The sequence below is a fragment of the Triticum dicoccoides genome, chromosome 7B, assembly GCF_002162155.2.
Source record: "Triticum dicoccoides isolate Atlit2015 ecotype Zavitan chromosome 7B, WEW_v2.0, whole genome shotgun sequence".
NCBI lineage: Eukaryota > Viridiplantae > Streptophyta > Magnoliopsida > Poales > Poaceae > Triticum > Triticum dicoccoides.
In genome coordinates this window covers 264203234-264274913 of record NC_041393.1, presented here as the reverse complement: position 1 = coordinate 264274913, position 71680 = coordinate 264203234, and the positions used below count along the sequence as shown (strand labels likewise).

Genomic DNA, 71680 nt, shown 5'->3' with positions numbered 1-71680 from the left:
GATTTGAGTGGAAAGCAACTTGGGGAAGGCTAGAGATCAAGATTCATATGGAAGGAATGGAATATCTTGGCCTCAACACATGAGTAGGTAGTTCTCTCTCAGAAATGGCAAGTTGGAAGTGTAGGTTTGTTCTGATGGCTCTTTCCACGAATGAAGAGGAGGTAGAGGGGTATATATAGCCTCCACACAAAATCTAACCGTTACACACAATTTACCAAACTCGGTGGGACCGAATCAACAAACTCGGTCGGACCGATTTAGCAAATCTAGTGACCGTTAGGATTTTCGGTGGGACCGACATGCAACTCGGTAGGACCGATATGGTTAGGGTTAGGGCATAACGTAATCTCGGTGAGACTGATTACACAAACTCGGTGAGACCGATTTTGGTAAAAAGCCTTCCAGAGAGTTGGTCAGGCAAACTCGGTTGGACCGATTACACAAACTCGGTGGGACCGATTTTGGTAATGAGTCAACCAGGAAGTTTGCATTGTAATCTCGGTAGTACCGATTGCTCAAACTTGGTGAGACCGATTTTGGTAATGGTCATACACAGAGAGATTACAATCCCATCTCGGTGAGAACGAGATCCCTATCGGTGAGACCGATTTGCCTAGGGTTTGTGGCAGTGGCTATGTCATCTAAACTCGATGGCGCCGGATAGAAAGAATCGGTATGGCCGAGTTTGACTTTAGGTTTAGGACATATGTGTGGAAGTGGGAAAGTAGTTGAGGGTTTTGGAGCATATCACTAAGCACTGTGGAGCAAGAAACTCATTAAGCAACACCTCATCCCTTCTTGATAGTATTGGCTTTTCCTATAGACTCAATGTGATCTTGGATCACTAAAATATAAGATGAAGAGTCTTGAGCTTGAAGCTTGAGCCAATTCTTTGTCGTTATCATCTTGAAGGAGTTCCCACATCCTTTAGTCCATGCCACTCAAATGTTGAACTTATCTGAAACATACTAGATAAAAGTGTTAGTCCAACAAGAGATATGTTGACATTAATTACCAAAACCACCTAGGGAGCACTTGTGCTTTCAAAAACAGCGTCAGTCCGGGTTAGTTTCATTCAAATCATGCAAGTTAGAGTCCAAAACAAGGGCAAAAGTGTTTGGAAAAGTAGATATGTTGAAGAGGTATCAACTCCCCCAATCTTAAACCTTTGCTTGTCCTCAAGCAATTCAGTTGATAAACTGAAAGTGATGAAGAAAAAATTTTACAAACTCTGTTTGCTCTTGTTGTTGTAAACATGAAAAGCCAGCATTCAAGTTTCAGCAAATATTATGAACTAACCATACTCACAATAACACATAGGTCTCACAATTACTCATATCAATAGCATAATCAGCTAGCGAGCCATAATAATAAAACTCGGATGACAACATTTTCTCAAAATAATTATAACATGATATAACAAAATGGTATATCGCTAGCCCTTTCTGAGACCGCAAAACATAAATGCAGAGCACCTTTAAAGATCAAGGACTCACTAAATATTGTAATTCATGATAAAAGAGATCCAGTCATGTCATACCCAATATAAACCAATAGTAATGAATGCAAATGACAGTGTGCTCTCCAGCGGGTGCTTTTAATAAGAAGGGTGATGACTCAACATAAAAGTAAATAGATAGGCCCTTCGCAGAGGGAAGCAGGGATTTGTAGAGGTGCCAGAGCTCGATTTTAAAATAGAGATTGAATAACATTTTGAGTGGCATACTTTCGCTGTCAACGCAACAACTATGAGATGGTTGTATCTTCCGTACTACATGCATTATAGGCAGTTCCCAAACAGAATGGTAAAGGTTTATACTCGCCCAACCACCAACAAGCATCAATCCATGGCTTGCTCAAAACAACGAGTGCCTCCAACATACAACAGCCCTGGGAGAGTTTTGTTTAATTATTTTGATTTGCTTTGATCTTTTTGGATCATGGGACTGGGCATCCCGGTTACCGGCCCTTTCTCGTGAATGAGGAGCGGAGTCCAGTCCTCTTGAGAATAACCCACCTAGCATGGAAGATATAGACAACCCTAGTTGTAACATGAGCTGCTCGAGCATACAAAAGAGAATTTCATTTGAAGGTTTGGAGTTTCGCACATACAAATTTACTTGGAACAGCGGTAAATACCGCATATAGGAAGGTATAGTGGACTCATATGGAACAACTTTGGGGTTTAAGGAGTTTGGATGCACAAGCAGTATTCTCGCTTAGTACAGGTGAAGGCTAGCAAAAGACTGGGAAGCGACCAACTGAGAGAGTGACAACAGTCGTAAACATGCATTAAAATTAATTTACACCGAGTACAATCATGAGTAGGATATAATCCACCATGAACATAAATATCGTGAAGGCTATGTTGATTTGATTCAACTACATGCGTGAACATGTGCCAAGTCGAGTCACTCAATTTATTCAAAGGAGGACCATCCCACCATATCACATCATAATCATTCTAATAGCATGTTGGCACGCAAGGTAAACAATTATAACTCATAGCTAATCAAGCATTGCACAAGCAACTATAATCTCTAGATGTCATTGCGAATATGTTTACTTCATAATAGCTGACTCAGGAATGATGAATCATCATATTTACAAAAACAAGAGAGGTCGAGTTCATACCAACTTTTCTCATCCCAATAAGTCCATCATATATCGTCATTATTGCCTTTCACTTGCACGACCGAACGATGTGTATAATAATAAGAGTGTACGTGCACTGGACAAAGCTGGAATCTGCAAGCGTTCAACTCAAGAGAGAAGACAGGGTAATATGGGCTCTAAGTTAAATAAACAATCATGCATATAAGAGCCACTAAGCATTTTCAATATAGTCTTCTCTACCCCCAAAGGAAAGAAAAGAAAAGAAAACTATTTACACGGGAAAGCTCCCAACAAGTAAGAAGAAGAACTAGAAATCTTTTTGGGTTTTCATTTTAATTTCTACTACAATCATGGAAATTAAACTAACTATTTTTTTTTGTTTTTTCTTAAAGTTTATCAAACACACAAGAAGAAAACTAGAAAAAGAAATTTAAACTAGCATGGATAATACAATGAAAGAGTATGAGCACCGACGACTAGTGTGTGAACATGGATGTAAAGTCGGTGAGAAATACGTACTCCCCCAAGCTTAGACTTTTGGCCTAAGTTGGTCTAATACCAAGGACCGCCTGGCTGATATCCATAAGTGAAACTGGGGTTGTACTGAGATGCAGAGGCGACCGCCTCTTGAGCAGCAGCGTGTTGGCGAGCTGCCTCCATTCTCCTCTCATATTCAGTTGCTTCTTTCCTGGTGACAACATATCTTCCTTTTGCCTGATAATCAAAAAGGTAGGGAGCAGGAAGAGTAACAGGGACGACGTTGCATCTATCATAGATTAGTCGATAATGGAGGAATTGTTCATTCCTCTCAAGAAAATGATGATCGAACATAGTTTCTTTATCCAAATAAATAGGAGGTAAAATCATATCCCCCTCTTGTGGGGCTATATTAAGAAAATTAGCCACAAGGGTTGCATAAATTCCTCCAAATAAATCCCCCCCCTTCTACTATTATTCTGCAACCTACGTGCAACTATTGCCCCCAAGTTATAACCTTTATAACCTGACACAGCACTCTTGAGGACACAAAGATCAGGGACACACATGTGACATGCTTCGTCCTTACCGTTAATGCATCTACCAATAAAGAGAGCAAAATAATGTATAGCAGGAAAATGAATGCTCCCTATGGTAGCTTGTGCTATGTCCCTAGATTCTCTCATAGTAATACTAGCAAGAAAATCTCTAAATTCAGATTTGCGAGGATCATTAATATTACCCCACTGCGGGAGTTTGCAAGCAGTTGTGAAATCCTCTAAATCCATGGTATAAGATGTATCATAAATATCAAACATGACCCTAGGAGAATTACGCGCACAGATATATTGGAACCTCCACACAAAAGAATCAGTCAATTGATAGTATTGAGGACACTTATCTTGTAAGAAGTCCTCCAGCTCGGCATTACGCACATACGCGTCAAATTCCTCCTTGAAGCCTGCTTCGACCATAAAATCATCGGATGGCCACTCACAAGCCCGTACATTTGCGTCCCTCGGCAATTGAACATCTTGCTCCTGTATAGCAATCCTTGGCCCTTTCTTGGCCGAGGAACCACCTTGGTACATTCTTCTAAGCATATTTCTTTTTCTGAAAATTTCTGAAATTTTAGTAACTTCGAAATAAAAGTGAATAAAAGTAAACAAGAATGGTAGCAACTACCCCTACAAGTGCCTAGAGCCTATATCATGCATTGGAATTGCTTGGGACCTCAAAAATTTAACATGCAAGCTCAAGAACATGGTCACCTATGCAGCAAAAATTTGCAATAAATAAAGCACTGGAACAAAAACTAATTGGACCAATGGAGGAGTCACATACCAAGCAACAATCTCTCAAAGCAGTTTTGTGAATGGAGCTTTGAGCTAAGAGATCAAAAATCGCAGCAAGACGAGCTAGAACTCGTGCTTGAGCTGGATGGGGATTTTTTTTGGGTAGAAGATGAAGTGTGTGGGTGCTGGCATAAGTGGAGGGGGCCACCAGGGGCCCACGAGACAGGGGGGGCGCCCTATAGGGGGGCGCCCTCCACTCCCGTGGCCTGGTGCTTGCCCCTCCTGCAGTGTTTTTAGTGCCTAAAATCCTCAAATATTCTAGAAAAAATCATACTAAATTTGCAGGGCATTTGGAGCACTTTTATTTTCGGACTATTTTTTATTGCACGGATAATTCAGAAAATAGACGGATAATACTATTTTTGCTTTATTTAATCTAAATAACAAAAAGTAAAAAGAGGGTACACAAGGTTGTGCCTTCTAGTTTCATCCATCTCGTAATCATCAAAATGAATCCACTAACAAGGTTTATCAAGTCTTGTTAACAAACTCATTCCGAATAACACGGAACCGGAGAAATTTCGAATAACACTAAGTTACCTCAACGGGGATATGAAAATCCCCAACAATAAGAATATCATACTTTTTCTTGACAGTAGGGAGAGGAAATTCAAAACCTCCAAAAATAATAGTTGGGACTTTTCCAATAGAATTGATGCTATGAACTTGAGATTGTTTCCTCGGAAAGTGTACCGTATGCTCATTACCATTAACATGAAAAGTGACATTGCCTTTGTTGCAGTCAATAACAGCCCCTGGAGTATTAAGAAAAGGTCTACCAAGGATAATAGACATACTATCGTCCTCGGGAATATCAAGAATAACAAAGTCCATTAAGATAGTGACATTCGCAACTACAACAGGCACATCCTCACAAATACCGACAGGTATAACAGTTGATTTATCAGCCATTTGCAAAGATATTTCAGTAGGTGTCAACTTATTCAATTCAAGTCTACGATATAAAGAGAGAGGCATAACACTAACACCGCCTCCAAGATCACATAAAGCAGTTCTAACATAATTTCTTTTAATGGAGCATGGTATAGTTGGCACACCCGGGTCTCCAAGTTTCTTTGGTATTCCACCCTTAAAAGTGTAATTAGCAAGCATGGTGGAAATTTCAGCTTCCGGTATCTTTCTTTTATTTGTGATGATATCCTTCATATACTTAGCATAAGGATTTACTTTAAGCATATCAGTTAAGCGCATACGTAAGAAAATAGGTCTAATCATTTTAGCAAAGCGCTCAAAATCCTCATCATCCTTTGACTTGGATGGTTTAGGAGGAAAGGGCATGGGTTTCTGAACCCATGGTTCTCTTTATTTACCGTGCTTCCTAGCAACAAAATCTCTCTTATCATAACGTTGATTCTTTGATTGTGGGTTATCAAGATCAACATCAGTTTCAATCTCTACATCATTGTCTTTGCTAGGTTGAGTACCAACATGAACATTATCATTAACATTATCACTAGGTTCATGTTCATCACCTGATTGAGTTTCAGCATCAGAGACAGAAATATCATTGGGATTCTCAGGTGTGTCTACAGTAGGTTCACTAGAAGCATGCAAAGTCCTATCGTCTTTCTTTTTCTTCTTTTTAGAAGAACTAGGTGCCTCTAAATTATTTCTCTGAGAATCTTGCTCGATTCTCTTAGGGTAGCCTTCAGGACACAAAGGTTCCTGAGTCATTCTACCAGTTCTAGTAGCCACTCTAATAGCAAAGTCATTTTTATTATTTAATTCATCAAGCAAATCATTCTGAGCTTTAAGTACTTGCTCAGCTTGAGTAGCAACCATAGAAGCATATTTGCTAATGCGGTGAAGTTCATCTTTAACTCTAGCCAGATTATCACTTACGCGTCCTATCTCGAAAGCATTATTCTTTAACTCTCTACCAACATAAGCATTAAAACTTTCTTGTCTAGCCATAAAGTCATCAAATTCATCTAAGCATGGGCTATGAAATTTAGTAGAGGGAATTTCAAATTTATCATATCTATAGAGAGAATTTACCTTTACTACCTGTGTCGGGTTATCAAGACAATGTGGTTCTTCAGGCGGTATATTAAGACCATGTATTTCTTCAATAGGAGGTAAATTCTTAACATCTTCAGCTTTAATACCTTTTACTTTCATTGATTTCTTTGCCTCTTGCATATCTTTAGGACTGAGAAATAAAACACCTCTCTTCTTTGGAGTGGGTTTAGGAATAGGCTCAGGAGTTGGCTCAATAGGTTCAGGAATTGGCTCGGGAAGAGTCCAATTATTTTCATTAGTCAACATATTATTCAATAATATTTCAGCTTTGTCGACTGTTCTTTCCCTGAAAACACAACCAACACAACTATCCAAGTAGTCCTTGGAAGCATCGGTTAGTCCATTATAAAAGATATCAAGTATTTTATTTTTCTTAAGAGGATGATCAGGCAAAGCATTAAGTAACCGAAGAAGCCTCCCCCAAGCTTGTGGGAGACTCTCTTCTTCGATTTGCACAAAGTTATATATTTCCCGCAAGGCAGCTTGTTTCTTATGAGCAGGGAAATATTTAGTAGAGAAGTAATAATCATATACTGGGGACTACGCACACAACCAGGAGCAAGAGAATTATACCAAGTCTTAGCATCACCCTTTAATGAGAACAGAAATATCTTAAGGATATAATAATAGCGAGACTTCTCATCATTAGTAAATAGGGTAGCTATATCATTCAAGTTGGTAAGATGTGCCACAACATTTTCAGATTCAAGGCCATAAAAAGGATCAGATTCAACTAAAGTAATAATCTCAGGATCAACAGAGAATTCATAATCCTTATCAGTAACACAGATAGATGAAGTAGCAAAAGCAGGATTGGGTTTCATTCTAGCATTAAGAGACTGCTGCTTCCATTTAGCTAATAATTTCTTAAGATCATATCTATCATTGCAAGCAAAGATTTCCCTAGTAGCTTCTTTATTCATAACACAACCCTTAGGAACAACAGGCAATACATAATCATTGGGAGAACCTTCATCATCACTATCATCAATAATAGGTTCTTCAGTAATTTCATTCCCCCTAACTCTAGCAAGTTGTTCATCAAGAAATTCACCTAATGGCAAAGTAGTATCACGCACAGAAGTAGTTTCATCATGCATAGCAGAAGTGGCATCATCAATAACATGCGACATATCAGAATTCATAGCAGTAGCAGGTTTAGGTGTCGCAAGCTTACTAATAACAGAAGGAGAATCTAGGGCAGAGCTAGATGGCAGTTCCTTACCTCCCCTCGTAGTCGAGGGCAAAATAGTAGTTCTGTCGTCTTTCAAGTTCTTCATAGTGATCAACAGATATAAATCCCAAGTGACTCAGAGAATAGAGCTATGCTCCCCGGCAACGGCGCCAAAAATTAGTCTTGATAACCCACAAGTGTAGGGGATCGCAACAGCTTTCGAGGGTAAAGTATTCAACCCAAATTTATTGATTCGACACAAGGGGAGCCAAAGAATATTCTTGAGTATTAGCAGTTGAGTTGTCAATTCAACCACACCTGGATAACTTAGTATCTACAACAAAGTGTTTAGTAGCAAAAGTGGTATGATAATAAAGGTAACGGTAGCAAAAGTAAAGATAAATGTTTTTTGGGTTTTTGTAGTAGTTGTAACAGTAGCAACGGAAAAGTAAATAAGCGAAGAAAAATATGTGAAAAGCTCGTAGGCAATGGATCAGTGATGGATAATTATGCCGGATGCGATTCCTCATGTAATAGCTATAACATAGGGTGACACAGAACTAGCTCAAGTTCATCAATGTAATGTAGGCATGTATTCCGTAAAAAGTCATACGTGCTTATGGAAAAGAACTTGCATGACATCTTTTGTCCTACCCTCCCGTGGAAGCGGGGTCCTAGCGGAAACTAAGGGATATTAAGGCCTCCTTTTAATAGAGAACCGGAACAAAGCATTAGCACATAGTGAACACATGAACTCCTCAAACTACGGTCATCACCGAGAAGTATCCCGATTATTGTCACTTCGGGGTTGTCGGATCATAACACATAATAGGTGACTATAGACTTGCAAGATAGGATCAAGAACACACATATATTCATGAAAACATAATAGGTTCAGATCTGAAATCATGGCACTCGGGCCCTAGTGACAAGCATTAAGCATAGCAAAGTCATAGCAACATCAATCTCAGAACATAGTGGATACTAGGGATCAAACCCTAACAAAACTAACTTGACTACATGGAAAATCTCATCCAACCCATCACCGTCTAGCAAGCCTACGATGGAATTACTCACGCACGGCGGTGAGCATCATGAAATTGGTGATGGAGGATGGTTGATGATGACGAGGACGACGAATCCCCCTCTCCGGAGCCCCGAACGGACTCCAGATCAGCCCTCCCGAGAGAGATTAGGGCTTGGCGGCGGCTTTGTGTCATAAAACGCGATGAAACTTTCTTTCTGATTTTTTCTCCCCGAACGTGAATATATGGAGTTGGAGTTGTGGTCGGTGGAGGTCCAGGGGGCCCACGAGATAGGAGGGCGCGCCCTAGGGGGGGTGCCCCCCTGTCTCGTGGACAGCATGCGGCCCCCCTGGCCTTGATTCTTTCGCCAAAAATTCTTATTAATTCCAAAAAGTGCCTCCATGGATTTCCAGGACATTCCGAGAACTTTTCTTTTCTACACATAAAACAACATCATGGCAGTTCTGCTGAAAACAGCGTCAGTCTGGGTTAGTTTCATTCAAATCATGCAAGTTAGAGTCCAAAACAAGGGCAAAAGTGTTTGGAAAAGTAGATACGTTGGAGACGTATCATGGTGATACACATATTCATAATATTGATGCCACCAGATGCAAAGTTGATAATGATAGAGCAACTTATTTGTGGCACTTCCATTTGGGTCATATCGGTGTAAAGCACATGAAGAAACTCCATAAAGACGGACTTTTGGAATCACTTGATTATGAATCATTTGATACTTGCGAACCGTGCCTTATGGGCAAGATGACTAAAACTCCATTCTCCAGAACAATGGAACGAGTTAATGACTTATTGGAAATAATACATACCGATGTATGCGGACCGATGAGTGTTGAGGCTCGTGGCGGGTATCGTTATTTTCTGACCTTCATAGATGATCTAAGTAGATATGGGTATATTTACTTAATGAAACACAAGTTTGAAACATTTGAAAAGTTCAAAGAATTTCAGAGTGAAGTGGAGAATCATCGTAACAAGAAAATAAAGTTTCTACGATCTGATCGTGGAGGTGAATATTTGAGTTATGATTTTGGCCTTCATTTAAAACAATGTGGAATAGTTTCACAGCTCACGCCACCTGGAACATCACAGCGTAATGGTGTGTCCGAACATCGTAACCGCACTTTATTAGATATGGTGCGATCTATGATGTCTCTTACCGATTTACCACTATCGTTTTGGGGTTATGCATTAGAGACAGCTACATTCACGTTAAACAGGGCACCGTCAAAATCCGTTGAGACGACACCGTATGAACTGTGGTTTGGCATCAAACCTAAGCTATCGTTTCTTAAAGTTTGGGGATGTCATGCTTATGTCAAAAGGCTTCAGCCTGATAAGCTCAAACCCAAATCGGAGAAGTGCGTCTTCATAGGATACCTAAGGAAACAATTGGGTACACCTTCTACCACAGATCGGAAGGCAAAATCTTTGTTGCTAAGAACGGAACCTCTCTAGAGAAGGAGTTTCCCTCGAAAGAAGTGAGTGGGAGGAAAGTAGAACTTGATGAGGTAATTGTACCTACTCTCAATTTGGAAAGTAGCTCATCCGAGAAATCTGTTCTCGTGATGCCTACACCAACTGGAGAGGAAGCTAATGATAAAGATCATGAAAGTTCAAGTTGCTACAGAACCTCGTAGGTCAAACAGAGCATGATCCGCACAAGAGTGGTACGCCAATCCTGTTCTGGAAGTCATGTTAATTGACCATGACGAACCTACGAACTATGAAGAAGCTATGATGAACCCAAATTCCGATAAATGGCTTGAGGCCATGAAATCTGAGATAGGATCCATGTATGAGAACAAAGTGTGGACTTTGGTGGATTTGCCCGATGATCAGCGACCCATAGAGAATAAATGGATCTTCAAGAAAAAGACTGACGCTGATGGTAATGCTACCATCTATAAAGCTCGACTTGTCACAAAAGGTTTTCGACAGGTACAAGGAGTTGACTACGATGAGACTTTCTCACCCGTAGCGATGCTTAAGTTTGTCTGAATCATGTTAGAAATTGCCGCATTTTATGATTATGAAATCTGGCAGTGGGTGTCAAAACTGCATTCCTTAATGGATTTCTTAAAGAAGAGTTGTACATGATGCAACCAGAAGAATTTGTCGATCCTAAAGGTGCTAATAAAGTGTGCAAGCTCCAGCGATCCATTTATGGACTGGTGCAAGCATCTCGGAGTTGGAATATACGCTTTGATGAGGTGATCAAAGCATATGGTTTTGTACAGACTTTTGGAGAAGCCTGTATTTACAAGAAAGTGAGTGGGAGCTCTATAGCATTTCTAATATTATATGTGGATGACATATGTTGATTGGAAATGATGTAGAATTTCTGGATAGCATAAAAGGATACTTGAATAAACGTTTTTTAATGAAAGACCTCGATGAAGTTGCTTATATATTGGGCATCAAGATCTATAGATATAGATCAAGCGCTTGATAGGACTTTCACAGAGCACATACCTTGATAAAGTTTTGAAGAAGTTCAAAATGGATCAGTCAAAGACAGGGTTCTTGCCTGTGTTACAAGGTGTGAAGTTGACTCAGACTCAATGCCCGACCACTGCAGAAGATAGAGAGAAAATGAAAGTCATTCCCTATGCCTCATCCATAGGTTCTATCATGTATGCTATGCTGTGTAGCAGACCTGATGTGTGCCTTGCTATAAGTTTAGTAGGGAGTTACCAAAGTAATCCAGGAATGGATCACTGGACAACAGTCAAGAACATCCTGAAGTACCTAAAAAGGACTAGGGATATATTTCTCGTTTATGGAGGTGACAAAGAGCTTGTCGTAAGTGGTTACGTCGACACTAGCTTTGACAGATCCGGATGAATCTAAGTCACAAACCGGATACGTATTTTTATTGAATGGTGGAGCTGTCAGTTGGTGCAGTTCCAAGCAGAGCGACGTGGCGGGATCTACATGTGAAACAGAGTACATAGCTACTTCAGAAGCAGCAAATAAAGGAGTCTGGATGAAGGAGTTCATATTCGATCTAGGTGTAATACCTAGTGCATCGGGTCCAATGAAAATCTTTTGTGACAATACTAGAGCAATTGCCTTGGCGAAGGAATCCAGATTTCACAAAAAGACCAAACACATCAAGAGACGCTTCAACTCCATCCGAGATTTGGTCAAGGAGGGAGACATAGAGATTTGCAAAATACCTACGGATCTGAATGTGGCAGACCCATTGACTAAGCATCTTCCACGAGCAAAACATGATCAACACCAAGACTCCATGGGTGTTAGATTCATTACAATGTAATCTAGATTATTGACTCTAGTGCAAGTGGGAGACTGAAGGAAATATGCCCTAGAGGCAATAATAAAGTTGTTATTTTATATTTCCTTATTCATGATAAATGTTTATTATTCATGCTAGAATTGTATTAACCGGAAACTTGATACATGTGTGAATACATAGACAAAACGCCTTGTCCCTATTATGCCTCTACTAGACTAGCTCGTTGATCAAAGATGGTTAAGTTTCCTAGCCATGGACATGTGTTGTCATCTAATGAACGGGATCACATCATTAGTGGAATGATGTGATGGACAAGACCTATCCGTTAGCTTAGCATAATGATTGTTCAGTTTTATTGCTACCGCTTTCTTCATGTCAAATACATATTCCTCCGACTATGAGATTATGCAACTCCCGGACACCGGAGGAATGCCTTGTGTGCTATCAAACGTCACAACGTAACTGGGTGATTATAAAGATGCTCTACAGGTATCTCCGAAGGTGTTTGTTGGGTTGGCATAGATCGAGATTAGGATTTGTCACTCCGAGTATCAAAGAGGTATATCTGGGCCCTCTTGGTAATGCACATCATATGAAGCCTTACAAGCAATGTGACTAATGAGTTAGTTGCGGGATGATGCATTACGGAACGAGTAAAGAGACTTGCCGGTAACGAGATTGAACTAGGCATGAAGATACCAACGACCGAATCTCGGGCAAGTAACATACCGATGACAAAGGGAATAACGTATGTTGACATAGCAGTTTGACCGATAAAGATTTTCGTAGAATATGTGGGAACCAATATGAGCATCCAGGTTTCTCTATTGGTTATTGACCGGAGAGGTGCCTCGGTCATGTTTACATAGTTCTCGAACCCGTAGGGTCCGCACGCTTAACGTTCGATACGATATGTATTATATGAGTTATGTGTTTTGGTGACCGAAGGTTGTTCGGAGCCCCGGATGAGATCACGGACATGATGGGGAGTCTCGAAATGGTCGAGAGGTAAAGATTAATATATTGGAAGGTAGTATTCGGACACCAGAAGGGTTCCAGAGTGTATCGGGTATATACCAGAGTACCGGAGGGGTTACTAGAACCCCCGGTGAAAGATATGGGCCATAGGGGCCATAGGAGGGAGGCACACCAGTCCACAAGGGGATGGCGCCCCCCCCCCATAGGAAGGAGGCCGAATTGGACTAGGGGAAGGGGGCGCCCCCCCTTTCCTTCTGCCTCTCCTACTCCCTCCCCCTTTCCCCCTCCGGAAAAAGGCAGGGGGGCGAATCCAACTAGGAGTCCAAGTGGGACTCCTTCCCACTTGGGGCGCGCCTAGGCTGGCCTCCTCTCCCTCCCTCCTTTATATACGGGGGGAGCCCCTATGAGACACACCAATTGTTCTAAGCTGTGTGCGGCGCCCCCCTCCACAGTTTACGCCTCCGGTTATATTCTCACGGTGCTTAGGCGAAGCCCTGCGCGGATCACATCACCATCACCGTCATCACGTCATCGTGCTGGCGAAACTCATCTACTCCTCTGACCCTCGGTTGGATCAAGAGCTCAAGGGATGTCATCACATTGAACGTGTGCAGAACTCGAAGGTGCCATACGTTCGGTACTCGATTGGTCAGAACGAGAAGACGTTCAACTACATCAACCGCGTTAAGCAAACGCTTCCGCTTTCAGTCTATGAGGGTACTTGGACACACTCTTCCCCTCTTGTTGCTATGCATCTCCTAGATAGACCTTGCGTGAGCGTAGGATTTCTTTTGAAATTGCATGCTACGTTTCCCAACAGCAACAATAATTTGTTTACCCACCGCATGCTTTTTGGTCGAGACATAAGCCTCTACTGAAAACTATGGCCCCTGGGTCTACTTTTATCATATATAAAATCCAAAAATACCTTGCTGCAATTTATTTATCATTATTTTATTTTGTGTTTTATTTGGTCTATCTATCACTACGAGATTTGATCCTTGCAAATAACCGCCGAGGTGATTGACACCCCCCTTGACCGCGTTGGGTGCAAGTATTTGCTCTTTTGTGTGTAGGTGTTGTTAACGAGGTTTCACGTCGTTCTCCTACTGGGTTGATAACCTTGATTCTTAATTGAGGAAAATACTTATCTCTACTGTACTATATCATCCTCTCCTCTTCGAGGAAATCCCAATGCAGCTCACAAGTAGGACCGGGTAAAACATTGTGTCCCTCTTTATCCTGTTACCATTAAGCCAAGATCACCAACTCGGAACCCCCTACTCGAGATCCACCGGATTCAACTCCGACACCACCCAACTATGTAGCATATTGATTTCGTTGAGCTTCATAATGTTGCTCTTCGGTTTGATATTCTGGTGGATGTACTTGACTAGCTGTAGCAATATTGATAATAGCCCAGTGACACTATTATATGTGTGTGTGGGGGGGGATACATGGGAGCACTCACAAGAGAAAAATATTCACCAATGGTAAAACCCAAGGTACGTGCTTGGATATGGCTTCCAATATTTGATGGTGTCAGTCTAAATTGGGAGTGAATGGTAAGATCTTGGTTTCTGACCGTGTTTGTGACAATATTGTAGGTCAATAATGGAGGTGCAAGTAAAACTTTTGTTACTCGAGGAATGCCCATAATAGGTACAATAATTTGTAAATCAAATGCAAAAGTAAGATTCCTGGTGATTTGAGGAACAATATGCATGACAATATCAGATATAGTAATATGGGTGAAGAGAGAGAGAGATAGGTATGGGTATAGCGACAAACAAAGGAACGATTCTCTATGGAGTAACTGCCTCGGACTTCTAAACATTGGGTGTGGTATTCAACACAATTAACTTTAGTGTTTTTGAATCTCAGCATTCATATCAGACTTTTTTTGTTCAAACTTAGGCATGGTAACCATCTCAGATCTCATGTGATTCACTTTGATATGCAAGTCCTTCAGTTCAAACAACTTAGCCTGTAGTTTAGACACTTCTCCTTCTAATCTATCCACCGTGATCTGAACCTTGGTGCATGTGTCTGCCATCACAGATCAGATCGGTGCGAGAGACAAGCTATCAATCTGTTCCGAAAATACTTTGATCTAGACCCATCTCCCTTGAGAACGAGCATAAGCAACAGGAATTCTAAAGTAAAACTCAACCTGCTCGCACGAACTCAAGCCATTAATAACACACAAATCAACGTCAGAGACACATGAATCTTACCAGTAGGGGGAGTTGAAGGAAATATGCCCTAGAGGCAATAATAAAGTTATTATTTATTTCCTTATTTCATGATAAATTTTTATTATTCATGCTAGAATTGTATTAACCGGAAACTTAGTACATGTGTCAATACATAGACAAAACATATTGTCGCTAGTATGCCTCTACTAGACTAGCTCGTTAATCAAAGATGGTTATCTTTCCTAACCATAGACATGTGTTGTCATTTGATGAACGGGATCACAACATCAGGAGAATGATGTGATTGACATGACCCATCCGTTAACTTAGCATTATGATCGTTTCAGTTTCATTGCTACTGCTCTCTTCATGACTTATACATGTACCTCAGACTATGAGATTATGCAACTCCCGAATACCGGAGGAACACTTTGTGTGGTACCAAACATCATAACGTAAATGGGTGATTATAAAAGTGCTCTACAGGTGTCTCCGAAGGTGTTTGTTGGGTTGGCATAGATCGAGATTAGGATTTGTCACTCCGTGTTTCAGAGAGGTATCTCTGGGCCCTCTCGGTAATACTCATCACTATAAGCCTTGCAAGCATTGTAAGTAATGAGTTAGTCGCGGAATGAAGTATTACGGAAACGAGTAAAGAGACTTGCTGGTAACAAGATTGAACTAGGTATGATGATATCGATGATTGAATCTCGGGCAAGTAATATACTGATGACAAAGGGAACAACGTATATTGTTATGCGGTTCGACCGATAAAGATCTTCGTAGAAAATGTAGGAACCAATATGAGCATCCAGGTTCCACTATTGGTTATTGACCGGAGATGTGTTTCGATCATGTCTACATAGTTCTCAAACCCGTAGGGTTCGCACGCTTAACGTTCGATGACAATCTGTATTATGAGTTATGTGATTTGATGACCGAAGTTTGTTCGGAGTCCTGGATGAGATCACGGATGTGACGAGGAGTCTCGAAATGGTCGAGACGTAAAGATCAATATATTAGAAGGCTATATTCGGACATCGGGAAGGTTCCGAGTGATTCGGGTATTTTTCGGAGTACCGGGGAGTTACGGGAATTCACCGGGAGAAGTAATGAGCCTTATTGGGACTTTAGTGGAGAGAGGGAAGAAGGGCCAGGAGGTGGCGCGCACCTCCCCCGTGCCCAAACCGAATTGGACAAGGGGTGGGGGTGCAGCCCCCCTTTCCTTCTCCCTCTCCCTCTCTTTCCTTCTCTCCTACTCCGAATAGGAAAGGGAATCCTACTAGGACTTGGGAGTCCTAGTAGGACTCCTTATGTTTGGCACTCCCCCTAGGCCGGCTGCCTCCTCCCTCCCTCCTTTATATACGGGGGAGGGGAGCACCCCAAGGACACACAAGTTGATCAAGTTGATCTTTTAGCCGTGTGTGGTGCCCCCCTCCACATATTTCCACCTCGGTCATATCGTCGTAGTGCTTATGCGAAGCCCTGCGCCGGTAACTTCATCATCACCGTCACTACGCCGTCGTGCTGACGGAACTCTCCCTCGGCCTCAGCTGGATCTAGAGTTCGAGGGATGTCACCGAGCTGAACGTGTGCAGATCGCGGAGGTGTCGTGCGTTCGGTACTTGATCGGTTGGATCGCGAAGACATTCGACTACATCAACCGTGTTACTTAACGCTTCCGCTTTCGGTCTACGAGGGTATGTGGACACACTCTGCCCCTCGTTGCTATGCATCACCTAGATAGATCTTACGTGATCGTAGGAAAATTTGAAATTACCGCGTTCCCCAACAGGAGTATCTCCAAGCAACCTTCTCAGACTCGTTGATTTGTGCCCGAATGATTTTCGTGCCACCGATTCCATTGCCATCTTGTACTCCATCTCTGCCGCGAATAGGGAGGGATAGGAGGGATTGTACGAGAACCAAAAACCTTGTCCTTTGTTGTTTTATTTTGCTGTCGGTATGCTGCCGCCGACGATCAATTGAGGCTCTAAGACCTTTGTGAGAATTGATTCGATGGAAATCCATGGATCTGCACTAAAATCAACAAGAACAAGCGATTTGGGGAAGAAATCAAGGCTTTCGATTAAGGAAATCACTCACAGATGCCCCGTCTTACAAGGGAGGTAGCTAGCTCTACTCTAGATATGGGAATAGTAAATTACAACTTAAGCCCTGTTTGATAGCTCTGCATTTTCTAAGTATTTTACAAATACTACAGTTTTTAGGATTGCCATGGTTTTAATTACTTTGAGCTGTTTGACAACCACTAAAAACTATGGTATTAATACTACAGTTTTTTCAATACTATGGTATTTTCTATATTTTAGAAAAAGAACCTCAGACCTCTTTTTTTTAAACTGAGCACGCTAAAAGAACGAGCTCGAGCGAACATGGACAGGTCAAGGAACAGCAGTATAGTGCGGTGCGAACTGCCATGGTTGATGGGGCGGAGCAAGTTGCCAGACTAGTCTCTTTCTATTGCGACAACTACCTCGATGGCAACACGGATGAAGGCCAAGTTGTTTCAGTAACGAGCAGCTTTGCCGCATGATCCACTGTCGGCACCGTCGTATTGTGGAGCTTTAGGTCGTGCCAGCATGCGCAGATCCTGGTGAACTCAACGCGGAAGAAAACCAAGCTGCTCCGGGCAACATGCCTCCTCCTATTTGTTACTTTGGAAGTGTAACACCGAGATTGTGCATGGTGCATTTAGTTTGCCATTCAGTTAGTGCATGATCGCACGTCTGTGATCTGTGCATGGTCGTTCATCAGTTAGCAGGTGTCTAGCTAGCTCAACGCACAGTTCAAAACAACTTCAAACGACTCTTGCCAAACAGGTCCACAATATTCTAAATACTTCAAAACACTCTGTTATGGTAAAACCATGATATTGTGCACCTACGAAAAAAATTACTTTAGTTTACAATACTTTGGTTTTTATAATACTTTGTTATAAAACTTGGCCTTAGAGTTTCCCGAATGGGGTTAAGCTATAAATAGCCGAACCAGAATTACGACGGTAAAACAACTAGCAGTAATAAACAGTGACTTGGTTTAAAGAGAAAGGTAACCGACGGCGAGGTCCATCAGAGACCTCCAATTCCACTTGTGAGTCATTGGTCGATCTGAACTGTACTTTAATTGAAACGTTCTCTTCAACAAATTTTTTCTCGAATACGCACAAGCATGCGTATCATTCATTAAAGGAGAGGAGGAAAGACTCCCCAAAGTCTTAATTACATGAGATATTTACATGCCGGTTTTCCGACACCACCCACACCCTCACGGCTCACTATCTCCTATGTTACTTCCTCTCACCCGGCTACCTCTACCCCATCCATCTCTCTTCCAGCGCCCTTTTGGAACAGCCCCGCCTTGTCCCACAATGTGGCCTCCTCCGTAATTCTTTGCCGTACTCTTGATAAGGAGGGCGTAGCTCCGTTGAATACAATGTCATTCCTATGCCTCCAGATCATCCACATTATCAAGAGGCATTTCACTCTCCTCGCTTTCCTGTTGTGCCTAGTAGATTCTTCTTGTCGGAGACACCAAGCCCTGGGTGTCTCTATGATTTGGGTCCTGAGAGCAACTCCAATGGGGCGACCCATTTTGTCCGCCCGCGTCCGTTTTTAGTCCACGGGCGACCCATTCCAGGCCCAATTTTGAGCCGTATTTGCGTCGGCGCGGACACGAGACTGACGCGCGCGCGCCTACTCCTCTCCCCGGGCCCGCTTGTTGGTGGCAGCCACCACCATTTCCCCCCATTTTCCCCAAAAACACTCTCGCCCGCGCGCGCCCCCGCCCCCAACCAGCCATGGAGGACGACATCGACCTCGACCTCGACGTCGGCGCCGGCCTCGCCTCCCTTGCCTCGTCCGGTGCCGTCGCCCCCTCCGGGAAAGGCAAGCCTCGTGCCCCGCGCAAGACCGCCGCGGCGGCCAAGCCGAAGAAGGCGCTGACGCCCGGACAACGAGCAAGGGAGTCGACCAAGAGGAAGGGCTGGAGGCACGCCTCGGATGCGAGGGATGAGGCCGCTGCGCAGGCCGCCGCTGTCGCCACGCCGCAGTAGGAGTTCACCAACGCCCGCGTCGCCACGGCAACGAGGAAGGCACTCTACATGCTTGGGGTAAACCCTAGCCAGCACGGCCTCGTCCAAGCCACCGTTACCGCTGCCAGCACCGGCTCGTCGGCGTTTCCTTGGATGGTGATGCCGGACTCACCCCGCGCATCGGCTTGCAACCCGGTCCCCGGCTTCCACGTTTACCCGCAGGCCTCCTGTTGGGGAACGTAGTAATTTCAAAAAATTTCCTACGCACACGCAAGATCATGGTGATGCATAGCAACGAGAGGGGAGAGTGTTGTCCACGTACCCTCGTAGACCGTAAGCGGAAGCGTTATGACAACGCGGTTGATGTAGTCGTACATCTTCACGATCCGACCGATCCAAGCACCGAACGTACGGCACCTCCGAGTTCAGCACACGTTCAACTCGATGATGATCCCTGGACTCCGATCCAGCAGGGTGTCGGGGATGAGTTCCGTCAGCACGACGGCGTGGTGACGATGATGATGTTCTACCGACGCAGGGCTTCGCCTAAGCACCGCAACAATATGACCGAGGTGGAATACGGCGGAGGGGGGCACCGCACACGGCTAAGGAACGATCACGAAGATCAACTTGTGTGTCATGGGATGCCCCCCTGCCCCCTGTATATAAAGGAGCAAGGGGGAGGGGGCGGCCGGCCAAGGGAGGGTGCGCCAGGGAGGAGTCCTACTCCCACCGGGAGTAGGACTCCCTCCTTTCCTAGTTCAACTAGGAGAGGGGAAGGAAGGGAAGTAGAAGGAGAAGGAAGGAGAGGGAGGAAAAGGAGGAAAGGGGGCCCGGCCCCCTAGTCCAATTCGGTTTGGGCTAAGGGGGGCATGCGCCCTGCCTCCTCTCTTCCACCACTTGGCCCATGAGGCCCATTGCTTCTTCCTCGTATTCCCGTAACTCCCGGGTACCCCTGAAAATACCCGAATCACTCGGAACCTTTCCGAACTCCAAATATAGTCATCCAATATATCGATCTTTACGTCTTGACCATTTCGAGACTCCTCGTCATGTCCCCGATCTCATCCGAGACTCCTAACTCCTTCGGTACATCAAAACTCATAAACTCATAATATAACTGTCATCGAAACCTTAAGCGTGCGGACCCTACGGGTTCGAGAACAATGTATACATGACCGAGACACGTCCCCGATCAATAACCAATAGCGGAACCTGGATGATCATATTGGCTCCCACATATTCTACGAAGATCTTTATCGGTCAGACCGCATAACAACATAGGTTGTTCCCTTTGTCATCGACATGTTACTTGCCCGAGATTCGATCATCGGTATCTCAATACCTAGTTCAATCTCGTTACCGGCAAGTCTCTTTACTCGTTCCATAATACACCATCCCGCAACTAACTCATTAGTTGCAATGCTTGCAAGGCTTAAGTGATGTGTATTACCGAGAGGGCCCAGAGATACCTCTCCAACAATCGGAGTGACAAATCCTAATCTCGAAATACGCCAACCCAACATGTACCTTTGGAGACACCTGTAGAGCTCCTTTATAATCACCCAATTACGTTGTGACGTTTGGTAGCACACAAAGTATTCCTACGATAAACGGGAGTTGCGTAATCTCATAGTCATAGAAACATGTATAAGTCATGAAGAAAGCAATAGCAACATACTAAACGATCAAGTGCTAAGCTAACGGAATGGGTCATGTCAATCACACCATTCTCCTAATGATGTGATCCCGTTAATGAAATGACAACACATGTCTATGGTTAGGAAACATAACCATCTTTGATTAATGAGCTAGTCAAGTAGAGGCATACTAGTGACGTTATGTTTGTCTATGTATTCATACATGTATCATGTTTCCGGTTAATACAATTCTAGCATGAATAATAAACATTTATCATGATATAAGGAAACAAATAATAACTTTATTATTGCCTCTAGGGCATATACTTCACCTCCCGCCTCTCCGGGGAGTGCTCACCCCGCGCATCAGCTTGCAACCCGGTCGCGCCTTCCACGCCCGCGCCCGCGCCCGCACCCGCGCCCGCGCCCCCGCCCGTGCCCATCAACCTCAACGCCACCCCGGTAGTTGGTGGCTCGTCGTCCGGCGGCACGAGGAAACGCGCGCGACAGGCGCCGGCCGGCAGTTTCCTGGACGCCCGTAACCTGTTCGAGGAAATGCCATCCACCATCGACGAGGACTACATGCAACACCTCATCTTCGAGGGTGGTGCGCCGGGCACTGGCTACGATCCCGAGGAGACGCAAAGCCAGGACGGCCGCGGGGCGTTCACGCCGGCCGCTGGCTATGATCCTGGTCGGGCGGCCTTCATGCGTGATCAGGTCGACATCGACCTGGACGGCTTCCCCCTCGACCACGAGTTCCCGGACGACTATGGGCTAGAGGAAGAGGACGAGTGCGACATTGAAGTGGAGCCTTTGTTCGAGGATGAGCTCGCCAACCAAACCGCCGGTCCTAAGCCGAAGCGCAAGAGCAAGCGCATGAAGGCGTACACAGCTGCCGAGGACAAGCTTCTTTGCGAGTGTTGGCGAGACACTGGACAAGACCCAAAGACGGGCGCCGAGCAAAAGCATTCAACCTTTTGGACTCGTGTGCACCGCGAGTTTCATGAGCGCAAGAAGTTTCCATCCAGAAGCAGCACAACGGCGTGGTGGTGGTGGAGGAGCGTGGCAATCCTGCAGGGCTTCGCCAAGCACCGCGGGAGAGGAGGAGTACTTGTGAGAGGGGGAGGGCTGCGCCAGAACTTCGTCTTAAGCTCCCATGCGTCTCCCCACTATATATAGGGGTGGAGGGGCTGGTTTCTTGCCCTCCAAGTCCATTGGGGCGTTGGCCAAGGTGGGAGGAAAGAAATCCCATCATTTCCTTCCCCACCGATTGTTATCCTCCCTTTTTAGGGATCTTGATCTTATCCCTTCGGGATATGATCTTATTCCTTCTAAGGGGGGATCTTGGTGCGCCTTGACCAGGGGTGTGGGGCCTTGCCCCCACTACCCACGTTCATGTGGGTCCCCCCATGCAGGTGGGCCCCACTCCGGAACCATCTAGAACCTTCCCGGTACAATACCGAAAAATCCCGAACATTTTCCGGTGGCCAAAATAGGACTTCCCATATATAAATCTTTACCTCCGGACCATTCCGGAACTCCTCGTGACGTCCGGGATCTCATCCGGGACTCCGAACAACATTCGGTAACCACATACAAACTTCCTTTATAACCCTAGCATCATCGAACCTTAAGTGTGTAGACCCTACGGGTTCGGGAGACATGCAGACATGACCGAGACGTTCTCCGGTCAATAACCAACAGCGGGATCTGGATACCCATGATGGCTCCCACATGTTCCACGATGATCTCATCGGATGAACCACGATGTCAAGGACTTAATCAATCTCGTATTCAATTCCCTTTGTCTATCGGTATGTTACTTGCCCGAGATTCGATCGTCGGTATACCGATACCTTGTTCAATCTCGTTACCGGCAAGTCACTTTACTCGTTCCGTAACACATCATCCCGTGATCAACTCCTTGGTCACATTGCGCATATGATGATGTCCTACCGAGTGGGCCCAGAGATACCTCTCCGTTTACACGGAGTGACAAATCCCAGTCTCGATCCGCATAAAACAATAGATACTTTCGGAGATACCTGTAGTGCACCTTTATAGTCACCCAGTTACGTTGTGACGTTTGATACACCCAAAGCACTCCTACGGTATCCAGGAGTTACACGCTCTCATGGTCGAAGGAAGAGATACTTGACATTGGCAAAGCTCTAGCAAATGAACTACACGATCTTTTGTGCTAGTCTTATGATTGGGTCTTGTCCATCACATCATTCTCCTAATGATGTGATCCCGTTATCAACGACATCCAATGTCCATAGCCAGGAAACCATGACTATCTGTTGATCACAACGAGCTAGTCAACTAGAGGCTCACTAGGGACATATTGTGGTCTATGTATTCACACGTGTATTACGATTTCCGGATAATACAGTTATAGCATGAATAAAAGACAATTATCATGAACAAGGAAATATAATAATAATACTTTTATTATTGCCTCTAGGGCATATTTCCAACAGTCTCCCACTTGCACTAGAGTCAATAATCTAGTTCACATCGCCATGTGATTAACACTCACAGGTCACATCGCCATGTGACTAACACCCAAGAGTTTACTAGAATCAGTAGTCTAGTTCACATCACTATGTGATTAATACTCAATGAGTTTTAGGTTTGATCATGTTGCTTGTGAGAGAGGTTTTAGTCAACGGGTCCGAACCTTTCAGATCCGTGTGTATTTTACAAATCTCTATGTCATCTCCTAGATGTAGCTACCACGCTCTATTTGGAGCTAATCCAAATAACTGTTCTACTTGGAGCTATTCTAAATTGTTGCTCCATTATATGTATCCGGTATCTCTACTCAGAGCTATCCGGATAGGTGTCAAGCTTGCATCGACGTAACCCTTTACGACGAACTCTTTTACCACCTCCATAATCGAGAAAAATTCCTTAGTCCACTAATTTCTAAGGATAACTTTGACCGCTGTCCTGTGATCCATTCTTGGATCACTCTTGTACCCCTTGACTGACTCATGGCAAGGCACACTTCAGGTGCGGTACTCAGCATGGCATACTGTAGAGCCTACGTCTAAAGTATAGGGGACGACCTTCGTCCTTTCTCTCTTTTCTGCCGTGGTCGAGCTTTAAGTCCTAACTTCGTACCTTACAACTCAGGCAAGAACTCCTTCTTTGACTGGTCCATCTTGAACACCTTCAAGATCATGTCAAGGTATGTGCTCATTTGAAAGTATTATTAAGCATTTTGATATATCCTTATAGATCTTGATGCTCAATGTTCAAGTAGCTTAATCCAGGCTTTTCATTGAAAAACACTTTCAAAATAACCCTATATGCTTTCCAGAAATTCTACGTCATTTCTGATCAACAATATGTCAAGAACATATACTCATCAGAAATTCTATAGTGCTCCCACTCACTTCTTTGGAAATACAAGTTTCTCGTAAACTTTGTACAAACCCAAAATCTTTGATCATCATCAAAGCACACATTCCAACTCCGAGATGCTCACTCCAGTCCTTAGAAGGATTGCTGGACCTTTGCTACTTATTAGCATCTTTTGGGATTGACAAAACCTTCCGGTTGTATCACATACAACCTTTCCTTAAGTATAACGTCGAGGAAACAATGTTTTGACATCCTATCTGCAAGATTTCATCAATCATGCAGTAACTGCTAATCCAATTCCAACAGACTCTTAGCATCGCTACGAGTGAGAAAACCTCACCGTAATCAACTCCTTGAACTTGTCGGAAAATATCTTAACGACAAGTCGAGCTTTCTTAATGGTAATTCTTACCATCATTGTCTGTCTTCCTTTTAAAATCCATCCGTACCCAATGGCCTTACGACCATCAAGTATTTCTTCCAAAGTCATGGATCCGTTCTCGGATTTTATGGCCTCGAGCCATTTATCGGAATCCGGGCCCACCATTGCTTCTCCATAGCTCGTAGGTTCATTGTTGTCCAGCAACATGACTTCCAAGACAGGATTACGTACCACTCTGATGTAGTACGTATCCTTGTCATCCCGCGAGGTTTGGTAGTGACTTGATCCGAAGTTTCATGATCAACATCACAAGCTTCCACTTCAATTGGTGTAGGTGCCACAGGAACAACTTCCTGTGCCCTGCCACACACTAGTTGAAGAGACGGTTCAATAACCTCATCAAGTTTCCACCATCCTCCCACTCAATTCTTTCGAGAGAAACTTTTCCTCGAGAAGGGACCCGATTCAAGAAACAATCCATATTGCTTTCGGATCTGAATTAGGAGGTATACCCAACTGTTTTGGGTTTCCTATGAAGATGCATTTTATCCGCTTTGGGTTCGAGCTTATCAACCTGAAACTTTTTCATATAAGCGTCGCAGCCCCAAACTTTTAAGAAACGACAATTTAGGTTTCTCTAAACCATAATTCATACGGTGTCATCTCAACGGAATTACGTGGTGCCCTATTTAAAGTGAATGTGGTTGTCTCTAATGCCTAACCCATGAACGATAGTGGTAATTCGATAAGAGACATCATGGTACGCACCATATCCAATAGGGTGCAACTATGATGTTCGGACACACCATCACACTATGGTGTTCCAGGCGGTATTAATTATGAAACAATTTCCACAATGTCTTAATTGTGTGCCAAAACTCGTAACTCAGATATTCATCTCTATGATCGTATCATAGACATTTTATCCTCTTGTCACAATGATCTTCTACTTCACTCTGAAATTACTTGAACCATTCAATAATTCAGAGTTGTGTTTCATCAAGTAAATATTCTCAACATCTACTCGAATCATCTGTGAAGTAAGAACATAACGATATTCACTGCATGCCTCAACATTTATTGGACTGCACACATCAAAATGTGTTACTTCCAACAAGTTGCTATCTTGTTCCATCTTATTGAAACCGAGGCTTTTCAGTCATCTTGCCTATGTGGTATGATTTGCATATCTCAAGTGATTCAAAATCAAGTGAGTCCGAACGGTCCATTTGCATGGAGTTTCTTCATGCATATACACCAATAGACATGGTTCGCATGTCTCAAACTTTTCAAAAACGAGTGAGTCCAAAGATCCATCAACATGGAGCTTCTTCATGCGTTTTATACCATTATGACTTACATGGCAGTGCCACAAGTAAGTGGTACTATCATTACTATCTTATATCTTTTGGCATGAAAATGTGTATCACTACGATCGAGATTCAATAAACCATTCATTTTAGGTGCAAGACCATTGAAGGTATTATTCAAATAAATAGAGTAACCATTATTCTCTTTAAATGAATAACCGTATTGCGGTAGACATAATCCAATCATGTCTATGCTCAACGCAAACACCAAATCTCGATGGTAGAGGGAGCGTGTGATGCTTGATCATATCAACATTGGAAACACTTCCAACACATATCGTCAGCTCACCTTTAGCTAGTCTCCGTTTATGCCGTAGCTTTTATTTCGAGTTACTAACACTTAGCAACCGAACCGGTATCTTATACCCTGGTGCTACTAGGAGTACTAGTAAAGTACACATTAACATAATGTATATCCAATATACTTCTATCGACCTTGCCAGCCTTCTCATCTACCAAGTATCTAGGGTAATTCTGCTCTAGTGACTGTTCCCCTTATTACAGAAGCACTTAGTCTCGGGTTTGGGTTCAACCTTGGGTTTCTTCACTGGAGCAGCAGCTGATTTGCCGTTTCATGAAGTATCCCTTCTTGCCCTTGCCCTTCTTGAAACTAGTGGTTTCACCAACCATCAACAATTGATGCTCCTTCTTGATTTCTACTTTCGCGGTGTCAAACATCGTGAATACCTCAAGGATCATCTTATTTATCCCTGATATGTTATAGTTCATCACGAAGCTCTAGCAGCTCGGTGGCAATGACTTTGGAGAAACATCACTATCTCATTTGGAAGATCAACTCCCACTCAATTCAAGTGATTGTTGCACTCAGACAATCTGAGCACAAGCTCAACGATTGAGATTTTCTCCCTTAGTTTGCAGGCTAAGAGAATCGTCGGAGGTCTTATACCTCTTGACGTGAGCACGAGCCTAAAATCCCAATTTCAGCCCTCGAAACATCTCATATGTTTCGCGATGTTTCGAAAACGTCTTTGGTGCCTCTACTTAAACCATTTAACTGAACTATCACGTAGTTATCAAAACGTGTATGTTCGATGTTCGAAACATCCACAAACGACGTTTGGGGTTCAGCACACTGAGCAGTGCATTAAGGACATAAGCTTTCTACTGTTCGCATAATAGCTACTATCAACTTTCAACTATATTTTCTCTAGGAACATATCTAAAACAGTAGAACTAAAGCGCGAGCTACGACATAATTTGCAAAAGGTCTTTTGACTATGTTCAGGATAATTAAGTTCATCTTATGAACTCCCACTCAGATAGACATCCCTCTGGTCATCTAAGTGATTACATGATCCGAGTCAACTAGGCCATGTCCGATCATCACGTGAGACGGACTAGTCATCGTCGGTGAACATCTTCATGTTGATCGTATCTACTATACGACTCATGCTCGACCTTTCGGTCTCCGTGTTCCGAGGCCATGTCTGCACATGCTAGGCTCGTCAAGTTAACCCTAAGTGTTTTCGCTGTGTAAAACTGTCTTACACCCGTTGTATGTGAACGTAAGAATCCATCACACCCGATCATCACGTGGTGCTTAGAAGCGACGAACTGTAGCAACGGTGCACAGTTAGGAGAGAACACTTCTTGAAATTTGTGTAAGGGATCATCTTATTTACTACCGTCGTCCTAAGTAAACAAGATGCATAAACATAATAAACATCACATGCAATTATATAGTAGTGACATGATATGGCCAATATCATATAGCTCCATTGATCTCCATCTTCGGGGCTCCATGATCATCATCGTTACCGGCATGACACCATGATCTCCATCATCATGATCTCCATCATCGTGTCTCCATGAAGTCGTCTCGCCAACTTATTACTTCTGCTACTATGGCTACCGGTTAGCAATAAAGTAAAGTAATTACATGGCGTTGTTCAATGACACGCAGGTCATACAATAAATAAAGACAACTCCTAAGGCTCCTGCCGGTTGTCATACTCATCGACATGCAAGTCGTGAATCCTATTACAAGAACATGATCAATCTCGTACATCACATATCATTCATCACATTCTTGTTGGCCATATCACATCACATAGCATACCCTGCAAAAACAAGTTAGACGTCCTCTAATTGTTGTTGCATGTTTTACGTGGCTGCTATGGGTTTCTAGCAAGAACGTTTCTTACCTACGCAACACCACAACGTGATATGCCAATTGCTATTTACCCTTCATAAGGACCCTTTTATCGAATCCGTTCTGACTAAAGTGGGAGAGACTGGCACCCGCTAGCCACCTTATGCACCAAGTGCATGTCAATCGGTGGAACCTGTCTCACGTAAGAGTACGTGTAAGGTCGGTCCGGGCCGCTTCATCCCACAATACCGTCGAAACAAGATTGGACTAGTAACGGTAAGCATATTGAACAAAATCAACACCCACAACTACTTTGTGTTCTACTCGTGCAAAGAATCTACGCAATAGACCTAGCTCATGATGCCACTGTTGGGGAACGTAGCAGAAATTCAAAATTTTCCTACGTGTCACCAAGATCTATCTATGGAGAAACCAGCTACGAGTAGAAGGAGAGTGCATCTACATACCCTTGTAGATCGCTAAGCGGAAGCGTTCAAGTGAACGGGGTTGATGAAGTCGTACTCGTCGTGATTCAAATCACCGATGATCAAGTGCCGAACGCACGGCACCTCCGCGTTCAACACACGTACAGCCCGGTGACGTATCCCACGCCTTGATCCAGCAAGGAGAGAGGGAGAGGTTGAGGAAGACTCCATCCAGAAGCAGCACAACGGCGTGGTGGTGGTGGAGGAGCGTGGCAATCCTGCAGGGCTTCGCCAAGCACCGCGGGAGAGGAGGAGTACTTGTGAGAGGGGGAGGGCTGCGCCAGAACTTCGTCTTAAGCTCCCATGCGTCTCCCCACTATATATAGGGGTGGAGGGGCTGGTTTCTTGCCCTCCAAGTCCATTGGGGCGTTGGCCAAGGTGGGAGGAAAGAAATCCCATCATTTCCTTCCCCACCGATTGTTATCCTCCCTTTTTAGGGATCTTGATCTTATCCCTTCGGGATATGATCTTATTCCTTCTAAGGGGGGATCTTGGTGCGCCTTGACCAGGGGTGTGGGGCCTTGCCCCCACTACCCACGTCCATGTGGGTCCCCCCATGCAGGTGGGCCCCACTCCGGAACCATCTAGAACCTTCCCGGTACAATACCGAAAAATCCCGAACATTTTCCGGTGGCCAAAATAGGACTTCCCATATATAAATCTTTACCTCCGGACCATTCCGGAACTCCTCGTGACGTCCGGGATCTCATCCGGGACTCCAAACAACATTCGGTAACCACATACAAACTTCCTTTATAACCCTAGCATCATCGAACCTTAAGTGTGTAGACCCTACGGGTTCGGGAGACATGCAGACATGACCGAGACGTTCTCCGGTCAATAACCAACAGCGGGATCTGGATACCCATGATGGCTCCCACATGTTCCACGATGATCTCATCGGATGAACCACGATGTCAAGGACTTAATCAATCCCGTATTCAATTCCCTTTGTCTATCGGTATGTTACTTGCCCGAGATTCGATCGTCGGTATACCGATACCTTGTTCAATCTCGTTACCGGCAAGTCACTTTACTCGTTCCGTAACACATCATCCCGTGATCAACTCCTTGGTCACATTGCGCATATGATGATGTCCTACCGAGTGGGCCCAGAGATACCTCTCCGTTTACACGGAGTGACAAATCCTAGTCTCGATCCGCATAAAACAATAGATACTTTCGGAGATACCTGTAGTGCACCTTTATAGTCACCCAGTTACGTTGTGACGTTTGATACACCCAAAGCACTCCTACGGTATCCAGGAGTTACACGATCTCATGGTCAAAGGAAGAGATACTTGACATTGGCAAAGCTCTAGCATACGAACTACACGATCTTTGTGCTAGGCTTAGGATTGGGTCTTGTCCATCACATCATTCTCCTAATGATGTGATCCCGTTATCAACGACATCCAATGTCCATAGCCAGGAAACCATGACTATCTGTTGATCACAACGAGCTAGTCAACTAGAGGCTCACTAGGGACATATTGTGGTCTATGTATTCACACGTGTATTACGATTTCCGGATAATACAGTTATAGCATGAATAAAAGACAATTATCATGAACAAGGAAATATAATAATAACACTTCTATTATTGCCTCTAGGGCATATTTCCAACAGTCTCCCACTTGCACTAGAGTCAATAATCTAGTTCACATCGCCATGTGATTAACACTCACAGGTCACATCGCCATGTGACTAATACCCAAGAGTTTTAGGTTTGATCATGTTGCTTGTGAGAGAGGTTTTAGTCAACGGGTCCGAACCTTTCAGATCCGTGTGTGCTTTACAAATCTCTATGTCATCTCCTAGATGTAGCTACCACGCTCTATTTGGAGCTAATCCAAATAACTGTTCTACTTGGAGCTATTCTAAATTGTTGCTCCATTATATGTATCCGGTATCTCTACTCAGAGCTATTCGGATAGGTGTCAAGCTTGCATCGACGTAACCCTTTACGACGAACTCTTTTACCACCTCCATAATCGAGAAAAATTCCTTAGTCCACTAATTTCTAAGGATAACTTTGACCGCTGTCCTGTGATCCATTCTTGGATCACTCTTGTACCCCTTGACTGACTCATGGCAAGGCACACTTCAGGTGCGGTACACAGCATAGCATACTGAAGAGCCTACGTCTTAAGCATAGGGGACGACCTTCGTCCTTTCTCTCTATTCTGCCGTGGTCGAGCTTTAAGTCTTAACTTCGTACCTTACAACTCAGGCAAGAACTCCTTCTTTGACTGGTCCATCTTGAACACCTTCAAGATCATGTCAAGGTATGTGCTCATTTGAAAGTATTATTAAGCATTTTGATCTATCCTTATAGATCTTGATGCTCAATGTTCAAGTAGCTTAATCCAGGCTTTCCATTGAAAAACACTTTCAAAATAACCCTATATGCTTTCCAGAAATTCTACGTCATTTCTGATCAACAATATGTCAACAACATATACTCATCAGAAATTCTATAGTGCTCCCACTCACTTCTTTGGAAATACAAGTTTCTCACAAACTTTGTACAAACCCAAAAATTTTTGATCATCATCAAAGCATACATTCCAACTCCGAGATGCTCACTCCAGTCCTTAGAAGGATTGCTGGAGCTTTGCATACTTATTAGCATCTTTCGGGATTGACAAAACCTTCCGGTTGTATCACATACAACATTTCCTCATTAAAATCGTCGAGGAAACAATGTTTTGACATCCTATCTGCAAGATTTCATAAATAATGCAGTAATCGCTAATATAATTCCAACAGACTCTTAGCATCGCAACGAGTGAGAAAATCTCATCGTAGTCAACTCCTTGAACTTGTCGGAAAACATCTTAACGACAAGTCGAGCTTTCTTAATGGTGACATTTACCATCATTGTCCGTCTTCCTTTTGAAATCCATCTATACTCATTAGCCTTACGACCATCGAGCCGTTCTGCCAAAGTCTACACTTTGTTTTCATACATGGATCCTTTCTCGGATTTTATGGCCTCAAGCCATTTATCGGAATCCGGGCCCACCATCGCTTCTCCATAGCTCGTAGATTCATTGTTGTCTAGCAACATGACCTTCAAGACAGGATTACGTACCACTCTGAAGTAGTACGCATCCTTGTCATCCTACAAGGTTTGGGAGTGACTTGATCCGAAGTTTCATGATCAATATCATAAGCTTCCACTTCAATTGGTGTAGGTGCCACAGGAACAACTCCCTGTGCCCTGTCACACACTAGTTGAAGAGACGGTTCAATAACCTCATCAAGTCTCCACCATCCTCCCACTCAATTCTTTCGAGAGAAACTTTTCCTCGAGAAAGGACCCGATTCTAGAAACAATCCATATTGCTTTCGGATCTGAATTAGGAGGTATACCCAACTATTTTGGGTTTCCTATGAAGATGCATTTTATCCGCTTTGGGTTCGAGCTTATCAACCTGAAACTTTTTCATATAAATGTCGCAGCCCCAAACTTTTAAGAAACGACAACTTAGGTTTCTCTAAACCATAATTCATACGGTGTCATCTCATCGGAATTATGTGGTGCCCTATTTAAAGTGAATGTGGTTGTCTCTAATGCCTAACCCATGAACGATAGTGGTAATTCGATAAGAGACATCATGGTACGCACCATATCCAATAGGGTGCAACTATGATGTTCGGACACACCATCACATTATGGTGTTCCAGGCGGTATTAATTGCGAAACAATTTCCACAATGTCTTAATTGTGTGCCAAAACTCGTAACTCAGATATTCATCTCTATGATCATATCATAGACATTTTATCCTCTTGTCACAATGATCTGCTACTTCACTCTGAAATTACTTGAACCATTCAATAATTCAGACTTGTGTTTCATCAAGTAAATATACTCAACATTTACTCGAATCATCTGTGAAGTAAGAACATAATGATATTCACTGCATGCCTCAGCACTCATTCGACTGCACACATCAAAATGTGTTACTTCCAACAAGTTGCTATCTTGTTCCATCTTACTGAAAATGAGGCTTTTCAGTCATCTTGCCCATGTGGTATGATTTGCATATCTCAAGTGATTCAAAATCAAGTGAGTCCGAACGATCCATTTGCATGGAGTTTCTTCATGCATATACACCAATAGACATGGTTCGCATGTCTCAAACTTTTCAAAAGCGAGTGAGTCCAAAGATCCATCAACATGGAGCTTCTTCATGCGTTTTATACCATTATGACTTACATGGCAGTGCCACAAGTAAGTGGTACTATCATTACTATCTTATATCTTTTGGCATGAAAATGAGTATCACTACGACCGAGATTCAATAAACCATTCCTTTAGGTGCAAGACCATTGAAGGTATTATTCAAAAATAGAGTAACCATTATTCTCCTTAAATGAATAACCGTATTGCGATAGACATAATCCAATCATGTCTATGCTCAACGCAAACACCAATCTCGGTGGTAGAGGGAGCGTGCGATGCTTGATCATATCAACCTTGGAAACACTTCCAACATATATCGTCAGCTCACCTTTAGCTAGTCTCCGTTTATTCCGTAGCTTTTATTTCGAGTTACTAACACTTAGCAACCGAACCGGTATCCAATACCCTGGTGCTACTAGGAGTACTAGTAAAGTACACATTAACATAATGTATATCCAATATACTTCTATCGACCTTGCCAGCCTTCTCATCTACCAAGTATCTAGGGTAATGCTGCTCCAGTGGTTGTTCCCCTTATTACAGAAGCACTTAGTCTCGGGTTTGGGTTCAACCTTGGGTTTCCTCACTAGAGCAGCAGCTGAATTGCCGTTTCATGAAGTATCCCTTTGTTCCCTTGCCCTTCTTGAAACTAGTGGTTTCACCAACCATCAACAATTGATGCTCCTTCTTGATTTCTACTTTCGCGGTGTCAAACAACGCGAATATTTCAAGGATCATCATATCTATCCCTGATATGTTATAGTTCATCACAGAGCTCTAGCAGCTTGGTGGTAATGACTTCGGAGAAACTATCACTATTTCATCTGGAGGATCAACTCCCACTCGATTCAAGTGATTGTTGTACTCAGACAATCTGAGCACAAGCTCAACAATTGAGCTTCTCTCCTTAGTTTGCAGGCTAAGAAAATCGTCGGAGGTCTTATACCTCTTGACGTGGGCACGAGCCTGAAATCCTAATTTCAGCCCTCGAAACATCTCATATGTTCTCCGGTCAATAACCAACAGCGGGATCTGGATACCCATGTTGGCTCCCACATGTTCCACGATGATCTCATCGGATGAACCACGATGTCAAGGACTCAATCGATCCCGTATACAATTCCCTTTGTCTATCGGTATGTTACTTGCCCGAGATTCGATCGTCGGTATACCGATACCTTGTTCAATCTCGTTACCGGCAAGTCACTTTACTCGTTCTGTAACACATCATCCCGTGATCAACTCCTTGGTCACATTGCGCATATGATGATGTCCTACCGAGTGGGCCCAGAGATACCTCTCCGTTTACACGGAGTGACAAATCCCAGTCTCGATCCGCATAAAACAATAGATACTTTCGGAGATACCTGTAGTGCACCTTTATAGTCACCCAGTTACGTTGTGACGTTTGATACACCCAAAGCACTCCTACGGTATCCAGGAGTTACACGCTCTCATGGTCGAAGGAAGAGATACTTGACATTGGCAAAGCTCTAGCAAATGAACTACACAATCTTTTGTGCTAGTCTTAGGATTGGGTCTTGTCCATCACATCATTCTCCTAATGATGTGATCCCGTTATCAACGACATCCAATGTCCATAGCCAGGAAACCATGACTATCTGTTGATCACAACGAGCTAGTCAACTAGAGGCTCACTAGGGACATATTATGGTCTATGTATTCACACGTGTATTACGATTTCCGGATAATACAATTATAGCATGAATAAAAGACAATTATCATGAACAAGGAAATATAATAATAATACTTTTATTATTGCCTCTAGGGCATATTTCCAACATCCATTTCCAAGCGGTGGAGGGTGATCCAACAAGAGTGCAACAAGTTTTGTGCCACCCTTGAGAGTGTCAAGGCCCGCCCCGTGAGCGGCATTGGCGTGCAAGACATGGTATGATAGCAAGCAAGCCGCCCTCTTTTGTGCCATCAAGATCATCCTTTTACGTCTTCATTTTGGATGGAAACATTTCGTAGACATTTCAAGCTTTGGAGACATTCAAGGTTCAACACAATGACAAGTGCTTCAACCTCTCCCATTGCTATCGGGTCATCAAGGACGAAGAGAAGTTCAAGGCACAATATGCCGCGCTCAAGGCACGTGGGGGGAAGGGCGCCGTGAAGAATGTTGGGGAGGGCGAGCCGGCATGGCCACGGGGGAAGACCAACTCCAAGAAGGAGGACAAGCGAGTTGCAGCCACCAACGCCTTGATCGCAAGCGTGGACGGCATGATGAATAAGAAGGACTCAAGAGAGGAGGAGCGCTGGCGTTTCAAGGCGGAGTAAATGGATGCTTTCATGGAGATCCAAAGGAGGAGGCTTGATCTTGACGCCGAGAAGCAAGCAAAGATGTTCGAGCTCGAGACGGAGAAGCAAGTCAAGATGCTAGAGATCGAGGCCGCCAACACCAAGACAAAGGCGAAAGAAGTGGCTCTTGCAAGCATGATGACCGGGGTGAAGATTATGAAGGTGGATCTCAACGCCTTGTCACCAAGGAAGAGGCCGTGGTTCGAGAAGATGCAGGCCGACATGCTCAAGTTCAACAACGAGTGATCAATGGCGTCGAGGGGCCATCTTTTTTGTATGCCGGCATGACCACGGGAACCGCGATGGCGTGGTTGAACTCAAGTCCCACTATTTTTTGTGTGTTGGCATGTGTGCCGGCTGGCTGGCGAGTGCGCCAGCATGAACTGTGGTGCTTTCTGAGGCCGGCATTGTATGCCGGCGCTGGCATGGTGCCGGCATGAGACATGAACACTGACAATGATCGGCCGCGGGCCTTTTGTATTTAAAAGTTGAATGCGGACATAAAATGGGTCGGCGCGTTGGGCGCATTGTCGACCCAAATGCAAAACTGGGCGGATGGCGGGCGTTGGGTCGCCCCATTGAAGTTGCTCTGACATTGTGTTTGCTTCGATCCGTGCAGTTTAAGCATTTGAAACATCATCTTCTTCTTAAGTCAAAAAATGAGGGACGAAGCAAACCCAGTTTCGTAGTAGCTTTTTCCAACTCCCCTCCGACCGTTGCCCACCTTCCCCGTTAACACCCCGCTCTCCTCGCCGCCGGTGACTGCTCCGTCGCCGCAGCGCCCACCTCCACCGCCCGCTGCTCTTCGCCCAACCTGGTAAGCTTCCCGCAATCGCGCCCCGCTGCCGCCCGAACCGCCCCTGCTCCCCACGCTCAGCCTCGGATCCAGATCCACGCCCGCCAGCCCCCCCTGCTCCGTCGCTGCTCGGGACTGCTTCAGCGTCTACTCTAAAAACATAGATCTCACAGCACCAACTCTTTTTTGTGCGTGGCTGCAGCTTCCTGGGATGGAGAATGGGGAGATCGAGGCCGCGGAGGAAGGGCTGCCGGTGCCAGCGCCGCCCAACGGGCGACGCTACCGACCGGTGGGCTCGGACGACAGCGCCGTCATCCAGATGACCTCCATGGAGCCCAGCCCCGGCTCAACCTCTGTCACAAGCCATGACGCCGTAACACCCCAGCCGCCTAGGTGATGCATACTTCGTCTCATATGTGTGGGTTCCGTCAGCATTTTGTTTTTGTCTGATACACAATCAGTAAAAGGGTTTCGGATTTAGTACATGTTCCACTTCTGCGGGAATCACCAGCTAGCGTAGTTGCTGCGAATATCTGTGCATTGTCTTGACAGCGAGTTATTTAGCCAAACGAGGTGTTCAACTAGACATTTTATTCGAATGATAGTCTTCGTGAGCAGTACAGACACATGGGAACTACATACTGGCTGTGGACTGTTTGAGACTACAATTTAAGGCTTTTAATAGCCTTTTGGAGTTGCTTCCTTCATTTAGAGCTCAGTGCATTATGAGCAGGGTTGTGAAATTCACATTAGTTCTGTTTGTTTGTACGCTGCCTTCAATGTGAGGCAGGCCATGACCTCGACTTTTGAAATTTTGTGATCATTTGATATATTGTAATCTACTCGGGTTTGATATATTTGAATGACTGTGCAGTAGGATTTTCCTTTTGGCATATGATATTTTGTGTGTACTCACATATCGATAATCATTGTCGAGCTTCTATTGGTATCTATCCATGGTTTAGAGTTCTGTAGTTAGAATGTTAGTCAATGAGTGCCACACCTGTCACTACTTGAGAGGTTAATGTTTCCCTTTCAATATCAGTTCTTGTTATTCATCTTTGTAGTTTGCTTGGGATATTACTTGACACTACTTTACTTATTTCCATCATGCATATATATTCTTTTGTTGTACCTACTGGCTTCCCTTCTTGATTTTCTATTTTGATTGCATATTCCATGACACATCATCAGGCATAATTTCTGCAGATTTCATTCCATCTGTTTCTTTCAATGGTCATTATAATTAGCAAGATGATTTAGATGACACAAATTGTCAAGTTGCGAATTTATGCACTCAACAGGCTTTCTTTTATGTATATCATAGGAACCTTAAGCCTGGTGGTTCTAATCTAACTATTGATCCAAGCATGCAAGAAGGTTCTGGTGATCATGCTACATCCAGTGGATCTCAAAGGGATTCAAAGCTAGAGCTTTTTGGGTTTGATTCACTTGTAAATATTTTGGGCCTCAAGAGGTACGGTCCATCTTTGTGTTATTTTATTTAGTTTGTCTGAAAACTTGAGATATATCTCCTTCTATTAAGCACACATAGTTTTGACTAATATATTAAGCATGTGCTCTCCAAAGAAATAGCTTGAACTAGTGATTTTACTTTATGACGTAAGTATCTGATTGAATCTGAACAGCATGACAGGAGAAGAGGTCCCAGCTCCTTCGAGTCCTAGGGAGGGAGAGGATGTAGCAATTACCATTGGACGGCCGAAGGTTGTCTCCAGTTCCAAAATTTAGGATGAGTTCCATCTGTTTGATACTTCATCACACTTTTCCTAGTTAAACATGAATAACTAGGAGTTATTATATTTGGATTTAGTTAACAGGAAAGAGTAGTGCTTGGGCTCAATTATTTGCTGATACTGTCACCTATCTCGTTTGACGGTTTGCTACATCTCTAAATATATTTAGTCAACAATAGTTGCTGATTTGTACATTTGCGTTTTCATGCCGGATCTTCAAAGTTTCTTCACTGTTTCATTGATTTTCATCGACCTGTTTGTTTCTGTTTATTAGTCAGAAAAACTGTATTACTTATGCCATTGCTTTCATTTGGTTAGCAGGAAGCTGGACCTAAGTTTGGTACAATGATGGGTGTCTTTGTACCATGCTTGCAGAATATCTTGGGGATCATTTATTATATCCGTTTTACCTGGTAAGTATTGCCATTATGTGCACTTGTTTTTGCTACTGCGTGTCAGCGTTTTGATCTTATTTGTTTTTTTGCAAAATAAATTTGCTATGCTGCCATGCTGGTCACCGTGTTATCATTCTCTGGCAGAGGGCCACCTGTAATATTTCAATTCCTAGTTGTATGAGATTTTCCCATGGTAGAACCAAGTAAAAGTAACTGCAAAGTCTGTAAAGGTATTGTTATCCAGTGTGGGCGCATTTGACTAATCTTGCAGTATTAATGCCTTTCGTACTGGACACTTCTATACCCTTGCTGGAAGTGGTATTTCAGAAAATGTGATGCATGTACACCTTTTTCAGCTAAAAAAACTCTTTTTGGGTTATTCAACACTAGCTAATATTTTTTCCCTTTCTGTAGGATTGTAGGTATGGCAGGCATATGGCAGGCGCTTGTTTTAGTCTCATTCTGTGGTGCTTGTACATTTTTAACTGGCTTATCATTAAGTGCCATTGCAACAAATGGGGCAATGAAGGTATGCTGGACATTTTGCTACTGGTGGTGAGTTCATGTAATAGGGTTGATACCTGATATGCCTTAGTTTTGCTGGTCTATTGTCTTCATTTCGTTTGTTGAACCTGGTGCGTGATATGGTTAAATTCGTTGATCTAGATTTATTGTTGGGAATACAAAATACTTCTAGAACTTTCTTGATGTGTGATGCTGCTACCTTGATAAACTTAAATGTGTACGTTAGCTGATGTGCATTTTGTATGATCCATAGGGTGGTGGACCATATTATCTCATTGGCCGTGCGCTTGGTCCTGAAGTTGGAGTTAGTATTGGATTGTGTTTCTTTCTTGGAAATGCGGTTGCTGGGTCCATGTAAGTATACACCGCAATAGCCAAGCACTAGTTTGCCTTTCAAATTTCATTTATCTTTGTTTGCTTGTGGACCGAGTTATGAGGATATTATTATTTCTGCATCTGCTGCTTGGAAGCTGGCGTCATATTAGTTCTTCAAGTTAGTATGAGATGAGTGGAATGGTTTATAGTAGAATGTGAAGTAGTGAAATTGAAGGGTTTTGTGCTATATTTTGATGTTTGTTGGCCTTGACTGCTACCAATGAATGATTGGTTTGCAGAGGTTCCAAAGTTTTTTTTTTGTAGAGTAATGTACACTTAAACCATTATGCTTGAAAGAAAAATGTCTGGATTGTCAATAATGATAGAACACAGCTGAATTAGTAATATAAACTCTTAGCTCTTTGTCCCATTGGAATTTCAGATGATTCGATTTTTAATTTGTTTTGTTAGTTGACATGTATTCATGCTAACCTACCACTCATTTCAGGTATGTTCTAGGTGCTGTAGAAACCTTTTTGGATGCCATTCCTTCTGCAGGATTGTTTCAAGGTAATTTACAAGTGATACTAGTCAGTAAGTTCTTTTGTATTTGTGATTGCCGAGTCGAAATGTTGAATTATTTACAAGCGACTCTTGTACTTCAAACTTTTGTTAGGGCGTAGAGAATGCCCGCATTTTATTTTATTTGCATTGCTAACTTGGTTTATGTTTTGTGAGAAATCGAGAAAAGGAAGTAGAGCTACACTACACAATACTTACTTTTTTCTTAACTTGTAATGTCAATTTCGATTTCTATCTGACTAACTCAATAGTTTTTTAATAATGCAGAGAGTGTAACAGTGGTGAACAATACATTATTAAACGGTACAGCAACAGCTGGCACGGCGACTATATCGACACCCAGCTTGCATGACCTTCAAGTATATGGTGTTATTGTGACCATACTGCTCTGTTTTATTGTATTCGGTGGTGTCAAAATCATCAACAAGGTTGCACCTGCCTTCTTAATACCAGTACTCTTTTCACTGTTGTGCATATATCTTGGTGTCTTCATTGCACCAAGACACAATGCTCCAAGTAAGTACCATGTGGCCTATATTTTGGATAATCATCATTATGCATTTATGCATTCAATTGTAATGCTGGCTTTCCTACTTAGAGGGGATCACTGGGTTGAGTCTAACCTCACTCAGAGACAACTGGGGTTCAGAATATCAACGTACAAACAATGCAGGAGTTCCTGATCCAAATGGTTCTATATATTGGGATTTCAAGTAAGCTTCTAACATCTCTAGAAACATGAAAATTCTCTAGCATTCCATGTATATCTATGTTGAATCTCAAGAATAATCTAGTCATTTTACACAATTTTCACTTGACCCTATGAACTTGTACAATCACGGCGACAACCTACTCCCATTATATGTTAATAGGGTCCTCACATGCATGTTCATTCTTTAGTCAGAATTGCAATGTGCCCTGAAGTTTACAGAGTAAATTGCACTTTGTACCAGGTTTTGCAAGAGTTTTCACTTTGCACTAGGTCTGCATAATAATGTTGCAATTTGCATCAGGTTTTGTAGAATTTTTTTGATGAAAATTCATGCATGTATATTATGGGGCGAAATATATACTTAGAGATTTCAGTTAAAAATATTATTGTGCCGGACCCAGTGCAATTTCTTTTTTGGTGAAATCTGGTGCAAAGTGAAATAAGTGGCAATCTACCTGGTGCAAAGTGCGATTTAGTCATATAAATGTTTCATTTAAGTTATTAAACTTCCAGGATATTTGATTGGCTGCAAGTTGGTCTAACTGACCAAGTTACTTGATATCAACCGCAACTTCTGTTAACAGGGGTCACATGGTAAACATACATAATTTGTTCCATCCGTAAACACATAACCTGATGGGTGCATTAACATGGACTGTAATACCATTATTGAACCTAGTTCAGGCAAACCCAAGCAGCAAATTTCATATCTATTTGATGGGATTGTCTCTAGCCAGAGAAAGGGCATCAGTATCTCTGCCCATCTTTGATGGAACAATGAAACCAACCCCCTGCCTCCACATCAGAAACCTCCGTTAACTCACAGCTTTTGGTACTACTCCCTCCATTTCTAAATATAAGACCTTTTAGTGATTTCAATACGGGCTAGATATGGATGTATATAGACGTACTTTAGAGTGTAGATTCACTCATTTTGCTCCATATGTAGTCCGCATTGGAATCTCTAAAAAACATTATATTTAGGAACGGAGGAAGTATTTGACCAAGGACGACAAGTTTAGGGACTTTCCAGATTTATAGGGCCTATGTTAAACTACTGTATGAGTTTAGGGACCTGTTGTCTAGCCTTGCGAGATTGAAGGCTGGAGATGAATCAAACTCTATTATTGAATTCACGCAGAAAAAAAACTCTATTATTGAAAACAAAGTTTACGGGCCTGCAAGACTTATTTGTCTGTGCAAATGCAACTTGCTGACACATTTTTGTATACTTTTCAGTGCTTTGGTAGGTCTCTTTTTCCCAGCAGTTACTGGAATTATGGCTGGCTCAAATCGATCTGCTTCACTGAAAGATACACAACGTTCAATACCAATTGGAACATTATCTGCAACTCTCACAACAACTGCTATGTACTTGTTTTCTGTGCTGCTGTTTGGAGCCTTGTCCACAAGAGAAGAGCTTCTAACTGATAGGTACGTGCTTTTCAGTGCTGCAAGTTATCATTGACCCCACTTTAGAATTTAGGTAATGTGTTCTCTAGGGCATGGAATATTTTGTATGCTAGAGTTCTGCATTTCTACTGTCGTCAGAGCGTGGTTATTTGCTCTATCAGTATAGAAAATCTCACTGCCATAGCTGTTCTTCTGGCTGTTATGGGCATCGGGCACATACAGTTATTTTGGGTAGGTCCTGTTTGAGGGCACATACCCCATGCTTTCAGTCAGAACGATTTTTGTTTCTTTTTTTTCCATCTTTAGCTAACAAGAAAGTTCTGTCAACTAATCTACTTTACACGGTCAATATTCATGCTTTATATATAACACACATATTTGTTGAATCTGTTTTTGTCTATTTTCTTTTATCGAACAACTACGTTCTGATAGCATGGCTGTAGGCTGCAGTTCTGTCTTAAGTCCCATCAGCTGCTACGTTACTGAGTTATTGTGTGGTTAGCTCATAAATATCCTTAATACTTGCAGGCTTCTTACTGCTACAGTGGCATGGCCTGCTCCAGTAGTGATTTACATTGGTATTATCCTGTCCACTTTAGGTGCAGCACTGCAGAGTTTGACAGGGGCTCCAAGGTTACTAGCAGCAATAGCAAATGACGACATCCTTCCAGTCCTTAATTACTTTAAGGTTTCTGAAGGAGCCGAACCTCACGCAGCAACTTTATTCACAGCATTAATCTGTATTGGATGTGTGATTATTGGGAACTTGGATCTGATTACACCCACTATCACTATGTTCTTTCTGTTGTGCTATGCTGGTGTGAACTTGTCGTGCTTTCTGCTTGACTTACTTGATGCTCCTAGTTGGCGCCCTCGATGGAAACTTCACCACTGGAGTCTTTCACTTGTTGGTGCATTACTTTGCGTTGGTACGCCATTTGACTCTTCACTGTTTTATTTCGTCATCCATGACATTCATCCTGAGCTGCCTGTAATACTTTTACTGAATGTTATTTTATGTACTTGAAAATGTATACTGACTTAGGCATTATTGTGAATTTTGACTGAAGATTTCTATTCACATGTATGATTTTCAATCCAATTTGCTTACCTCATATTTCTTGTGGTCCACAGCTAGTTAAAATGCACCCTCATGTTGTGTTTATAGTTGTGCTTTCCACTTAATAATCTTTCTCTCAAATTTCAGTCATCATGTTTTTGATCTCTTGGTCTTTCACTGTTATCTCCCTTGCCCTTGCAAGCCTCATCTATTACTATGTGAGCTTAAAAGGGAAGGCTGGAGATTGGGGAGATGGGTTCAAGAGTGCATATTTTCAGTTGGCATTGCGGAGTCTCAGGTCGCTAGGAGGTATTACTTTCTGCATGACAAAGAAATAGTCATTGGTAATCTATGCAAACTCATTATTCTAACACTCACCCCACTGTTCTTCTCACAGCAAACCAAGTTCATCCTAAGAATTGGTACCCCATTCCTCTGATATTATGCCGCCCTTGGGGTAAACTTCCAGAGAATGTCCCTTGTCATCCAAAACTTGCTGATTTTGCCAATTGTATGAAGAAGAAGGGCCGTGGTATGTCAATATTTGTCTCAACAATTGACGGTGATTATCACGAACTGGCTGAGGATGCTAAGACTGCCTGTCATCAGCTGGAGGCCTACATTGAGTACAAACGCTGTGAGGGTGTTGCGGAGATAATTGTAGCACCTTCAATGTCTGAGGGCTTCCGTAGCATTGTTCAGACGATGGGCCTTGGTAATTTGAAGCCGAATATTGTTGTGGTGCGGTACCCTGAGATTTGGCGCCGTGAGAATCTGACAGAGATACCATCAACCTTTGTCAGTATAATAAATGATTGCATCATTGCTAACAAGGCAGTTGTTATTGTGAAGGGTCTTGATGAGTGGCCTAATGAGTTCCAGAGACAGTATGGTACTATTGACCTCTACTGGATTGTGAGAGATGGAGGATTGATGCTTCTTCTGTCTCAGCTCCTGCTCACAAAAGCGACCTTTGAAAGCTGCAAGATCCAAGTCTTCTGCATAGCGGAAGAGGACACTGATGCTGAAGAGCTAAAGACTGATGTCAAGAAGTTCTTGTATGATCTTAGGATGCACGCCGAGGTCATTGTCGTGACTATGAAGTCATGGGAATCTCATGTGGAGAGCAGCAGCAGTGGTGCTCAGCCAGATGATTCCCAAGAGGCTTACACAAGTGCACAACGCAGGATCAGCACATACCTTTCTGAGATGAAGGAAACGGCACAAAGAGAAGGACGGCCGCAAATGGTGGATGGGAAGCAAGTTGTGGTGAACGAGCAAAAGGTCGATAAATTCCTCTATACAATGTTGAAGTTGAACTCGACGATACTCAGGTACTCCAGAATGGCAGCTGTGGTGCTAGTGAGCCTCCCTCCGCCACCGCTGAATCACCCTGCATACTTCTACATGGAGTACATGGATCTGCTTGTAGAGAACGTCCCACGGATGTTGATAGTTAGGGGATACAGAAGAGATGTTGTCACGTTTTTTACTTGATCAAAAATACATACAGTCTGAGCTCCATTCAGTTGTTGTGCCATTGTAGCAGAATGGATACACAGATGTGTGCATATTCCACTGCTGACGTTGGAAGCCCTCACCTTGACGGCTACCTTAGATGGGATGCACTGGGTTTGTTATTGCCATATTATAGGTACGTAAACTATAGTGTCTTCATTCCTTTTCTGGACACAACAGATGAATACTTGGTCATTACAAATTTTGTAGCCCCATTCTCCAAATCAATTGTAGAAACTTCCAAAAAAAATTACCGAAACAGTAGCAATAGTGTCCCTGTTTTTGGCTATTTTCCGTGATCTGTATACGGCTGAGAGACTGCAACCAGTTGTTGGAAGGAGCAATACAAATGCTATAATTAGAGTGATGTTTAACATGACTTGTGTTGATATACTATCAAATCTTACCATGCATTGCACTGCTGTAGCCCTTTGTGCACGGGTGTCACTACTGAGTATTTTGTTGGTGCGAGTTTTCACTACCTTAGAGGAGTATTTTGTTATTACACGTATTTTCTGTGGTACTGCGATATGATCCTAGCATGAATATCTCTTGTTACAGTTGTTACTGGTCTAAATGTCTAGGCTTAGCCATGGTTTAGATGATACGTTCTGCTATTTAATTTGAACTAGAGGCAGCATGACAGTGTTGATATTGCTTATCAGCGTGACTCTCAGTTTCCCAGCCATATGCTTACTGACTAGACGATTATATGCTTTTAAGTTCTACGTTCTGTTCTTTTTTCAACACTTGATCCTGCGGTTATGGATAGCAAGCGTTAAAATAGCCACCCTCACAAATCTTCCTTACTCTACATATTATCTGCAAAATATAGTGGAATATTTGAATGGAAGTTGACTCTCAAGATCGAAACCGGCAATGGATAGAAGCTTGCAAATGCTACTCCCTCCGTCCTAAAATACTTGTCCTAGAAATGGATAAAATGGATGTATCTATAACTAAAATAAATCTAGATATAACCATTTTTAGGACAAGTATTTCCGGACGGAGGGAGTACACTAGAAATACCTTTTGTCCAAACTTGGAAACTATCAAAAAACTACAATGGATTTGTCCAAGGGGTTAATTGCTAGCGCGCCTGTTCTTGTGAGATCTTGGGACGAATGAATTTCTGTAATGGTGGGTGTCCAATAAATTTGTCTATCCAAATCATGTGACAAGTGTGGCAAATATGAGAACTGCTGCACGTACGATACAATTGGTACAATCTTCGTAAGATCGCAGCCATCCATGTAAGTACAACATACTTGGGGCCACAACCATTAATCTGACCATCGTATAACAAGAATCGTGTGATGCGCACGGCACATGTCAGCCGATATATGCACCACGTTTAAGATAGGACCATACATGCCTACTCCCTCTGTCCGTGAATAAGTGTACTTCTACCTTTTATTCAAAGTCAAAAATTTAAAATTTTGACCAACTTTATAGAAAAAAGTACTGGCATATATGATATCAAATTGATATATTATGAAACTACATTTCAAAATGAATCTCGTGACACTAATTTAACACCATAAATGCTACTGTTTTTCCTTATAAAATTGGTCAAAGTTTCAAAACTTTGACTTAAAACAAAAGATAGATGTACACTTATTCGCGGACGGAGGGAGTAGGACTGAAGAGTTGATCGTGGCTGGATTGATTTGTCGTACAAGGATCGGTCCATAATTATCATGTGTGGAGCAGTTTTTTTTCGTATAACAATCGGACCCAAAGCATCATATGTGGTGTTGGAGTAATTCCCGCTGTACCAAGCATTGACAAAAGTGCAATTGACGAGCAAGTGGGGGTTTGTCTCACACTTGGCACAAAAATGTAACAAAGGTATTTTGAACTTCATCGGCCAACTCGAGTACAGCTAAAGTGAGAAACTGATAACCAACCAACAAACAATTAAGGGAGCGCCGTCAGGTTTCAGTACCTGAAAATCTCATCTATGAGTCAGTCACTATTCACAACCACTGGATCTTCATCCAGCGACCCAAAATAGATCACATATTGTTCATCTTCCTTTTTTCTTCCTCCTGCAGCCGCCCCTCCAACCCAGCCCTAGCTGTCTGCATCCAACCCCCACGGCCAACGGGCGCTGCCGTGCGCCGCCTCGCCCTCCCCTCAACCTCCCCCGGCAATCTCGCTAAGCCCCACCCCAATGAACAGCTCCAACTACGACTCTCCCCCCTCCCAACCCGCACTCATGAAGTTTCAAACTCTCTCTCGACAGCTATTGCCGACTCCTGCTTATCCACGGTTTGGCCTTGGCGTGGCTGCCGCTCCTCACGCTGTCTTGGCCTTCGGCCTCGCACATAGCGAAAAGTGAATGACGCCAAAAAAAGAAAAATTCAAGTACTTGATGTGCAGCAAACCTGAACAAATTAATGTCCACTCATATTCATATGAAAAATGAAAACCATGCATTTCTCATATAGACATTTCATGTTCCATATGGGCCCTATTTGTAAACATCTTTGATAGTGTACAACATCAACGGTCAGATATTAATCATACATCCAGAGTACACATATATACTCCTGAGAAGTCGATTTTCATGTGTTTACTTGCCGGGCACAAAGTTGGTGGCGAAGGCTGTTAGACTATGTATAGCTTCTGTACCTATGTACGTATATGGTACATATTGTAACACAACCATTATATATAATGAGATAAGCCACCCCTAGAGGGTTGTGCTGGTTCCCCAAAACTTATTGTCTTACATGGTATCACGCTAGGTTACGATCGCTTCCGCTTCTAAACCCTAATACCCGCACCGCCGCCGCAGCCGCCGCCGCCTTCACCGCCGCCGCCGTGCCACCGATCGCGCCGCCGCCATGTCGAGCGCCGCCACCACCGGTTCCACTGCTGCGGGCTTCCTCCCGGCCTCTCTTGCGGCTCTGCTCAACCTCCCGCTCGATGCCGTCTCTGTTCCGGCTCCGATCGGGACAAGGAGCATCGGCTCCGTCTTCTCCACGCCGCCGGCGCCCTCGCTTGGGCGTGACCTCGTGGTCCACACCGCGGCGCCGCCGTCCGCTGCGGACTCCGCAGGCGTCGTTCCGCCGCTCCTGCCGCAAGCGGATCACATTGCCCCGCTGGCGGGGTTGGCGGCGTCCACCCCGGCCGCGGGCCTTGCGGCGTCCGCACCGGCCGCGAGCTTTGCGGCGCCCGCCCTGGCTGCGGTCCCGCCTCCTCCCGCATCGGCTTCGGTGCCTCCGGCTGCCTCCATGGTGTTTGCACCCCAGGCAGCCTCCTCGATGGGATTGTCTTCGCCGCCGCCGTTTCACTTCGGTCATCTCATCACCATCAAGCTCTCCGCCGACAACTACATCTTCTGGCGTGCGCAGGTTCTCCCGCTCTTGGGGAGTCACTACCTGCTAGGCTACGTCGACGGATCGCTTCCCTGCCCACCCGCGCTGGTAGACAGCGTGCACGGTCCGGTCTACAATCCGGCCCATCGCGTCTGGACGGGGCAGGACCAGGCGAACCTCTCCTCCATCCAGGGGTCGCTCTCGCCGGCAGTTGCCGGCCTTGTTGTCTTCGTGAAGACGTCTCATGAGGCCTGGACCATCCTTGAGCGCACCTTTGCAGCGCAGTCCCAGGCTCGTGTCTCTGCACTCCGTCGTCAGCTTGGAGAGTGTCAGAAGCTTGACTCCACTGCCACTGAGTTCTACAACAAGGTCAAGGGCCTCGCCGACACATTGGCCTCCATTGGACAGCCCCTCACCGACTCCGAGTTCAATTCGTTTATTGTCAATGGTCTTGATGAGGAGTATGATGCCTTAGTCGAGATCATCAACGAGCGGGGCAACTCGACACCCATGCTGGCACATGAGGTTTTCTCTCGGCTCTTTCTCACTGAGCAACGGGTCGAGACTCGCCGCACCAGGGGCACTGGCTCCCTCTCGGCCAACGCCGCCACCAAGGGTGGCCGCTCTTTTTCATCACCCCGGTCTCCCTTGGGGCTGCCACCATCGCCCGCCTCGGCCCCCCCACCTACTGCGACCTTATTGGGGGCTGGCGGTCCACGTGTGTGTCAGCTTTGTGGCCGCGATGGGCACTGGGCCTCCAAGTGTCATAAACGCTTCCAGCGAAGCTTCCTTGGTCTTGGCAATGATGGCAAAGATACACGCAACAATGCCCGTCAGGTCGCCATGGCTGATCGTCCCGCGCCGCAGAAGCAACAGGGACACACTCAGTCCTACTCCATCGATCCACACTGGTACATGGACTCTGGGGCGACAGAGCATCTAACCAGCGAGATGGGGAAGCTTCACACTCGTGAACCCTATCATGGCTCCGACAAGATCCACACCGCCAATGGAGCAGGTATGTACATCTCTCATATTGGTCAAGCATCTCTTCTCACTAGACATGCCAATAGGAGTCTTCAGCTTCGCAATGTTCTTCGAGTTCCATCTGTGACCCGTAATCTTCTTTCAGTTCCTAAACTCACACGTGATAATAATGTGCTTTGTGAATTTCACCCTTTTGATCTTTTTATTAAAGATCGGGGCACGAGGGACATTCTTCTTAGTGGGCGGTTGTGCCAGGGCCTCTACCGTCTGGAGCATCCTGGTGTCGCTCGTGTTTTCAGTGGAGTTCGGGTCTCTCCGTCACAGTGGCATGCTCGTCTTGGTCACCCGGCCACACCTATTGTCCGTCATATTTTGCGTCGTCATGAGCTTCCTAGTTTGTCTAGTCATAAAGATGTAGCAGTGTGTGATGCTTGTCAGCAGGGGAAGAGTCATCAACTTCCTTTTTCGGAGTCCAGTCGTGAGGTGAAACATCCTTTAGAACTTGTGTTTTCAGATGTATGGGGTCCTGCTCAGACTTCTGTCAGTGGTCATAATTACTATATCAGTTCGTTGATGCTTATAGTCGCTTTACCTGGCTTTACCTGGCTTTACCTTATTAAACGCAAATCTGATGTGTTTGATATTTTTGTTCAGTTTTAAAAACATGTTGAACGTCTTCTCAAGCACAAAATTGTTCATGTCCAGTCAGACTGGGGGGGCGAGTATCGCAACCTCAACTCTTTCTTTCAGTCGCTTGGGATAGCTCATCGTTTAGCATGTCCACATACACATCAGCAGAATGGTTCAGTCGAACGTAAGCATCGTCATATTGTTGAAGCTGGTCTTACTCTTTTGGCCCATGCATCTGTTCCGTTTCGGTTTTGGAGTGATGCTTTCACCACTGCATGCTTTCTCATCAACCGTACTCCTACTCGTGTTTTAAACATGAAGACTCCCATTGAGGTTCTCCTTAATGAACAACCTGATTATACCTTTCTCAAGGTATTTGGGTGTGCTTGCTGGCCGCATCTTCGTCCATATAACAAGCGCAAGCTTGAGTTTCGTTCTAAGAAGTGTGTTTTTCTTGGCTATAGCTCTCTTCATAAAGGTTACAAATGTCTTCATGTTCCCACTAATCGTGTCTATATATCTCGGGACGTCGTGTTTGATGAACATGTTTTCCCTTTGCCAACCTTCCTGTGTCCACTGTCGAACCACCATCCCTGCATTCATCCTCTGTTGCTTCTGACCAATTTGATGATGTTGCATACTCTCCTTTGCTGTTACCTAACCATGGTGCAGGAACCGGACGTGGAGCTCGTTTGGAGCTGTTGGAGGATTCACCATCATCATCGTCGTCTTCTGGTGGGCACGTCGATCGCCCTATGTTGCATGGCATCGATTCGCGTGCCCATGCATGGTCACCCGATGAGCCCGTCGCGCCGAGCATCTCCACTGCTCGGTCTGTTTCGCCAGCGGCCGCCGAGTCGCCCGCGGCTCGGCCCGTCACGCCGTCTTCGCCTGCGGCTCGGCCCGTCACGCCGTCTTCGCCCGCGGCTCGGGTCCTCACGTCGCCTTCATCAGCGGATCGGCCCGCGACACCGGCCGCGCCACGGCCCACTATGCCGAGCTCGCCATCGGCCCGGTCTGTGATGCCGGAGTCGCCAGCTGCTTCGTCTGCTCTGCCGGTTTCGTCGGTGGGTCGGCCTTCTTCGCCAACCGAGTCCGAGGCTACCGTGACTGGCTCCTCGTCACCGGCTGACTCGTCAACGTCGCCGTCCTCCAGCCCGTTGCAGGCTGCTCCGTCGACCTCGGTGGTTCCTGTGTCTCGACCACATACACGCAGTCGCAGTGACATTTTCAAACCTAAGGAACGTAAGGATGGTACGGTTGCTTGGTTGGCTGCTTGTTTGGCTGCTGCTGTTGTGGATCCATCTTCTGAGCCTCGCTCATATCAGGCTGCCCTGCGCATTCCACATTGGCGAGAGGCTATGGAGCAGGAGTTTCATGCTCTTCTTCGTAACAAGACATGGACTCTCGTTCCTCCACCACCACGGGTAAATGTTATTGACTCAAAATGGGTATTCAAAGTGAAGAAGCATTCGGATGGATCTATTGAGCGTTACAAAGCGCGACTTGTTGCTCGCGGTTTTCGGCAGCGTCATGGTCTTGACTATGAGGACACCTTCAGTCCTGTCGTCAAGCCTACCACTATTCGGCTTCTTCTCTCCATTGCTGTTTCTCGTGGTTGGTCACTTCGTCAACTTGATGTGCAGAATGCTTTTCTACATGGATTTTTGGAGGAAGAGGTTTATATGAAACAGCCGCCTGGTTTCTCTGATCCTGATCATCCTGACTATATCTGTCGTCTTTCCAAAGCACTATATGGTTTGAAGCAAGCTCCTCGTGCCTGGCATGCCCGCCTTGCCTCTGCCCTTCGTGCTCATGGGTTTGTGCCGTCTACTGCTGACACTTCGTTATTTCTTCTACAGAAGCCAGAAGTCACTATGTATCTTTTGGTATATGTCGATGATATTATCCTTGTCAGCTCTTCTCAGTATGCTGTTGATGCTCTTGTCTGCTCTCTTGGTGCTGATTTTGCGGTCAAAGATCTTGGGAAGCTTCACTACTTTCTTGGAGTTGAGGTCACTTCTCGTGCTACTGGTCTTGTCCTTACGCAGAAGAAGTACTCCTTGGAGTTGTTACAGAGAGCTGGCATGCTAAAGTGCAAACCGACCACCACACCCATGTCGTCTACCGACAAGATAACAGCTGTTGATGGTGAGCTTTTGTCTCCTGCGGATGCCACAGAGTACAGGAGCATTGTTGGTGGACTTCAGTACTTGACGATCACGAGACCAGATATCTCTTATGCTATTAACAGGGTTTGTCAGTATCTTCAGGCTCCTAGAGATACTCATTGGGCTGCTGTTAAACGCATTCTTCGTTATGTTCAGTTCACCCTGACATTTGGTATGCATATTCGGCCGACTTTTCGGCCTTCTCTAATGCAGATTGGGCTGGTAGCCCAGATGACAGGCGATCCACGGGGGGTTATGCAGTATTCTTTGGCTCTAATTTGATCGCCTGGAGTGCTCGGAAACAGGCTACTGTGTCACGTAGCAGTACTGAAGCTGAGTACAAGGCTGTGGCTAATGCTACTGCAGAGATTATTTGGGTGCAGTCTTTGCTTCAGGAGTTGGGTTTGTCTCAACCACAGCCTCCTATTCTTTGGTGTGATAACATCGGTGCTACATACCTTTCTGCAAATCCAGTATTTCATGCCCGAATGAAACACACTGAAGTTGACTATCACTTTGTACGGGAACGTGTATCACAGAAGCAACTCCAGATCAAGTTTATCTCATCTAAGGATCAACTTGCAGACATCTTCACTAAGCCTTTACAGCTGCCACAGTTTGAGGCTTGTAGGCGCAATCTTACCCTTCTCAGTTCTTTAGAAAGTGGCTAAGATTGAGGGAGGGTATTAGACTATGTATAGCTTCTGTACCTATGTACGTATATGGTACATATTGTAACACAACCATTATATATAATGAGATAAGCCACCCCTAGAGGGTTGTGCTGGTTCCCCAAAACTTATTGTCTTACAAAGGCCCACACGTTGTTGTTGACGGGGTCGGCGAGGTGGTCAGCGAGGTTCTCGAGCGGGCCCTTGCCGGTGACGATGGCCTGCACAAAGAATCCAAACATGGAGAACATTGCAAGGCGGCCGTTCTTGATCTCCTTCACCTTGAGCTCAGCAAACGCCTCGGGGTCGTCAGCTAGGCCAAGGGGGTCGAAGCTGCCACCGGGGTAGAGTGGGTCGACGATCTCTCCGAGCGGGCCACCGGCAACGCGGTACCCCTCGACAGCGCCCATGAGCACAACCTAGCAAGCCCAGATGGCAAGGATGCTCTGAGCATGAACCAAGCTAGGGTTGCCGAGGTAGTCGAGGCCACCCTCACTGAAGATTTGGGAGCCAACCTTGAACCAGACGGCCTCGCGGAACTTGACGCCGTTGCGAGCGAGCAGCTCGGGGAAGACGCAGCCGAGCGCGCCGAGCATGGCCCAGCGGCAGTGGATCACCTCGAGCTCGCGGTTCTTGGCGAAGGTCTCCGGGTCAGCGGAGAGCCCCGCGGTGTCCCACCCGTAGTCGCCCGGGAACTCGCCGCTGAGGTAGCTCGGGAGAGGTAGAGCACGCGTTCGGGGCCGTACCACGGGCTGTTGGAGGCGGCGGCCTTGGGCGCGGTCTTGCGCATGGTGATGCGGCTGCCGCCGAGGGCGTAGGAGGCTCCGGCGAGCTTGATCGCGGGGGAGGAGAGCGCCATGGTGGTGGCCGCCATTGCTGCCGGATGGAACAGAGCAAGCTGCTGATGTGCGGCTGCCGCTGCTACTGATGGGTGGCTGAGTGAGGAAGAGAGGAGGAAGGAAAGGAAGTTAAATACCAGGCCGCGCGCGCCAAAGGGAGGGAGGGGGCCACGTCCTTATCCTTGAAATCACGATCTGCGGCGCCCGATTGGCCTGCGGGTTTGAGTAGGGTGGATGGGGTGGCTGTTGTGGCGCGCTCGGGGCCGGACACCTGGACCTGAAACGGCCTTCTCTGCGGCTAGGACGATCGGCGCGCATGTGGCCGAGGAATGTCGTCGAGTTCCATTCATGTCTCCCTTCCCGCCAGGAAGAGCCACATCCAAAAGTAGAATCATTCTTTTTTTTTTCCTGTAACATGCACCCTGGATTGTATAGTACTCCTACGTACTATACGGCTACTAGGAAACTTTACTGCTAGCTAGCTGCGGTGAGATTTTGGCATTACAACACCAAAACTCTTTTTTTCAAAAGAAAAAACACCACGGTAGTAAAACAGAGTTGAGGACACAGTGGCATATATGCTAGCTGAAACAAAGAGAGCGTATAGATACATCATGCATGATGTACTCCCTCCGATCCATATTACTTGTCGCTAGTTTAGTACAAAGTTAGTACAACTTTATACTAAACCAGCGACAAGTAATAAGGATCGGAGGGAGTAGTATTCATTATTACCTCCGATCCATAATAACGGTCGCAATTTTGAACTAAACCCTAGTTTAGTTCAAAACTGCGACACTTATTTTGAATCGGAGGGAGGAGGGAGTAGTAGATGGATGCTCTGCTGCATCATATACATTACAGCTGTACTAGCTAGCTAGGCGTCACATATACAAATATACAAATACAATACGGCTAAGGCAGGCTACTAATCAATTAGCTTTTGGGCTCGAGTTAGCGGCAGGCACAACACAGGGTCCTTCCAGACGCAGGTAGTCGTACATGACCCCCTGGAACGGGCTCTGGTTCCTGGGCTGCTTCAGATAGATGGTGTTCGTCCCCCGGACAAGCCAGGCGCCCCTCACGTCCACGCTGAAGAGAAAGTAGAGGCCACGGATCCCGTGCCTCGCGATCGCGTTGTCGCGCCCGATGAGCCCCGTGGTGAAGTGAGGCACAGCCCGTGCCTCATCGTTGAAACGGACCTGGAAATGCATGCAACAGGACGATGGTGATGATGATGATGATAAGAGAGGACTCAAGCCCAACCAACCAGCATCAGCATCAGCAAAACGAAACGTTGGGGTTGGTTCTCAAGATTCAGAAACCTGCAGTTCAGCGTTGGCTGAAGACGCGAGCGCCACCCGGAACTTGTACGTGCTGTTGGGAGGGACGGCGTCAAGGCTGAACCTTATCTGCCATGTGGTGGGCTGGTACGTATCCCCATCGCTTCTTCTGCAGTTCAGTTCAGCTTAGTGCTATTGTTTTGTGCAAACAACACTTGGTTGAACAACACACACACACAGACAGACAGACAGGCAGGCGTCACCTGGTAACTTGAGCGTAGAACCAGTCAGTGGCGTAGTTGCTTTCGCCGATGGTGTACACCAGATCACGGTCCGGATACAGCTCTGCGTACCTTTCCCAAAGCCCATACTGCCTGAACCTGTATGTAACACCCGGGACAACCGTGTGATTAGAAACAACTTGACGATTAACTGCTGGACGCAAAGGTTTCTTTCACCTGTCAGGATGGTTGATGAACAGTCTGTTGACATAGTTGGGGTTGGGGTCTGGAACGTAGAACTCGGCGGCAGACCTATCGGGTATTCCGATCTCCCACATGGTCGGGCCGTCTCTCGGTGGCTCGAACACGAGGTCACCCAGATAAATGTCGTCCCCTGAACACCATTGCTAACAATCTCTTGTCAGGACACCAATCGTTCAGGTTAGAGGCAGGCTGCAACTAGTACTAAGCCAGACTAACCTGAAGATATTGTTAGTGTGGCGTCGAATCTGTAGTCCCCGATGAAACCCGGAACCCACGCATATAGATTGTAGTTTCCAGTTACAATGTTCTTTATGTAGAAGCTACCATCTGCATCTGCTTGACACCAGAATTGGTATCCCTGTAACTCAGGGAAAAACTCCATTATCCACAATAATACTGACCATATAAGCATGTGGTAATGTTATACTAGCTTGTAAGCATATGGTACGTACCTTGCACTCTCTTTGCCACGATCCAGCCTCTCCTGGTAATGCTAAGCCTATATAGGCTGATGCGGCATAAAGATCCTCATCCTCGATAATATACCTGATCATATATATGGTGAAGCAACCATTAGTAAGTAAGATATGCATATCTATGGTGCTTGAACTAGGTCTAGGGTAATTAAAAAGTAAAGTTACTGTGAAGTGTGAACCCTATCTGGTCGTGCATAACTGGGAGGTGCCACCATTATGTACTACCTGTCTCTTACAAGCAATCTACCAGAGATACAGCCTCTTTGCTCAGTCTTCTGGAAATCCTCTGAAAGTGCAAAATCATAGGGCCAGTTCTGTTTCTCCATCATCACCTGATCTTCCAAGATAAACATTAAAGATGACATCAAGTACCGACCGAGTTACTTATGTACTGTTCATAACAATATAAAGAATATAAGCCAGTCATTCTGCCATAATTGCTGTCATTTCATAAATTATACTCCCTCAGTTCCTAAATATATGTCTTTTTTAGAGATTTCAATATAGACTACATACGGATGTATATAGACGTGTTTTAGAGTGTAGATTCACTAATTTTGCTCCATATGCAGTCCATATTGGAATCTCTAAAAAGACTTATATTTAGGAACGGAGGGAGTACTATCTTATGAGTGCTCTTCTGTTGTGTAAAAATTGAATTGTACCCTAAAGTACTATTTATTTGCTGAACTATAATCACCTGAACTTTTGCATCCTCCCATAGTAGACTTGGGTCAGATCCATCCTGACTGGAGTTAAGGTACATGAACACCGGTCCATGAACCTTTTTCCAGTATTCTCCATTCGTGAACTTGGGCGAAAGGTCATCCCCAGCATAATGAGCACTAAGAAACATCTAGCACCAGATAAAAAGGCCTTTCAGAACTGGTTGCATATTAGTATCCATCTGAGCTCAATTCTAGCTTGTTAGATTCCAGATCATTATAATGACTTTTTTTATGAAGCAGCCACAACATGCTAATTATAAAGAAATAAAATAGTAAAGCAGAGTAAATATTTTCTGTCAAGGTCTGAACTTACTGCGAGCATAGTGGGCCCGACATGAGATGTCAAGTTCTGCTTCAGAGGTCCTCCGGTACGGAACTCGTCGCTGGGCGTGATTTGCCAGAAGCCAATAGGAGGATCAGATGACACCCATCCATGGACACTATTGTATCGGTCTTCACACGAGTATTGGTACTTGTCATCGACCTTGACAAACATATGAGTAATGTAGAGGTTATTCAGAATGAAGTCAAATATTTATCATGGATAATCTTATTGTGACTCTATTAGCTTACCTCCCCTCTGAGTTTAGGATTAATTGGGTCCACAAGGAGGACAGCCTCAGGGTACGCTAATTGCTGGCCGCGGGGAGGCAATCGGTCATCAGGCATCGGCATTATTCTCTGCCTGTTGTCAGCCATTGCCATGTAATGGAACCTGCATTCCACCAACACATAGTTTCAGTGGGAAGAAAAATAAATAAGTGAAGAGCAAAAATTCTAGGAGTATCTTAAAGTGGAGAACCAACTTGTCTTTTCTAAGCTTAAAGGCCACTCTGGTCTCCCCAATGCCAAAATCAGGCCACCCTTCCTTATGTTCATAGATTCCATAGGTGTAGAATCCCGAGGAGGCGCGAAGCACGATGAACCTGTACTTGTACATACAGAGATGCTTGCTCAGCTAAGCATGACTTTCCCCAGCTCCAAATTTATGCTTGTTCATCAGTCAGTCACCTCTTGTCGATGATGAGCGGAACAGCTTTCCCTTCGAGAGAAGGATCCCATGATCTGGTGAAGGAGACCTCAGCCTGGTTTTCATCATGATGTATGATGCGGAACTCTGTGCCTTTGATCCTGCGTGCAAGCGTTCACTTTTAACCTCCTTTTCGAAAGAAAAAAAAACAAGAGAAGAAAATAGAAAAAAAAGAGGGCAAATGAATGAAGTCGAGCTCCTCTTCTTACACATCAAATATTCCAGTTCGCTGTCCTGGTGGATTCCAAACAATGTCCCAGTACCTGACACAAGATGCATCGCTTAGCTCACCTCGCCTCGAAGATACAAGACAAATCGGCAGATATAGCAGTACCACCACACCTATAAGCTGAAGCTCTAACTAAAATAATTGGTCATTCCTAGAGACTATGCATGCTGAGTAAGATTGGTACCCTCGGTTGTCTTCTTTGTTAAGAATCTCCATAAGATTGTCCACACCGTTGTAGCGCACGCCAGTTACAATACCGTCGGGGTTGGACAGCGTCAGCTCAAACATGTCGTTTTTAACTATAACCTGCACATATATATATATATATATATATAGGACAAATTTTTCCTACACCCGGGTGTAGTTACTCCCACTTTTGTTTCATACGTTCTAGGTAGTATCTATCATATCGGAGAGTATGTACGCGTAGTATGTAGTATGTAAGAATGTTTAGGTAGTATATATACTATTTTTTATGTAGTATGTAGTATATTTTGAGCATACTCCTTTTTACGTACAAATATGTACGTATTTCACAAATATTATAAAAACATGGGCTCACATGCAATTTTTTCACATAATTCGCTTTGGAGTATCTTAGATATAGTATATGAGCATACTAAAAGTAATAAAGTAGAGTATATACTACCACATGGTAGTATATGAGAAATGGGTGTAACTACACCCGGTAGTAGGATGCATTTTCCCTATATATATATATATATATATATATATACATACAGTACACAGAAACACATGCATCCACATGCATGTTGCCAACCTCACACTCCAAATAAACAGCTTAAGCAGCAAAGCAAACGGCAGAAGATGAGCGCTTACGTATCTGCTGGTGACCTTGAGCTTAACACCGTCCATGGCTTCCCCTTCCCGTGGAGGGCCCAAACAACAGCGCACCAGGCTCCTGCAGCTGCTCCGGAGAGACGAGAAAGCAGCATTACGTTTATATAGAAACTGACTGAGTGGAGCGAAGATGAAGCACAGCAAGCAAAGATTAATGGCAGTGCACCCGTGGCCATGCATGCAGTGGAAGAAGCAGAAGTAGTACCTAAGTTTCGCCATGGGGTGAGAGGACGACGGATCCCCTCCACTGATCGATCCTTGTGCGTGCCTGGAGAATAATGTGGTGTGGTGTGTGGTGGCGATGTTTAGATGGATGGGCGGCCAATTATCCCTTGGTTTGGAAAGCAAGCATGCATGTGTGCGTGGAGTTGAAGCCAAGGAGGAGGTGCGGCAATGGCGTGGTCCGCCCTGCCTCTCTTCAACGGGTTGTTGGCCGGTAACAGTTGGCGGCTCTCTCAAGTGCGGCCGGCAGCCGAGGAGACGATGGAATATGTAGTACTACATGTCCACCAGCGGCCTGCAGCAACAGAGACATGTAAGTATGTCCTTGTCAAAAAGATGCCCGCTAATCGATCATCGCGCAGCTCCTTCAACTAATATAATTTTTCTTGCGAGACAACTCCTTGAATTATTGTATATTAGCATTTCAAAGCACGTAACGTGCCTAACCTAACCACAAGACATATCTCACACTATCACAGAAAATGAAGTCGTTACAGTGGCCGGACGGTGAAGCGCGTACTGATAGATGTGGACCGCCATGGCTACCACGTCACGCTCAAACTGGAGATGGATCACGCACCGCCCAAGTCACAGCTAGCGGCCGTGAGAATAGTAGTAACAATGATTCAAGGAGGGTTTTTCTTTCCTGAAACAACAGGAAGAAGAAGGCCATGGACCGACGCATGCATACAGCGTTGACAAGTTGAGGATGGAGCACGGGCACTGCAAGCAGTAGCAGAGAAACAGTGATCATGTCATGTGATCCGATTCCAAGCCCATGCTACATACATAGACTTTCCTTGAGCTGCTCCCGCTCACGGTCACGGGGTGCAAAGAGACCGACCTGGGCGGCTGGGCTGGCCAATCCATGCCAAAAGCCTTGTGGCTTTGGAACTTGAGTAGGAACTAGTAGTAGATACAAGAGGCAGGGACAAGGAGGAGCAAGAATCTCCCAGGAAGCTACAAGCGTCCTACATGGATAGATAGATCACAGGAGAATAGTGTAGTGCTACCTTGGACATGGAGATTGTTGTAGAGGACTTGCTTTGTTTTTTGTTCAACACTTCAACCTCGAAGAGAACGCAATCCAGGCTGCTCTAAAGATTGAAGGACAAAATACTCGTCGGAGCTGAAATGTTTCAGGGCTTGAGCGACAGAGTAGCTCGGTTTCTATTGTAACGATCTTATATTGTGGAACGAAAGGAGTGCCATATTAAGGTCGGGGGAGTAGCATCTTGCTGTTGGCTGGAGCAGAGCGAGGACGGACGCCATTTGGCACGTGATTGGGATATCAAAAGAACCCACCATATTTCATCGGCTGCAATCATCCCTTTTTTAAGGACTCATTCATAAACAAGTTGAACGGACAGAAGGTATCTTGGCCTGGCAGATTTGCTGAAATGCAGACTCCGCGGGTGTGCTGCTCAAATGCCCATGCTGCAAAAATAAGCCAGAGATGTGCATCTTAGACACCACCAGAGAGAGTTTCAGAAAAGTGAATAAAACACAAACAAGCGCATGCTACAGCATACCACACACATTACAAACTCAACGAGATCAGCGCACAGCCGCTATGATACCGGACTAACGAAAGCCGAGGCTACACTTCAAGCTAACTAGAGTAGAAAGGGGGGTGGGTTATTTTACACAGCACACAAAATATGTACATTTAAAGGGGCAAAAAACCATCAGCTGCTCACCAAAACTCTGCCGGCTGGTTAACATCTACCTATGGCCTGGGTAACTCATCTCTAATCTGAAAGAACCTCCTCCAGCTCAGGATCATCTGGTCTCACCAACGCATCATCCTCCACTTCCGGGTCAACTATCTCCTCTTTCTCTTCACTAGCGCCATCTTCTTTCTCCGCACTAGTGTCGTCTTCTTTCTCCTCGCTAGTGTCATCTTCTTCCGCACTGGATCCTCCCAACTCCTCGTTGGTATGATTAGCAACTGTGGGCTCTGTAATGGCTTTCCTACCCTCGGTGCCATTACTCAATCCTTGCTCACTTCGAGGGTTAGGTTTGGTCGGTGTCTTGGGATCGGTGTTTTCACATATACATGTCGAGGGGTTCTCGTGGAACTCCCCCCTTACTGGCCTCAGCTCTTTGGGCTCCCCCATAAATCCTTTCTGGGCCATGTGCACTTTGGAGGAGAATGCATCCCAGGACATGTTTCCTCTGCTCAAGAATAAGGAGTAGAGCCTTCTCGCATTTGGTCGGATCGTTCTCTTATGCCCAAGATATCTCCTGCCATGGCCACCAATACATGCTCAGAATTAACAATAGATCCCTATAGAAGGAAAACCATGATGACAACCGAGGGATATCAGCAGAATAAGGTTATACCTTCGCCCAGCCAAAATTTTGGCCATATTACCATTGTTGTTAGTCACAAAAGCATCACTTCCATCACAGACAATGAAATCAAGTGCGGCCATGCGAGATGAGTACTTTGAGAACGGAGCCAGCTCGTCTTTGCTTGTTACTGTTTCTTTGGTATGAAGATTGGGGAAGAGCGCTTTCAGGGGTGCTAATGTCTTTGCCCCACCATATATATCTCCAGAGGCAACATAAATATGAACATTCTTTCTGTAGCCCAGTGCCCTCAACATCAACCCCACCTCTTCAGGAGTTAGTGGGCATCTACCGTGCCTTCTTTCTTTCTCTGGATTGCTAGCCTGAAATGTAAAATAGCAAAAGTTACACTCATAATATTTATATGTGACTTCATGACTAAGAACCTAACAATACAATATGATATCATACACACATGCAAGGTTTTCCATCTCTTCCGTATCACACCAAGTTCTCTCCTCTCCTTTTCTCCACCACCGTAGTAGCACCCAGAAAAGGCAAGCATATCTGGTTCAAATCTGGCATCACAAAACATTAACAACATTAAAACTAAATATCCCCACAAAAAAAGGAGTACACAGCAATTGGGGTAAACATTTTTGTAGCTTTGATAGTGCATTTTTGTTTTGAGAAGTAGGGCCAAAAATCACAATTGCTGATGGAGAAAATAGACGGTTTACTTCACCAGCCAAGCGTGCAATTAATACTACGAATCTAGCAGCCAAATATACAGAGGACCATACTTAATTGTTTTTTCATAATGATTTTAGTCGTCAGAAAACCAGGCGGACGATTTTTCCTGAAGTGAGGAGCAGCTGGGGTTTTTTATGGGAGCAGCAGCCGGTTTGTGCTCAATTTATTTTTCTCCTTCGAGCAAACAGCAGAGAGGAAGAGCGCACAAAGAGAAGTGTGCGAGCACTGACAGGCTGGCCCACCAAGCGTTTTAGCAACTACTGACCTGGGGTAGATTCTCACCTGAACGGGCTTGCATCTCCACTAAATGGGCTGTCAGCCCAACCTAACGATCAGAGCCAGAGGTGTTTGGCTCTAGAACGCTTTCTAGCGATCAAAACACATCCGGAACGGGCCTGAGGACATTGAACCGTTTTCCCATCACTTATAGGTGGCATGATGGGTAATTTTTATTAATTTCGAGGGTAGTTCTGATGACGGACCAACAATCAAGAAAGCCTCCTCCCTATAATATTATTATTAGGTAGAGAGTGTTGACCAGCAACTTATAGACATTTCCCTTGCTCCTTTGTACATCCCCCCTAGACTATGCTCAATTAGGATGTTCCTGGTAAACAAAGCATCATGCTCATAAATATCAATAACATACTTGCTAAGAAGCTGGCATTATGCTCATCCCCAGCCCGGTGGACCGATCCTTGTGCTCTAAACTGTTTTGACTCATATCAAACTATGCTCTTCACAGCACAGAATGAGATAACCTAATACTCCCTCCTTTCCAAAAGTATAGTGTATAATTTTTTTGAAAAATCAAACTTCTCTATGTTTGACCAACTTTATAGAACAAAATTTGAAAATCTACAATACCAAATCAGTAGGTCGTATATCAGTAAGCTTTCTCTCACTTGGCATCAAAGAAAAATGTGAGCTGAATCATGAGAATTTGAAGTGTGAGCACCTTAAATGAAGAGCAATAAAATATGTGCTCCTCTCCCGCATTCTCTGTACTATCTTTTCACCCATTTCTTTTATTGGGTCAGTAAATCTCAATGCATGGTAGTTAACTCTGCATCTCAGCTTTTGCAGATCAGAATCCAACCTGTTTGCTAGCCTATAATCAAATTTTGTTAGTCGAACAACCTGCATCAGGTGAAAGAAGAGATATAAGCTACCCTAGTAATTTAACCACAGAAATTAAGTCTCTTACATTTTCACAAAAACAACTTCTAATAGGGGGCTACAGCTTCGGAAAATGCTAACAAAATGAAGTAGTAACATTTTCTTTACCAAAAAGAGTTCTTAACAGTTTCCCAGCAGAAGAAGTCATTTTGAAAAACAATATGATCATGCAGGTTGTTGTCTAAATTCAGGTTTAAGTATAGCTCCATAACCTATTGTCCTAGTGCTCCACAGCATAGAGTCTACAAATGCCTTGTACATACTCCTCTTTTATGTACATACTCTTTTAATATAAACATGCATATGTACTATTGGGGCCTTTCGTATACTTGCATACGAAATGCCTCTGTTTCACAGTTCATACCATCCAAATGAGGATGCATAGTAGGCTAATGCAAGTGATAACAACACATCAAATAACTTATGTCAGTAACAAACATTGCTATCTACAATACTTACATGTTTCTTAATAAGTGCAGGCAACACACGGTTCAAGTAACATCGCTGAGTGCATTTGCGGGGCACACGCATTCTATGAGGAGCCCACAGTTTACCTCCTATCTTTGGAAGCTCTTTCACAATCCTTACATCCTTTGATAGAAATGAGATGAACCAGTCGGCGTTAAAAATTTCAGCAAAGTCACTGCAGAGTGCAGAGAAATGGTATAAACACAAACAACACATTTCAGTCTTCTTAAAAACATGAGCAGACCTAGAAGGCTAGGATGAGAAATTGTTGCTGCTCGAAAAAACCTTGCATCTTTCCAGAAGGAGGTTTGGTCCAATTTGGGAACAACGAGTGTTGCATTTAAAATACGTGCAGCAACAACAGCATCAATTATCTGAGAAGAAGCACACATTAATCAGGATAATGGGCATAGTTATGAACATCATAATATGTAATCAGAAAACACACATAGCTACTACAGAGTTAGCTGTGAAACATGAAGAGACACTCCTAAGCTTACTCACTTTCAAAATAAAATTGCAGAGACCTCAGACTTCAAGCTTTGCCACATCCTTACACACTACTATACTCAGGAGGTGCCTAACTGTTCACAGAATTAGCCTATACTGTTCAAAGTCTGACTTAATATTACTAATGGTTTTAAATATTGCAAGAGAATACAAGCTCTAACTTGTGTTTTATATGAAGTACTACTTACAATACTCATGAGAAGATATGATCCATATTTGCACGCTTAATTCTGGATATGTGGGCAATAGGCTACCTGCTTCTTCAGGTGATATTGCCTAGAAACCACATCTTTTCAAATTTCAAAAACGCAAGCAACTTGGCATATGTGTATCAATAAGTTAGCTTGGTTATGCATTTGCAGCTCAGTTCTAATACTGAATCCAGTATTAGTTTAGCCACTTGAAAATATACTTCCTAATGATTATTTCATTTATAATCGGGATATCTAAAACATAGTAAACCTGGAGAAGAACCCTTGGTATTTTGGAGCAGATAGAGTAAATGAAATAATAATATTGCAAAAACAAACTCAAGCTCTAGCACTAAGAGAATGAGAGCGTATTAAGACAGTAGGCTTTCTTCATATACATATTTAAACTGGTTGTTTACATGTTTTGCCATACACATCTACATGCATTATAACATTCGAGCTGGAAGATGTGGCAGTTGCACATGTCTTACCCCTGTTCTCTGTTGATTGAGGCCTCCACTTGTAACAATCATCAAATATCGGTCTGGATGTGTCATAACACCTGAATCTGCACAATTTGAAACACTTCAGGCGGTGGCGATGGGGGGGCTAGCCCAGCACAGCAAAGAAAAGGCACCGCTACCACCAACACCATTTCCAGGATATGCATTATAAGATTGTAGAACAAATGTAATATCTGAAATGGCCTATGTGGGTACCGCAAATTCTAATCAACCATCTATGGCAAAAAATATTGCGCACCAAGAAACTTGCTGCTTGAGTTGCTGCACCCATAGAATTTGCTAGCGAGCTTCGAACCCCAGAGGCCATCTGTCGCAATCCAACCACCTTTCTGCAGTTTGAGAAATTGAAACTAACTAAGCAATCCTGAAAACAAAGTTCTATTTTAACATACTTTAGCCAGAAAAAAAGGTTTACCAAAAGGGGAAATGGTCTAGACTGAAAATAATCTGCAGCGGCACAGAATAACAAAAATCCATTTTAACTCACACCTCTACAAACCCATGGAAACAAGTTCAGAAATACCCTGGAGCATGCAAATATAGGTCCTTCTGAAATAAGATAGAAAGGGAGCTCAGCCAAATAGCTTGCTACCAACTAATTTACTTGCAATGGCACACGAAATTAAACCTAGTTCACTTATATCTCCCAATTAAAGCAATAACCATATAGACTGATCGATTGGCTACAAAGACAGGAGCAATGCAGCGTACTCAAGTCAGTAAGTCAATACTCCACCAAACAGAACACAACAATTACGTGCAATTGATTTGGTTCCCTCAAAGCTACAATCGATTGGGTGAATACTGAACACAACAAGGAACTACTAGCTCGCTTAACCTAAGCGGGGAAGCACATGCTTACTGGAACCCGGGAAATCTCGCGGCGCCCGGGCTCCACTAGGCTGCCGCCACCAGAGCTGTTCAGCTGCGAAAGCACACGCGTGGAACTCCACGAGTTAGATCGAGAGATGTAAAGGAAAAGGTAGAAGCAAGTAGGGGTAGCAGTGGAGTACCAGAGCATGCGGGGAGCGGCGGCGGGAGTAGGCGAGGGCCGGGTGGTCGGACAGAGGCGGCGGAGAGACGTAGAGCAGCGTGACGGCGGCGAGGAGGAAGAGCAGCAGTAGCGCCGCTGCCGGCAGAACGGCGCGGCGCGGGCACGGGCACGGGCACGGGTGGTGGTTGTGGCCGCCGCGCCGGCGCGGCAGGACCATCCCGGGTCCGGCGAACGGAGATCTCAGGGCAGGGAGAGAGCGCCGCGGCGACGGCGGCGGAGAAGTAGTCTCGGCGACATGGGAGCCCTACGGATCAGTAGCGTGCTTGAACTTTCGAGATGGAGTAGTATACAAGCGTACGGCGAGTGTACTAATTAAGCTGCATCGCGGTTTTGATCTTCTTTTCTGCCACTCGTGTCGTGTCCGTAGGCCGCATTCGACGGTACAAGATGCAAAATCTTCGACCAACGGTGTCCCTAGTTTATTCAGAAATTAGACTCGCTACATAATTTCAATGAGTTTGTATCCAATCATTGTGCTTTATCTGCATTTTATTGTTTTTATAACTACGCCGCGCGGCGTTGTTGCGCGCGTTTTTACTTTCCATGAAGATAAATGTGTATCGCCAAATGAATAAAAAATAAATGTGGCATGAAATGTCGAATGAATGCATTTACATTTGAGACCTCCATCCAATAGAATATTGATATTCACATTGAAATGTTGAACAAATATATTTTTCACAAATGTAAAGAGATTTATCACTAATGTGCATGGATTCATTTCCTTAGTATTTAGGTTTTGGTTGGCTTGTGAGAGCATTGACATAATTCTAGTACACTTGGTTGGCCCATTGTGACTTTAAAGTGAGGTATTTGTTCACCTCTGCACAAATGTTCAAATTTGTGCACTATGGGCAAATGTTCTTAACAACTAGGGAAATATGGACATAAGAATTAACTATGGCCATCTAACAATATAGGTAAAGCGCATCTCGAACCTTGTCATCTTGTCATCAATCGAGACTTCATCAGCCATCTGATATATCGTTATTCATGAGCGCTCAATGTACTATAACCATCATAACCATATATACTTGGTTGTTCTTATATACGATATGGTGTAGCACAATTTAACAACAATCCAGAACAATCAATAAACATATATGGCTGGGATGGGAAATAATACAAATATTCATTTATCTAAGAACTTAATTACAAAGGGATGCGCAAAACATATCAATAACTCTCCCTCCGTCCGAAATTACTTGTCTTGGGAATGGATATATCTACATATTTTTAATTCTAGATACATCCATTTTTATCCATATATGCGACAAGTAATTTGAGACGAGGGGAGTATATGATAACCTTATGGTAAACCGATGGATCGGTTCGCTTGGAGCTATTACCACTGCACAACAAACCCATGAGTATATCACTCCTTGGTCCTTGCTGTGGGACTTCCACCTTGATCCTGCCATTGATGGCACCATTGTGTGGATTGCTTCCCTCTCAGGCGAGTACTCGGCCTCGTCCACATACCATCATAGTTTGTGGTTGCCACATCACCTTTCTTGGCTAAGAAAGTTTGGCGTGCCAAGGATGAGCCGAAAATGTAAGTTGTTCGTGTGTGGCTTCTTCCGCACATGAAGGCCCTCACGGCGGACTGATTGGCCATCCAGGGTTGGCCTCATGAAGAGGTTTGTGCGCTTTGCCTCACCTGGTACGAAACAAACGAGCACCTTTTCTGCACAAGAAAAACATCATGGCAATTCTGCTGAAAACAACGCCAATCCGGATTAGTTTCATTGAAATCATGAAAATTAGAGGGCAAAACAATGGCAAAAGAGTTTGGAAAAGTAGATACATTTGAGACGTATCACAGGACAAAGCACGACAGAAGGCCCGAATGCTTGAAGTCTACACCGGTCACTCCAAATTTATGAAGAGGTCTCCTAGGAAGCCACACGATGAGCAGGCCCAAAGACCTTCCCAGAGCCGGACTCGTGAAATGCAGGCCACAGAGATATAGAGAGCCCGCCTGGACTCTCAGTCTCAGACATTCTAACTCTAAACACGCCTGAGTGCTATTGACGGTGTAATGCACCGGGGGTGGCCTCTCGGTGGGGAGCCCGACAACAGGCATATCTCAGGGCCCATGAAGCTTGGTGAAGGTCCAACCACGGGAGGAAGGCCCGAAGCCCCGGTAGGCATAAAAGGATCACCTTGATGCACAAGCCAAGATAGCAGCGGCCATATTGGATATATCATGTGTAAAACCCTAGCCCTCATCACCTATATAAGATGGGGCTACGGCTAGCCATTCCCACCTACTCTTGTAGAAACGTACTCTCGGTAGCCATATATCGTCCCCTCATTGTAATCCTCGCACGAGGTACTCCACCATGAATACAAAAACAGAAGCGGGACGTAGGTTATTACTCCAGCCTAAACCTGGCTAACTTCCTTGTGTGACCTACGATTTGGTACTTACGGCCATGCTCGCCACCCAACCGAGGGTACTGGCGGTTTTATGTATCGTCATACGTGATATGGGTTTTGAAGAACATTATGAGGGGTCAAAGGCTCCACCTGCAGATATGAAGATGCGATGCACTGCATCAAGAATTTCTTCAGAGTGCACTTATTCATCTCCGACTGTACAAGTGGATATTGAAGATGATGTGACTTCCCCTCCTGCACCACCTCGTCGCCAAGATTCGTCACTCGAGCCTGCTACTCCACCGCTCGTCTTCAACACTGTCGTCACCCCGTCGGATCAACCATCTTCATCAACTCTTCGGGGCGTCGGATCAATCATCTTCATCAAGTCTTCGGGGCATGCATTGCTCTATTTCTTTGTCCTTTTGGTCCTTCGACGACAAAGGAGGAGAAATATGAGTTATAGTCTTCAAGAAGGCTATATGGGCAGGCCTCTATTTTTTTAAGTTGCAACTCTCGTTCGTCTTCCATCTTAATATAAGGAGTTCTAAACTTAAGTCCGGTGGCCATCTGATATTTTTGAAACTATTATTTCTTCATGGTTATCCACAAGTTAATCATATATGTATGAAGACATTCGTCAGATGACACTTCCCATTGTGCATTCCTAATTCTTCATATTATATTTTCAATGCATTATGATTGCACTACTGCAGGATGCTGCTATCGTGACACTACGATCAGAGACCCTTTGGCGAAACTATGTGTGATGCATTAATTGCAAACGGTGATGTAAAAAACCATAAAAAAGATGCAAAACGTATGCGATGGTGGAGACATCAAACACGGTTCAGATTATAGTTGCGTGTGCGACAAGGGGCATACGATTGATCCATGCGAATTGTTTGCAATGAGACAGAACAACAGAAGCGGACAACCATATCAAGGTGTGTGCGATATATGACATACAGTTCACTCGGATTAACCATTTGTGATTAGGCAACACAACAGAAACGGGCAACTAGATCAAGGTGTGTGTCATATATGGCATATGGTTCACTCGGACGAACTGTTTTCGATTAGGGAACAAAACAGAAATGGTTCAACTTAAAAAGATGTGTGTGATATGCGGCATACAATTCACATAGATGAACTGTTTGCGATGAGACAAAAGAACACAAATGATTCGTGTAAACAAGATGCATGTGATACATGGCAAACAACCCACTCGGATGAACTTTTTGTGATGAGAAATTATAACACATACGATTACTACAATTAATTCGTGTGCGATTCTATGTGTACAAAAAACTCAAAAAATGCAAACTAGTTGCTTGCGGTGGCTAGGAGTATCGCACACGATGCGTCTGCGAGTACTCGTGTGTGATGATTAGTAAGTTACACATATGTTTCTTAAGTTAACACGTGTGTGATAGATAACACGTGGCACCACATACGATATTCGGGTTGTGTGCTCCACTTAGTCTTCCCACGCTCCACATGGGTGAATTGTAAAATCCCCGCCTCTTCCCTCATCGGTTTCCTGCCACCAGCTAATGGCTTGCTACATATAACCCAGGCGGCAATGCACCGTGGCGACACTATGCGTAGATCTAGTCCTCACCCATCTACTATTAGTTATTCCAAGCATGCCAGACAACGACCAAGGCTTAGACGTCGACCCCTACTTGTGTTACATCTTCTGCAAGAAGAACAAGCCGAAGTAGGTCGGGGAGCAAGAGCTTCATCGGCCGGTGCAGGCACCATGGCCCATCGACAGCGATATCAGCGTGACAGTCCTTGGGCGCACAATCGACATATTGCAGAGGAAGTGTGATGAGCAGTTTGCCGTCCACCATGCAAAAGATCCAGAGCTGATCGGCGTCATGATCGACGACCCACCCAAAGAGCCGCCATAACCAGTGCTCATTGAGAGCCTGATGCCCCGCAAGGAATGGGCAGAGTGAAGGAAATATGCCCTAGAAGCAATAATAAAGTTATTATTTATTTCCTTATATCATGATAAATGTTTATTATTCATGCTAGAATTGTATTAACCGGAAACATAATACATGTGTGAATACATAGACAAACAGAGTGTCACTAGTATGCCTCTACTTGACTAGCTCATTAATCAAAGATGGTTATGTTTCCTAGCCATGGACAAAGAGTTGTCATTTGATTAACGGGATCACATCATTAGGAGAATGATGTGATTGACTTGACCCATTCCGTTAGCTTAGCACTTGATCATTTAGTATATTGCTATTGCTTTCTTCATGACTTATACATGTTTCTTTAACTATGAGATTATGCAACTCCCGTTTACCGGAGGAACACTTTGGGTGCTACCAAACGTCACAACATAACTGGGTGATTATAAAGGAGTACTACAGGTGTCTCCAAAGGTACATGTTGGGTTGGCGTATTTCGAGATTAGGTTTTGTCACTCCGATTGTCGGAGAGGTATCTCTGGGCCCTCTCGGTAATGCACATCACTATAAGCCTTGCAAGCAATGTAGCTAATGAGTTAGTTGCGGAATGATGCATTACGTAACGAGTAAAGAGACTTGCCAGTAACGAGATTGAACTAGGTATTGAGATACCGACGATCGAATCTCGGGCAAGTAACATACCGATGACAAAGGGAACAACGTATGTTGTTATGCGGTTTGACTGATAAAGATCTTCGTAGAATATGTGGGAGCCATTATGAGCATCCAGGTTCCTCTATTGGTTATTGATCGGAAACGTGTTTCGGTCATGTCTACATTGTTCTCGAACCCGTAGGGTCCGCACGCTTAAGGTTTCGTTGACAGTTATATTATGAGTTTATGAGTTTTGATGTACCGAAGGAGTTCGGAGTCCCGGATAAGATCGGGGACATGACGAGGAGTCTCTAAATGGTCGAGACGTAAAGATCGATATATTGGACAACTATATTCGGAGTTCGGAAAGGTTCCAAGTCATTCGGGTATTTTTCGGAGTACCGGAGAGTTACGGGAATTTGCTGGGGAGTATATGGGCCTTATTGGGCTATACGGGAATAGAGGAGAGAGGCCAAAAGGAAGGAGGCCTGCGCCCCCCCCCCTCTGGTCCGAATTGGACAAGGGGGGCAGCCCGCTTTTCCTTCTCCCTCTCCTCCTCTTTCCTTCTCCAACAAGGAAAGGAGGAGTCCTACTCCTCCTCTTTCCTTCTCCAACAAGGAAAGGAGGAGTCCTACTCCCGGTGGGAGTAGGACTCCCCCCTTGGTGCGCCTCCTCCATAGGCTGGCCACCTTCCCCCTTGCTCCTATATATATGGGGGCAGGGGGGGCACCCCAAAGACAACAACAATTGATCCTTGAGATCTATTAGCCGTGTGCGGTGCCCCCCTCCACCATAGTCCTCCTCGATAATATTGTAGCGGTGCTTAGGCGAATCCCTGCGACAGTAGAACATCAAGATCGTCACCACGCCGTCGTGCTGACGGAACTCTCCCTTGACACTCGGCTGGATCGGAGTTCGAGGGACGTCATTGAGCTGAATGTGTGCTAGAACTCGGAGGTGCCGTAGTTTCGGTGCTTGATCGGTCGGGCCGTGAAGACGTACGACTACATCAACCGCGTTGTTCTAACGCTTCCGCTTTCGGTCTACAAGGGTATGTAGATTACACTCTCCCCTCTCGTTGCTATGCATCACCATGATCTTGCGTGTGCGTAGGAATTTTTTAGAAATTACTACGTTCCCCAACAGTGGAATCAGAGCCTAGGTTTTATGCGTTGATGTTATTTGCACGAGTAGAACACAAGTGAGTTGTGGGCGATACAAGTCATACTTCTTACCAGCATGTCATACTTTGGTTCAGCGGTATTGTTGGATGAAGCGGCCTAGACCGACATTACGCGTACACTTACGCGAGACTGGTTTTACCGCCGTGCTTCGCACACAGGTGACTAGCGGGTGTCTGTTTCTCCAACTTTAGTTGAACCGAGTGTGGCTACGCCCGGTCCTTGAGAAGGTTAAAATAGCACTAACTTGACGAACTATCGTTGTGGTTTTGATGCGTAGGTAAGAACGGTTCTTGCTCAGCCCGTAGCAGCCACGTAAAATTTGCAACAACAAAGTAGAGGACGTCTAACTTGTTTTTGCAGGGCATGTTGTGATGTGATATTGTCAAGACGTGATGAGATATAAGTTGTTGTATGAGATGATCATGTTTTGTTGAAGTTATCGGCAACTGGCAGAAGCC

At 44.4% G+C, this 71680-nt stretch overlaps 3 protein-coding genes and 1 pseudogene across 7 annotated transcripts; 1 reads left to right on the top strand and 3 right to left on the bottom strand.

Moving 5' to 3' along the window:
- Positions 1–35746: 35746 nt before the first annotated feature.
- LOC119336838 (cation-chloride cotransporter 1-like) lies at positions 35747–44569 on the top strand. 4 transcript variants are annotated; one of them, XM_037608920.1, is made up of 14 exons: positions 35747–35900; positions 36082–36272; positions 37207–37356; positions 37529–37607; positions 37958–38049; positions 38446–38560; positions 38810–38910; positions 39380–39441; positions 39721–39969; positions 40052–40166; positions 41405–41599; positions 42107–42507; positions 42786–42947; positions 43036–44569. In XM_037608920.1, the coding sequence occupies exons 2-14, from the start codon at positions 36091–36093 to the stop codon at positions 44133–44135; spliced, it is 3003 nt and encodes a 1000-aa protein (XP_037464817.1). In that variant the 5' UTR covers positions 35747–35900; positions 36082–36090; the 3' UTR covers positions 44136–44569. The 4 variants fall into 4 exon arrangements, with proteins under 4 accessions (XP_037464817.1, XP_037464816.1, XP_037464819.1 ...); XM_037608919.1 differs by having other exon boundaries at positions 37955–38049; XM_037608922.1 differs by lacking the exons at positions 35747–35900; positions 36082–36272 and having other exon boundaries at positions 37296–37356; positions 38446–38586.
- A 1978-nt stretch (positions 44570–46547) lies between these two features.
- On the bottom strand, positions 46548–52893 carry LOC119339413 (annotated as a pseudogene).
- Positions 52894–53338: 445 nt separating this feature from the next.
- Positions 53339–59218, bottom strand: LOC119335575 (probable rhamnogalacturonate lyase B). The gene is made up of 17 exons (XM_037607687.1): positions 59108–59218; positions 58078–58389; positions 57852–57939; positions 57196–57317; positions 56992–57045; positions 56764–56883; positions 56559–56678; positions 56326–56467; positions 56066–56236; positions 55725–55880; positions 55250–55356; positions 55001–55094; positions 54765–54906; positions 54522–54678; positions 54327–54443; positions 54106–54232; positions 53339–53982 (listed from the first exon to the last, which is right to left on the bottom strand). The coding sequence occupies exons 2-17, from the start codon at positions 58089–58091 to the stop codon at positions 53713–53715; spliced, it is 2001 nt and encodes a 666-aa protein (XP_037463584.1). The 5' UTR covers positions 58092–58389; positions 59108–59218; the 3' UTR covers positions 53339–53712.
- Positions 59219–59559: 341 nt separating this feature from the next.
- Positions 59560–65374, bottom strand: LOC119335576 (O-fucosyltransferase 6-like). Of its 2 annotated transcripts, XM_037607688.1 has the most exons (10): positions 65028–65374; positions 64877–64939; positions 64253–64343; positions 63982–64058; positions 63075–63163; positions 62781–62964; positions 62101–62282; positions 60865–60967; positions 60441–60772; positions 59560–60341 (listed from the first exon to the last, which is right to left on the bottom strand). In XM_037607688.1, the coding sequence occupies exons 1-10, from the start codon at positions 65223–65225 to the stop codon at positions 59846–59848; spliced, it is 1815 nt and encodes a 604-aa protein (XP_037463585.1). In that variant the 5' UTR covers positions 65226–65374; the 3' UTR covers positions 59560–59845. The 2 variants fall into 2 exon arrangements, with proteins under 2 accessions (XP_037463585.1, XP_037463586.1); XM_037607689.1 differs by lacking the exon at positions 64877–64939.
- Positions 65375–71680: the final 6306 nt, after the last annotated feature.

What these genes read in the sequence shown, in the direction of transcription:
- LOC119335575 (XM_037607687.1), bottom strand. An exon ending in CCGCTCATCATCGACAAGAG is followed by an intron (nt 56,679 to 56,763) that starts GTGACTGACTGA and finishes GTACAAGTACAG; the next exon opens with GTTCATCGTGCTTCGCGCCT. An exon ending in GGGAGGATGCAAAAGTTCAG is followed by an intron (nt 55,357 to 55,724) that starts GTGATTATAGTT and finishes TTGGAAGATCAG; the next exon opens with GTGATGATGGAGAAACAGAA.
- LOC119335576 (XM_037607688.1), bottom strand. Translation starts at nt 65,225, where the DNA reads ATGGTCCTGCCGCGCCGGCGCGGCGGCCACAACCACCACCCGTGCCCG. An exon ending in CTCAAGCAGCAAGTTTCTTG is followed by an intron (nt 64,059 to 64,252) that starts GTGCGCAATATT and finishes CAAATTGTGCAG; the next exon opens with ATTCAGGTGTTATGACACAT. An exon ending in AAAATTTTGGCTGGGCGAAG is followed by an intron (nt 60,342 to 60,440) that starts GTATAACCTTAT and finishes TGGCCATGGCAG; the next exon opens with GAGATATCTTGGGCATAAGA.
- LOC119336838 (XM_037608919.1), top strand. Translation starts at nt 36,091, where the DNA reads ATGGAGAATGGGGAGATCGAGGCCGCGGAGGAAGGGCTGCCGGTGCCA. An exon ending in GTAACACCCCAGCCGCCTAG is followed by an intron (nt 36,273 to 37,206) that starts GTGATGCATACT and finishes TGTATATCATAG; the next exon opens with GAACCTTAAGCCTGGTGGTT. An exon ending in AATGCGGTTGCTGGGTCCAT is followed by an intron (nt 38,911 to 39,379) that starts GTAAGTATACAC and finishes CACTCATTTCAG; the next exon opens with GTATGTTCTAGGTGCTGTAG.